Source organism: Nicotiana tabacum, chromosome 17 (assembly GCF_000715075.1).
Source record: "Nicotiana tabacum cultivar K326 chromosome 17, ASM71507v2, whole genome shotgun sequence".
In the NCBI taxonomy this organism is placed as follows: Eukaryota; Viridiplantae; Streptophyta; class Magnoliopsida; order Solanales; family Solanaceae; genus Nicotiana; species Nicotiana tabacum.
The window spans coordinates 78,780,499-78,841,446 of NC_134096.1; the positions used below are offsets into that span (position 1 = coordinate 78,780,499).

The 60,948-nt window shown below is 37.4% G+C and overlaps 2 protein-coding genes and 1 long non-coding RNA gene across 4 annotated transcripts; 1 reads left to right on the forward strand and 2 right to left on the reverse strand.

Moving 5' to 3' along the window:
* Positions 1 to 21,459: 21,459 nt before the first annotated feature.
* Positions 21,460 to 26,901, reverse strand: LOC107781220 (putative prolyl 4-hydroxylase 9). 2 transcript variants are annotated; one of them, XM_016601891.2, is made up of 9 exons: positions 26,665 to 26,894; positions 26,458 to 26,574; positions 25,404 to 25,561; positions 24,604 to 24,706; positions 23,400 to 23,495; positions 22,738 to 22,803; positions 22,531 to 22,650; positions 21,702 to 21,818; positions 21,460 to 21,501 (listed from the first exon to the last, which is right to left on the reverse strand). In XM_016601891.2, the coding sequence occupies exons 1-8, from the start codon at positions 26,785 to 26,787 to the stop codon at positions 21,732 to 21,734; spliced, it is 870 nt and encodes a 289-aa protein (XP_016457377.1). In that variant the 5' UTR covers positions 26,788 to 26,894; the 3' UTR covers positions 21,460 to 21,501; positions 21,702 to 21,731. The 2 variants fall into 2 exon arrangements, with proteins under 2 accessions (XP_016457377.1, XP_016457376.1); XM_016601890.2 differs by lacking the exon at positions 21,460 to 21,501 and having other exon boundaries at positions 21,510 to 21,818; positions 26,665 to 26,901.
* A 25,521-nt stretch (positions 26,902 to 52,422) lies between these two features.
* On the reverse strand, positions 52,423 to 57,057 carry LOC142171573 (uncharacterized). The gene is made up of 2 exons (XR_012701290.1): positions 56,368 to 57,057; positions 52,423 to 52,861 (listed from the first exon to the last, which is right to left on the reverse strand). It is a non-coding gene; the product is annotated as an uncharacterized LOC142171573 (long non-coding RNA).
* Positions 57,058 to 57,219: 162 nt separating this feature from the next.
* Positions 57,220 to 60,741, forward strand: LOC107781222 (protein CONSERVED IN THE GREEN LINEAGE AND DIATOMS 27, chloroplastic). Its single transcript, XM_016601892.2, has 7 exons — positions 57,220 to 57,650; positions 58,200 to 58,352; positions 58,579 to 58,656; positions 59,321 to 59,416; positions 59,923 to 59,958; positions 60,179 to 60,357; positions 60,431 to 60,741. Exons 1-7 carry the CDS (start codon positions 57,417 to 57,419, stop codon positions 60,591 to 60,593), a joined length of 939 nt encoding a protein of 312 aa, XP_016457378.1. The 5' UTR covers positions 57,220 to 57,416; the 3' UTR covers positions 60,594 to 60,741.
* The last annotated feature ends 207 nt before the right edge of the window (positions 60,742 to 60,948 follow it).

Here is a 60,948-nt window from a genome sequence, read left to right on the forward strand (position 1 = left end):
CCACAAAAGCGTTTCTGGCTTCTTTTTTTTTTTAACTTTTACTTTATTATATTTTCCCATCAAATTGAAATTTGTCGATTGGTACATTAACATATTGTGTCGGTCGAAAAAACACGATACTCCTCTGTCTTTTTATAGCTCTTAATGATATAAAAAATGTTCTTGTTCGCACAATGTTACCGGACCTTGTGTGGAGACTGCTAGTTAACTCCCTTAATTTAATTTAGAAGAATTTTTATAAAACACTATAATTTAGACTTTAATTACCATTTGTAATATAGTTTACCTAATTATCATTTATAATTACTGTTCAATATATAATTGTTATCAGTTTGTATCATTTGTAGTAAGACGCATAATGAATACAACCAAAACGAAATATTCACTTACAAAGCAGGTAGTCTAACTAACTGAGCTACAATCTTGTTTAAACTCAAAATACTTGATCTCTTATTTCAGTACTTTAATTCCATGGATTTGCTATAAAATTCAAATATACCTATGAATGATAATTTTCTAAAAATACAGCTATGAATGGTAAATACAGTTAGATTTCTCTATAACAACATCGTTATATAACAATACTTCACTATAAAAGCCAAGCTTTTTCGGAACCAATTTTTATATTATGTTATAATATATGTTCTCTATAACAACACTTCGCTATAACATCCAAAAATATTCGGAACAAACGACGTTGTTATATAGAGGTTTGACTGTAAAATGTATATGTTTGATGTGTCATGTGATTTTTCCTTTAATTTATGCCTCTAATGGAAATTTGGTAACCTCACATAAAATCTTACAGAATTGAAATATGTGAGTATCAGCCAAACAATTAATTTTCATCTGGACAGGAACAATTTCCAAATAACTAAAAATGGCCACTTTTAACCCACATCAGACTAATTTAGTATTTTTGAAGCTTACTGTTATTTGAGAAAAGGGGAGCGTATAGCTTTCAGCATATATAGTTAATCAAATCGCAAGATTAACAAAAGAAATTTCTAATTTTAAGTTGTACCTGGCAACTACGAGAAGGTGTTTACAGATAGAAATTTGCTGATTTTAGGATGATTACGACCGAAAGGAAACTGATGATAGGCTATAATTACGTATTTTAGTCGCTTATTACACTCTAATTTACTGCACTTTAATTGAGTTTGAGCTTTAATCGCTAGTGTTTTGCACTAATTGTGTGTTTTATGCCTTGTAGGAGTGATTCCGAGCTATGTAGATGTTAGGGAATGAATTCAAGTGATTTGGAGCTTTGAAGTCTAAGTAAAATCCCAAAGAATTAAGCCGGGATCGTGTTCGGGGATCAACGGATGATAGTTAAGAACGAACGAAGAATCGAGTAGGCATATTACACATGGTCTAGTAAAATGCACATAACTTTTCGCTCAAAACTCCATTTGAGTTCCACAATATATGGTTGAAAATTTAATTCAAAGGTCTACAACTTTTATGTTTTACGTTTTCTCAAATTCCAAATAGAACATGGTGAAAGTTGCGGTCGAATCCGCGGCCGCGGATGTAACCGCGGATGTGAGGCAGAACACTGGGTAAAATCCGCGGCCGCGGACGTCTGGACTTGAAAAAGTGTCCTTTTTCGCGTAGGAGAAGGTATAATTATTTGGGCCCGACCCTACTTGGTATATATACATAGATAAACGGTATTTTGAGGACCTTTGACATACTTTTGACATACTTTTTGACATAATTTAGACCTAAGGAGGCTAAGGAGATTGAGGATTCGACCTAAGGAGGCAAGAATACGCGAGAAGCAAGGAGGAAGATTCAACCACGAGTTTTTTCCTTCTTCTTCCTACTTTTCATTATTGGTTATGACTTTTAGTATTGTAGTTTTTACATGCTATTATGAGTAACTAATTTATTATTTAGGGTTTTGATGGAACCTCTTGGAGGATGAATTCTTGTTATGTTTTAATATAATTTAACATTTGAATTTGTCTATTTGTTCAACTACGTGCTTATTTCAGTTGATTGAATGGCCATCGATTGACTGTGCCTATTTATTATGTGTTGCTTGAGAACAGATATATATTTAGGTGGTTGTTGAACAACGTCACTCCTAACGTATATGAGAAATCAATACAGCAGGTTTAAAGGTAGGTTTAGAAATAACAAAGCCTTGACGTGGTCATAATAAGCGGTTAGATAAAGCCAACTAGCGTAGTTCGAGAAAATATGCCTAGTAAATTGTTGTAGTTGCTCAAGAGAGAATTACGGCACCTAAAGTACTCATGATCAGTAGAGAATACATAGGCGAAAATGCAGGGAACATAGCGGGAAGGATTCCTATAATTAGAAAAATCATAACTCTAGACCTCCTTAATTTAGTCTCCAACCATTTGTCTCGTTAGTTGATAATTTTACCACTTTCTAGTATTTGCTAGTTAATTAGTTAGAAATATAAATCTCAATTTTTATAATTTAGAAAATTATTCAAACTTGTCTTCTTAGTGATATTAAACAGCTATAGCTAGGCCTTAGTTCTTTGTGGGATTCAACTCCGGACTTTTAGATCGGATTATATTTACAGCGACCGCTTATCCTTTTTAGGACTAGAGTTGGGCGTGATCAAATTTTGGCGCCGTTGTCGGGGAACTAATGGTGTAGCTGTAGGTGTACATATTGCTAGGTTTCAAGTTTGAACTTTTATTTTTATTTTCTGTATTTGATTTTTTTTTATATTTTACTTGTTAATTTTTTTTTTATAAAAAATATGGCATCTTGGAATTATGAGAGTTTTGATGTTGGTAATTCTACTTTTAATCCTCCTTATGCATATTGTGGAGAAAATCACCCGTGGCAAAATTTTTAAAATATTTCCGAGAGCGAGTTACGTGCACAAACTCAATTTTATGCGTGGAATGTATGTGATATGTGTGGTGGTCAAGATGATCACTTTCATGGTTGTGCTTATATTTCTTATCTTCCCCCAATCCCTTACTTTGACGGTTCTTCTTTTTCTTGCGAAGTTAATAGGAACAAAGTACCCAGGGATGATGACCTGAAAGAGATCAAGGAGATGGTAAGGTGCCTTGTGGAATAAAATAATGAGAAACAACTGCACATACAAAGGAAAGATGCTACTATTCGCAACCTGGAGGCACAAGTGAGTCAACTAGTTGAAGCTTTTAATGCTCAACAAGGCAATTTTATGGATAGTAGCAAAGAGGAGCGTGAATTTGAGGTGATAATTGAGGAGGTCAGAGTAGAACATCAACCACCTAGCCAACTAAATTTGAGGATGTCGATGTTGAAGAAGTGAGACTAGAGTCAGCCAAGAACTTCGAGGATATAAATTTTATTGACTCTAGTATCATTGATGTTGAGGAAGTTGAAAGTCCTGAAGCTCATGTGTTTGTGCGCATTTGGCCTCACTCCAAACATTTTTCCACATTGTGCTTGGATGACGATATAGAAATAGAGTCATCCAAGCCGATTGAGGAGTCAAGGAATGAGGAACAAGGTGCCTACATTCTGGAATATTTCTTGCTAGAAAGACAGGATTACATACCTCATCTAAAAGCCAAGAAGTGTAGAATAGTACAATAGTTGCTTAGTCTAATTAGATTTGTTCCACCACCCTTGGAGCATAACCGAAAACTTGAAGCCAAATTGGGGGTTCAATTCATAAGCTCGAGGTGGAGACAAAAAGTAGTTTTTATCATGCCGCGACGTTAAATCAAGCGCTTGTTGGGAGGCAACCCAGCTTTATTTATTAATTTATTAATTTATTTATTATAGTATTATTTTTGTAGTATCGATTTTTGATTTTTTAGGAGCATAGAACACAAAGCCATTGGAAGAATGCAACAGCAAACCAGATGGTTAGAACTAAGTGTGAGGTACCCGCACGAAGGACCAGGCCTGAGAAAAGTCTGAGTACCCCATGAGATGCTAGTGCGTCGGCCTTTGGCCTTCCAGGGAGTTTCTTTTACCCTCTTGTATGTATGGGTGTACATTGGAGACAATATACAATTTTAAGTGTGGGGTAAGGAGATTGTTTGGGTGACTTTCCATGCTATTTTAGTTGTGTTAGTTTAATCGAATAATTTTTTTCTTATTTTTACAAAATAGAAAAGATTGGACTTTTTCCGACGATGGATCTATTAGATATTTTTCTTGAGGGATTTAAGTCGAAAGGAAAAAGACAAAAAAAATTTCTTTGTAGGTAGTGTAGTAATTCCCCCTTGGTTTTTCTTTGTGGCACAGTTCTTTACCAAGAATTTTATTTGAACCGGGTATAGTTAGTTTTATTTTTTTAGGAGTAGGAGCCAGTGTGAGATGAATTGAATTGAACCAATATCTCTTGACTTTGTTATACCTTGAGAATAGTGAGTACTTTGGTTGTGACGCTTAGGCTCATTTTTTGACTCTTGTATAAGTACCTTAAATTGTATAAGCTTAACTTTGCTTAACTGTTTTGACTAAAGTGTCTTGATGAATCCAATCCTGAGTAAGTTATGTGCCATGTGTGTGTGAGGTTTGGGTGTTATTCTGTGCATTACATTTGACGCCTAGAACTTGCCCCGTGTATTTGCAAAGCGAAATAGTAGTTTTGTTCAGTCTTGGAAGTGATATAGGCGTTTCTTTATTGAGCCATATATATATATTTTACCCGCCTAATTATTATGTATTGCAGTTAACCCATTTGAGCCTGCAATCTTATTTCTTTGGCAACCACATTACAAGCCTTACCCATTTGTTTGAATTAACCATCTATTTGAACCTTCTAATCTCTCATGAGTACTTGAATTATTATGAACTGTGTAAAAGTTAAAGTGTGGGGTGGATGGTTTGGCTTTTGAGTGGAACTAATGAAATAAGCAGAGAGGTGCACTGTTTTGAAAAAGTAAGAGGCACTTGAATTGAAAAGGAAAGAAAAGGAAAAAAATAGTTGTATTGCTGTGAAAAAAAAATATTCCTTGATAAGTGGTGACTCTTGATGTAATTGTGCTTAAAGAAGTATGGGGTAATATACATTGATGTGAAGGTGGAGTTTAGTTTGACATAAGTATAGGATTTGAATGTTAAAGTACATGTATTAAAATACTTAGGGAGGTGTAGTCACTCTTATATCTAAATATATCCTACCCGTCCCGCAGCCTACATTACAACCAAATAAAGTCCTACTTGATCCTAAACTGAATGAGCTCGATTAGTAGAGTAGTACACTACGGGCAAGCCTATGGTGCATCTTTTGTGGCATATGAATGTTATTTGTGAGATTGAGTGAATTCTTTTTATCTTGAGGTCCTAAGTGTTCTTAAATTTTATTGTGTGGAACTACTCTCTTTTGTTGTTGGAGGGCACTTGATTCATGAAGAAAAGGTAATGTCAATGACCTCTATGTTAGAGTAAGTGGGTGAGTTGTGAATAATGCGCGGTACTTGTAAGTCAAATCTTGAGGTGAATATGTTACACTTTTGTGCTTTGTCTATTTTAAGTATTCTTGGTGTGATGAGTTAGGAGAATTGTTTAAAAAGGTTGTGTCTATATAAAGTGTAGTTTGAGTGCTCGAGGACGAGCAATGGTTTAAGTGTGGGGTGTTGATGATAGGTTATAATTACGTATTTTAGTCGCTTATTACATTCTAATTTACTGCACTTTAATTGAGTTTGAGCTTTAATCGCTAGTGTTTTGCACTAATTGTGTGTTTTATGCCTTGTAGGAGTGATTCCGAGCTATGTAGATGTTAGGGAATGAATTCAAGTAATTTTGAGCTTTGAAGTCTGAGTAAAATCTCAAATAATTAAGCCGGGATCGTGTTCGGGGATCAACGGATGATAGTTAAGAACGAACGAAGAATCGAGTAGGCATATTGCACACGGTCTAGTAAAATGCACATAACGTTTCGCTCAGAACTCCATTTAAGTTTCACAATATATGGTTGGAAATCTAATTCAAAGGTCTACAACTTTCATGTTTTACGTTTTCTCAAATTCCAAACAGAATAGGGTGAAAATTGTGGTCGTATCCGCGGCCGCGGATCTAGCCGCGGATGTGAGGTAGAACCCTGGGTAAAATCCGCGGCCGCGGACGTCCTGACCTGGAAAAATGTCCTTTTTCGCGTAGGAGAAGGTATAATTGTTTGGGCCCGACCCTACTTTGTGTGTGTTTGGGCCCGACCCTACTTTGTGTGTGTGTATATATATATATATATATATATATATATATATATATATATATATATATATATATATATATATATGGATAAACGGTATTTTGAGGATCTTTGACATACTTTTGACATACTTTTTGACATAATTTAGACCTAAGGGGGCTAAGGAGACTGGGGATTCGACCTAAGGATGCAAGAATACGCGAGAAGCAAGGAGGAAGATTCAACCACGAGTTTTTCCCTTCTTCTTCCTACTTTTCATTATTGGTTATGACTTTTAGTATTGTAGTTTTTACATGCTATTATGAGTAACTAATTTGTTATTTAGGGTTTTGATGGAACCTCTTGGAGGATGAATTCTTGTTATATTTTAATATAATTTAACATTTAAATTTATCTATTTGTTCAACTACGTACTTATTTCAGTTGATTGAATGGCCATCGATTGACTGTGCCTATTTATTATGTGTTGCTTGAAAACAGATACATATTTAGATGGTTGTTGAACAACGTCACTCCTAACGTATGTGAGAAATCAATACAGCATGTTTAAAGGTAGGTTTAGAAATAACAAAGCCTTGACGTGGTCATAATGAGCGGTTAGATAAAGCCAACTAGCGTAGTTCGAGAAAATATGCCTAGTAATTGTTGTAGTTGATCGAGAGAGAATTACGGCACTTAAAGTACTCATGATCAGTAGAGAATACATAGGCAAAAATGCAGGGAACATAGCGGGAAGGATTCCGACAATTGAAAAAATCATAACTCTAGACCTCCTTAATTTAGTCTCCAACCCTTTGTCTCGTTAGTTAATAATTTTACCACTTTCTAGTATTTGCTAGTTAATTAGTTAGAAATATAAATCTCAATCTTTAAATTTAGAAAATTATTCAAACTTGTCTTCTTAGTGATATTAAACAGCTATAGCTAAGCCTTAGTTCTCCGTGGGATTCGACTCCGAACTTTTAGATCGGATTATATTTACAGCGACCGCTTATCCTTTTTAGGACTAGAGTTGGGCGTCGGAATTTTTAATTGAAGATACCGTAAACTTGTTTAAGTCCACTAATTTGGTAAACAAGGGACAAGACAATATGTATTTGAAGATTAGGTGAACAGTGACTATCAATGAGGCCAAAACTGGACCATATATGAACCAGATCTAAGACACTCTCAATGACAAAGATTGACAATAACTCTCTTTATACAGGCCATTATTTTGTTAGTGGATATCATTTTCAAGGATAGCCATGTTTTTTTTTTTTTTTTTTTTTTTGGCTTTCATATATTTTTTTTTAGACTAATCATAGTAAGAAATGTATTTTGTTTGTAAGAATGTGATGTTTAGACTAATCCTAGTAAGAAATGTATTTTGTTTAATCATAAAGGAAGGTACTTTATTCAGAATACCTACCGAACGGAAAAAAAAGAAAAATGTCACAAGATTTACACCATCTCTTAATTAAAGGCCTATTCACGTAGCCATCGCGACGAAATTAGAACGCACTGTAATCAAAACTTGGCAAAGCTTTAGGATATAAACGTGTTACAATTTTTTGTGAGTTTTGATTAAATTACAAGAACATGAAACATACATAACAACACAAACATATATAGTTGCACGCGAAATTCAACATTGCAACAATAGCAACAAAAATCTAAAATTCTTATTATATGTATACATTTTGACCTATATGTATACATAGTTACACGCGATCTGTAATGGGATTAATTGAACTCGTAAAATTAATTCTAGATCCGCCTCTAATTAACAACTAAACATTATGCAAATTAAGGGACACCCTGGCGATTGATGGTATCAGTAGCAGAAAGCTGAGAGTGAGCAGAGGCAGATCCACCACCGGAGAGTGTCGGCGCGTCGGTGGAACTAGCAGCACCACGGCCAGGATTTGGTTGTTGATGTCCTTGTGTTCCATACCCTTGTTTCTTGTAATCCTCCAAATCCTTATATTGTGTATAAGGACTTGTATCTACTGGTAAAACTTCTAACTTACTCTTGTCTGATTCCTTATCTGGTTGCCTCTCCATTTCTTTTTTCTCCATAATATTTGCACTTCTTCTTTTGCTATTTACTCTGTCAAATCAACTTTGCATTTGTTTTTCGGCCTTTTCCATTGGCTTAATTCCTAGCTTGCATATATAAGTTTTCCTTTTATGATATGGTGTTGACGCGTGTTGTTGTCGTGTCAGGAAGTTGGATGAGGTGTAAACATTTCCTGAATGCAAAGCTACGTCCATGCTCAGCCAATTAAATTTGTTCCTTGCAATTGTAAATTGCTCCAATTTTATATTTTCTTCCAAGACATACCCAAAATGGATATATTCTCAAAAATTGGCAATTAATGTATACTAGTATATATAGCAAGGGCTTCAATGAAGAAAACCAGAGGACAGAGTGACACAATATTATTATGGATAGTGGTATTTTGAGCAATGGCATAAACTCAAACCTCAATGTATTCTTACCTATGTGCATATATTATTGTTTATCCGAAAAATCGGATAACGTTAAATTTATTTACAATTCTAAGAGTACGTAATATCCTTTGATATAAAAATAACAATACAAGTATTTTAACTGTGAGGATAGAAAATGATGAACAGAGAAATTGAATAAGATCAAATAAAATAAGCACAAAGAGATGTCTTTTTGTATGAGAGAAGATCTCTCTATTGCAATCATATGTTCCTCCATAGCTTATAAGGACCCTCCCTTTTATAATAGAGGGTCATTGCTTTATCTATAACAAAATAATAAAATAATGCATGTAGTGGAGGACCCATAATGATTTGTCTCTTCCTTAATTTCTGCCAAGATTCTCCCCCATAGTGTGGTTGCAACGGCTCTTGTCTGCGAGCTCGATTCTGGCTCGAGCTCGGTATTGGATCGAGCCCCCGGTCTTGGTTCGAGCTCGATTCTACCTTGGAGGATCGATATTCGGGGTGAGCGTTGGTCGGTCTAGGCATCTTCGATAATCTGCGCCTTGCCTCGTAGTTCGATTTGGATACGAGCTCGATAATGATATCAGGCTTGTCATTGGTCGGTCTTATAGCTCGAAGCTCGATGCCCTTACTTCGAACCTCGACCGAGCTTGTCATGCAGATACCCTTTGATCGAAACATCATCGTCTCGACCAGTTCGTACGACTGAGTCAACCGGTTTTGACCGTACACAGATAGTCCCCTCGTTTCTCGGAAAAAGGATGTGGCGAGAAACGATATGATTTCGCAACAGCTCGATCAGATATATGCTGACATTTACATCGGTCTCGACCATGACGTATGCGATAACTATCCCATCAGCTCGGTTTTACTGAGGCATTTAATGCGTGTCAGACGGTGGTCGGCCACCGCAATATTGAACCGTCATTGCTCCAATCTATAAATAGCCTTTCCTTCCACCATTCATCACTTTTGCGTCTTCAATCCTCCAAATTCTCTTTATTTTTCCTCTCTATTTCGCTGCTTTAGGGCCATCCACACCAGAGTTTTTGGTACCGTCAATTTTTCACTTTCCTTTGCATTCCTTTTTCTCGTATCTATGACGAAAACTTCGAAAATCGTACCTCAGAAGGAGAAAGCTTCTTCTTCACGGCCGTCCGACGATAAGACGCCGGTGGAGCCGTCCATTCATGATTATGTTCCCGACCCGTGCACTCTGAAGATCGATTTTAAGGTAGAGAATCCTTCATCCGTTCCGGGTCGATGTGAGCATGTGTCGACGTATATGTGCTCTATAACGGAGGATCACCTCGAGGCCGACAGAAAAGACTGTAACTGGGGTCCCGAGGTCGTGTTGCAAATTCCATCCCTCGATGAGAGCCTCATCACTCATGTGGAGGGGTTTTTAAGTGTTTACACTTATCCCTTCATGTTGGGACCTGTCGACCCGGTGATTATTGATTTCTGCAAAAGGTACCAGGTCACCCTCGGTTAAATTCATCCCTCTTTTTGGCGTATAGTGATCTCACTTTGCTTCTTTTCTATCAAAGCTGGGGGCTGGATTTTTCTTTGAATCACCTCATACGATTGTATTGGCCTCAGATCTTTCGAGGACTAATCAGACTTCATCGTCGGGCATCGAAGGCTTTGATGTCGAGCATTGATTAAGACAAGGATCGGGGTTGGATGGGTCGTTATATTTGAGTGAGGACCCGTGACCTTATTTCGGAAGAGAAGATGCCGTTTCCCGAAGAATGAAATTTCGACCGTAAGTGATTCTTGTTTGCTTTTCGTGTCTTTTTCTGATTTTTTTTATGTCTTTCTCTGATATTCAACTGCCCCTTGGATGCCACAAGCGGTACCTGACCTCGAGGATTGGGTTCAGAAGTTAGCCTCGACTTCCTCTTACGCCGAACGCGCTTGGCGTGATTTGGCTAAAGGTAGATGCGAGGCCAAGAACCATGGTAAGGTTTTGCTTCTTGTTTCTTTCAAAGTATTCTTTGTGTTCTATTTGTTACCGATTTTCTCTTATGTAGGCGTAACCAAGGATGCCGCTTTGAGGTCTTCGAGCAGTGAAGAAGGGACCAAGTCCCCAGTCCCGCAACCGGGGAAAGATAAGAAGCGAAAAGCTTCCTCTCGATCAGAGGACCCCAAGCCCAAAACTCGGAGGGAGAGGATAAAAACAATTGCCCTTTCGATTTACTCGGTCCAACGACTGAGAGAAGAAGAAAAAGAGGAGGAAGAAGATAACGCCTCGGCTTTGGTGATCCGATATGCGAAAGCTATCGAGGTTGCTAGAGCTCCCGAGCCAATGGCGGCTGTGCCGGTCGGGGTCGGTCCTGAAGTCCCGAGTCTTGATCGGAGCTCCCCGAGTGATTTTCTCGGGGCCATGACGATGGGTCACTCGCCTTCTCTTCCAACTTTTTCTGAGGAGGCGTTAAAGGAAGCTCGAGAATTGAAGACCCCCAATATGGGCGGAGGCTCTAGTGTAAGAGACCCTTTTAGGGATTGCTTTACCGGAGTCGATGATGCTTCCGATATCGGTGACGCTTCTCTTCTACTAGAGGAGGCCCAACGTTTCATTACTCGGGTAATCGATTCTTCTACACTTGGTTCCTTTGTTCTTTTCCATACTTGACTTGTATTTTTTCCTTACTATGCAGGCCATTAATAGGTTTCGAGTCGATCTTAGCAATTGTGACCGTCGAGCTTCGGAAGGTCTCGGGGTGAGAGAGATGCCCTGTGGCTTCTTTGCAGCCAAAAGGACGAGGCTATACAGGACCTCCAAGCGGATTTGGCTAAGGTTCGTGAAGAAGGGGCTGAACTTGATAAGCAGGTGAGCCTCGTTTTGTTAAAGTATGGGTCTGACTCGACTGTGGAAGTTAACCTTTTGTTGTCTCAGCTACAGCAAAAGGTTGAAAAGATCGGGTTACTTCGAGAAGAAGTTGATCAAATCAAAGCTGAATGCAATCGGTGGAAGGAGACTCTCGACCGCCTGGCTGCGGAAAAAGAAACCATTTTGACCAAACTATTATCGGCCGATGTTCAACTTCGAAGCGTCAAGCAAAAGGGGTCGGCTCAAGCTAAGAAGATTGAGGAGCTTGAAATACGGCTTGCTGAGGCTAAGGCGGAGGTTGAATCGTCGAAAGTCTTGGCGGATAATTCCATTGCTGTATATCGGGCTGATACCGAGGCTACTCAGATGGAGGCCCGGGAGGCGGCGGATACTGCCGATGCTCGAGCTCATTGGGTTGCCGAGCTTGCTAAGTGTAGGTCTCGGAGGGAGACCCTCGAGGAGATACACGCTCGAGGTTTCGATCTTACCAAAGAGATAAAGAGGGCTAAAGAGCTCGAAGCTGAAGCTGAAGCCTTGGCTTCCGATGATGATGATGATGATGATGATGGCGGCAGCAAGAGAGGATCTGAGGATGGGGGAGAGCTCGACAGTGGAGAGAACGCCCCAGAGGGTGACCAGGAAGCTTTTTAATTTTTTACGTTTGTAATCAATCACGTAGTCAATCTTGTATATATAACAAGGTCGATTTGTTTTTGTGAAGACTTTAATCAAATGTTGACTTCGTGGTCTCTATGATCGATCGATTATTTTTTCAGACTTGAAGTGATGTAGCCTTTAGGCTTGCTAGTTGATCCAATGATTCAATCTTTGAAGAAATATACCCCGTAGGTGTAATGGTTGAGTGAGTGTTTTGCTCAAACTCAAAGTAAAAGTAGCTTATAGGCTTATTAGCCGTTGAGTGAATGTTTCGAACTAGAAGCGATGTAGCCCGTAGGTGCAATGGTCGAGTGAGTGCTTGCTCGAACTCGAAATAAAAGTAGCCCGTAGGCTTAATAGTCGAGTGAATGTTTCAAACTCGAAATAACGTGGCCCGTAGGCGTAATGGTCGAGTGAGTGCTTGCTCAAACTCGAAATAAAAGAAGCTCGTGGGCTTAATAGTCGAGTGAATATTTCGAACTCGAGATAAAGTGGCCCGTAGGCGTAATGGTCGAATGAGTGCTTGCTCGAACTCAAAATGAAAGTAGCCCGTAGGCTTAATAGTCGAGTGAATGTTTCGAACTCGAAATAACGTGGCCTGTAGGCGTAATGGTTGAGTGAGTATTTCAAACTCGAGATAAAGTAGCCCATAGGCCTAATAGTCGAGTGAATGTTTCGAACTCAAAATAATGTGGCCCGTAGGCATAATGGTCGAGTGAGTGCTCGCTCGAACTCGAAATGAAAGTAGCCCGTAGGCCTAATAGTCGAGTGAATGTTTCGAACTCGAAATAATGTAGCCCGTAGGCCTAATAGTCGAGTGAATGTTTCGAACTCGAAATAATGTAGCCCGTAGGCCTAATAGTCGAGTAAATATTTCGAACTCGAAATAATGTAGCCCGTAGGCTTAATAGTTGAGTTTTTCTTAAATCTGATTGCACAATAAATCTCAAGTCATTATACATGTGTTCATGTTTTGCGCCTGGGTTCGGGCTAGTCTACATGAGCATGGTTCGTTTTGACCATTTGGCTCTTTACAATTTTTCCTATTGGAACCCTGTTGTTGTGAAATGACTTTCTTGCATCTGAATTTGATGTATTTGAGGGCCTAATGGCCCCCCAGTATTCGAGGTCGATTGAAAGAAGGCCTCGGATATTGTTGAAAGTGCAGCACGATCAATGGTTGCCTCATTAAAAACCTTGCCAAAAAAATCCATTTGGGATAAAACCGGTCGAAGGGAAAAAGAGTGCAACATGTGCTTCCAAGCGAAAGATCCATCTTAGCTTTTGTTTAGACTTCTGTCAGTTAAATGAATATGGAAGGGTCGTAATTTAGCAGTAGTACCGTTTTAGATGTGATACATTCCAAGTGCTTGATAGCTGTTTGCCGTTTATAATGCCGAACATGTACGATTCCTTTCCGACTTTCTCGAGCACCTGATATGGTCCTTCCCAATTTGGTCCTAGTTTTCCTTCATTCGGATTCCAGGTATTGACGGTAACTTTTCTTAACACTAAGTCCCCGGGCTTGAAATGGCGGAGCTTGGTTCTTCGATTATAATATCTTTCGATTCGTTGCTTTTGGGCGGCCAATTGGACGAGAGCAGCTTCTCGTCCTTTGTCCGATAATTCAAGGCTGGTATTCATAGCCTCGTTATTTGATTCTTCCGTCGTGAATCAAAATCTGGGACTAGATTCACCGACTTCAACTGGTATCAATGCTTCGGAACTATATACTAAGGAGAATGAGGTCGCCCCCGTACTGGATTTTGACGTTGTCCGGTATGCCCAAAGGATTTCGAGTAGGATTTCTCTCCATTTTCCTTTAGCGTCGTTCAACCTCTTCTTCAGGTTTTGAAGAATAGTTTTATTCGTTGATTCGGCCTGCGCGTATCCACTGGGGTGGTACGGCATCGACAATATCCTTTTTATCTTGTGGTCTTCGAGGAATCTTGTTACTTTGCCGCCAATGAATTGCTTTCCATTGTCACATACTATTTCGGCGGGTATCCCGAACCGGCATATGATATGATCCCAAATAAAGTCTATAACTTCTTTCTCTCTTATTTTCTCGAACGCCTGCGCTTCAACCCATTTAGAAAAATAGTCAGTCATAAATAAAATAAATTTGGCTTTACCCGGGGTCGATGGCAGAGGCCGACGATGTCCATTCCCTATTTCATGAACGGCCATGGGGATAGGACTGAGTGAAGTTGCTCTTCGGGTCGATGGATCATTGGCGCGAACCTTTGACATTTGTCACATTTACGAACAAATTCTTTCGCATCTTTGCCCATATCGATCCAATAATACCCTGCTCAGATTACTTTTCGAACTAATGTGTCGGCACCGGAGTGATTCCCACAAGTGCCCTCGTGTACTTCCCGTAGGATGTAATTGGTATCTCCCGGTCCCAATCATACTGCCAACGGTCCATCGAATGTCCTTCGATATAGTGTTCCGTTCGCAGCCAACGTAAATCGAGCAGCTTTAGTCCGTAGGGTCCTGGAATCTTTATGGTCTGATGGGAGCTTTTCGTTCTTTAAGTATTCAATATACTTGTTTCTCTAATCCCAGGTTAAGCTAGTAGAATTTATCTCGGCGTGACCATCTTCGATTACCGATCACGAAAGTTGAACGACAGTCCCCGAGCTCAAATCATCTACCTCGACCGACGATCCCAAATTCGCAAGCGCATCAGCCTCATTATTCTGCTCTCGTGGAACATGCCGTAGAGTCCATTGTTTGAAATGGTGCAAAGTGACAAACAGTTTGTCTAAATACCTTTGCATTCTACTTTCTCGGACTTCGAAGGTTTTATTTACTTGACTCACCACCAGCAAAGAGTCACAATTAGCCTCCATGATTTCTGCTCCCATGTTTCTAGCTAGCTCGAGACCTGCAATCATGGCTTCATACTCGGCCTCGTTGTTAGTTAACCCGATAGTATTAATAGCTTGCCTAATAATGTTACCCGTGGGTGGTTTCAAAACTATGCCTAGCCCGGACCCCTTCACGTTCGAAGCCCCGTCCGTAAAAAGGATCCATACCCCCGATGATGTACCCGATTTCAACAGAAGTTCTTTTTCAACTTCGGGTACGAGGGTTGGCGTGAAGTCGGCCACGAAGTATGCTAAAATTTGAGACTTGATGGTCGTACGGGGTTGATATTCGATATCGTACCCACTGAGTTCGACGGCCCATTTGGCCAATCGGCCTGATAGTTCGGGCCTATGCAAAATATTACGAAGTGGGTAGGTAGTTAATACGCCCATGGGGTGACATTGAAAGTACGGTCTCAACTTTCTAGAGGCGCTTATCAGCGCAAGTGCCAATTTTTCAAAGTGCGGATACCTAGTTTCCGCTTCTTCTAAGGTCCGACTTATGTAATAAACGAGAAATTGCGTACCTTGCTCTTCTCGAACTAGGACACTGCTTACGGCGACTTCTGATACCGCCAAGTACAAGTAAAGTTTTTCGTCTGTTTTTGGAGTGTGAAGCAGTGGTGGGCTCGATAGATATTGTTTCAATCCTTGTAATGCTCGTTGGCATTCCAGAGTCCAAGCAAAGTCGTTCTTCTTTTTGAGTAGAGAGAAAAATTTGTGACTTCGATCTGATGATCTCGAAATGAATCGGCCTAAGGCTGCAATCCTTCATGTTAACCTAAAAGGATCCAGCCATAGGCCTGACCGGATATCGTTTGTCCACAAACAAAACAAAAACAAAGTTGGTTTTTAGTAGTAGTTCATGAGACCTCGAATTCCCACGTTCCAACGTGCATTATGCCAACAGGTTCGCCCGCTCAGGCTTCGCTGACCTACTTTCATGTTATCCACGATGGTGATATCTTCGATGGCCTTGATTTTGTCGGGGTTAATCTCGATTCTCCGATTTGACACCATGAAGCCGAGGAACTTGCCCGAACCGACCCCGAAAGCACATTTTTTGGGGTTGAGCTTCATGTTGTATTTCCTCAAAATCTCGAACGTTTCCTGCAAATGGGCCAAATGGTCCTCTGCGCGCAGGGACTTAACTAACATGTCATCAATATAGACTTCCATTGATTTACCTATTTGTTCTTCGAATATTTTATTTACTAGGCATTGATAAGTAGCCCCTGTATTTTTTAGCCCGAAGGGCATTACATTATAACAATATGTTCCATATTTGGTCACAAATGAAGTCTTTTCCTGGTCCTCCGGGTTCATCTGAATTTGATTATACCCGGAATAGGCATCGAGAAAGGTGAGGATCTTGTGGCCGTCCGTGGCATCGATCATGCGATCGATGTTGGGCAGCGGAAAGGAATCTTTGGGGCATGCTTTGTTCAAGTTCTTATAGTCCACACACATTCTAAGTTTGTTCCCTTTTTTCGGCACTACGACCACATTGGCTAACCATTTGGGGTATTTCACCTCCCGAATGGACCCTATTTTGAGAAGTTTGGTTACCTCATCCTTTATGAATGCGTGCTTTACCTTTGATTGGGGTCTTCTTTTTTTCTTCACCGGTCTGAACCTAGGGTCCAAGCTTAGCCGATGCGTCGTTATGTCCGATGGGATCCCTGTTATATCTAAATGGGACCAGGCAAAACAGTCGATGTTATCGATAAGAAATTGAATAAGTTTCTTCCTGAGTTCGGGGCTCAAACCCGTTCCCAGGTATACCTTTCGTTCGGGCCAGTGTTCGATTAGTATGATTTGCTCCAGTTCCTCAATTTTTGATTTGGTGGCGTCAGAATCATCGGGGGTCACAAAGTATCGAGGGATCCATTGATCATCATCTTCTTCGATGTTCTGGCTATCTGGTTGGGTCGAAGCCGATGTCTATGATTGTTATTTGGCGTTCTGTTCTCTTTCTGAACCCGATCCTTTATCGGCGAAGACGAAGATATTGATTTTGCTTCCTCGACGGTGAACATTTCCTTTGCGGCCGGTTGTTCCCCGTACACTATTTTGACACCTCCCGATGTTGGGAATTTGAGGACCTGGTGTAGGGTCGAAGGTACAGCTCTCATGTTGTGGATCCATGGCCTTCCGAAAAGGGCGTTATATCTCATATCGCCTTCGATCACGTGAAACTTTGTTTCCTGGATGGTTCCGGCCACGTTTATCGGTAGGATTATCTCGCCTTTGGTGGTTTCACATGCCATATTGAATCCGTTTAGAACCAGAGTTGCGGGTGTGACCTGGTCCTGCAGGCCGAGCTGTTCTATGACCCTCGATCTGATGATATTCGCCGAGCTACCTGGATCAATTAACACACACTTAATTTTAGTTTTATTCATGAGTACGGATATTACCAGTGCATCGTTATGGGGTTGGATGACTCTCTCTGCATCTTCATCATTGAAAGAGAGTCTCTCTATGGGTGTGTAATCTTGAGTCCGAGATCGTTTTTCCCTCACAATCGATGTTTTAGTGCGTTTAAGCACCGATCCCTGAGGGGTATCAACGCCGCCGATGATCATGTGAATGACGTGCTGCGGTTCTTCTAGATCGTTTTGCTTGCCGAAATCCTTGTTCTTAAAATGATTCTTCGCCCTATCACTCAGAAATTCCAGAAGGTGCCCTTTGTTAAATAAGCGGGCCACTTCCTCTCTTAATTGCCTACAATCTTCCGTTTTGTGGCCATGGGTGCCATGATATTTGCACATTTGATTGGGATTCCTTTGGTCAGGATCGCTCTGCATGGGTCGAGGCCATCTGGTGTCTTTGATGCGTCCGATAGCCGACACGATGGCGGATGCATCAATGTTGAAATTATATTCTAATAATCGAGGAGCTTCTATAGGATCGGCATATTTTTCAAAGCCGCCCTTGCTCATAAGTCCCCGAGAATTTTGCCCTCGATCAGTCCGATTGTTCCGAACTGTATTACGTGCTGAACCGTTGTTCATCCGATCTATGACATATGGTTGATATCGGTCTCTGTTCGACCTTTGTTCTCTGCTGATCTCCCTCTAGTTTTTAGTGGTTGTCTGGTTCTGATGCACGGGTCCATACGGAGCTTCCAATTGATCGTCCTCGACCCTGATTTTCGATTGATACCGGTTGTGTACATCTGCCCAAGTTATTGCTGGATACTCGATCAAATTTTGTTTCAACTGACGTGATGTTGTCGAACTTAGCTCGTTCAACCCTTGGGTGAAAGCTTGTACGACCCAATCGTCTGTGACCGGTGGCAAATCGATACGTTCCATTTGAAATCGGTATACGAATTCCCTCAGCATTTCGTTACCCCTTTGTTTTACTTTGAAGAGGTCTGATTTCCTTGTTGCAACCTTTATGGCACCAGCATGTGCTTTTACGAACGAATCTGCTAACATGGCAAAAGAATCGATGGAATTTGGTGGTAAGTTGTGATACCATATCATTGCTCCCTACGCGAGGGTCTCCCCGAACGTTTTCAACAACACGGATTCGATCTCATCGTCCTCCAAATCGTTGCCTTTGATGGCACATGTGTAGGAGGTGACATGTTCGTTAGGATCATTTGTACCGTTATATTTGGGAATTTTGGGCATACGGAATTTTTTGGGGATTGGTTTTGGGGCCGCGCTCGAGGGAAAAGGCTTTTGTATGAATTTTTTCGAATCCAACCCTTTTATCATTGGCGGAGCCCCCGGGATTTGATCGACCCTGGCATTATATGTTTCCACTTTCTTGTCGTTGGTTTCGACTCGTTTTGTGAGTTCCTCGAGCAATTTAGCAATTTCAGGAGTGGTCCCCGATTCTTGCTTGTTTGATTTCACTATGGCGGGCTCCGTTATGGGGGTGACTTCTCGAAGAAGTGGATTGGAGTCCGGCCTGCTTTGCATATGAGTTTGGCTCTGTAACTGAGCTATCGCTGCTTGTTGGGCTTGTAGCATTTTGAAGATCATACGCAAGCTGACCCCGATTTCCCCCGTGTTGTGGGTGTCTCGGGCTATGGGTCAAGCACCACCCTGAACGCTTCTTTCCGGTTCGGAACGCTGATTCGCCCCCAGAGCTATTTGTGAATTGACATCTAATGGTACTTCGGCTCGAATTTCAGGTTCTTCGACTCGAGCCTCGTTGCCATCGTCAGGTAGCTTTCCGACCCCGAGTGCCAAGTTGTTGGTTTCATCTTGAAGGCCGACTTCGAGGTCGATAGGTAAAGTCATTGCTGACTTGAAGTTGTAAGCTGGAGTGTACTGTAGATTTATATCAAACAATCACTGTTACTCTTAGCCCCACGGTGGACGCCAAACTGTTTACCCGAAAAATCGGATAACGTTAAATTTATGTATGGTTCTAAGGGTACGTAATATCCTTTGATACAAAAATAACAATACAAGTATTTTGACTGTGAGGATAGAAAATGATGAACATAGAAATTGGATAAGATCAAATAAAACAAGCACAAAGAGATGTCTTTTTGTATGAGAGAAGATCTGTCTATTGCAATCTTATGTTCCTCCATAGCTTTCAAGGACCCTCCCTTTTATAATAGAGGGTCATTGCTTTATCTATAACAAAATAATAAAATAATGCATGTAGTGGAGGACCCATAATGATTTGTCTCTTCCTTGATTTCTGCCAAGATTCTCCCCCATAGTGTGGTTGCAACGGCTCTTGTCTGCGAGCTCGATTCTGGCTCGAGCTCGGTATTGAATCGAGCCCCCGGTCTTGGTTCGAGCTCGATTCTGCCTTGGAGGATCGATATTCGGGGTGAGCATTGGTCGGTCTAGGCATCTTCGATAATCTGCGCCTTGCCTCGTAGTTCGATTTGGATACGAGCTCGATAATGATACCGGGCTTGTCATTGGTCGGTCTTATAGCTCGAAGCTCGATGCCCTTACTTCGGACCTCGATCGAACTTGTCATGCAAATACCCTTTGATCGAAACATCATCGTCTCTACCAATCCGTACGACTGAGTCAACCGATTTTGATCGTACACATCTCAGGATGAACTGCAAGCGCAATGACAATGATGCTCGCAAAGCCACGGGTGAAGGTGGTACTGTTTCTGCCGGACCAGAGGCTCGTCTGGCTAACCCAGGACTGCTAACTCTTGTGCCCTTGCGGCTGCTTTTAGTTGTTAATTCCAAATATTAATTAACTGATTAAGATTTAAGCTTCTTAGTACTTAGGAATTTCATAAAATTTAAATTAGATAATTACCAAGGTAAATAAAAAATTAGCTGTGTATAATACTTTTATACTATTAGAAAAGGGAAATAGGGTTATGAAAATGAATACATATCTCTAATACATATTAAGTTTAAAAATCTTACTATAAAACATGTTTCTGGACGAAGAGGAATTTTGTTTTTGCTTACACCATAAATTCATCATAAACATCGGAACTTTGATGCCTGTAGTCGGAGAGACTATTTAGCCATTCACCTAGCGTTTTCTTAGCTTTGTGTCATATCTATATTATATTTTACTTAGATAGTCGGCAAAATTAAATGAAAACGTTAATAATTTTTCAGGAAGAGATAAAACGGTCAAGTCCTTCGAGTGTAATGCTTGACTCTCTATATGTCCGGCCAAGCATCTTCAAGCGAATGGGAGTAAAGAACATTTTATATATACGTTACTACAAATAATTATTTTTACACTCTACCTTTAGTCCAAACCGGAATCAATGTTTGGCCATGAAAATTTTAAATTTCACTTGAAGTTAAATTTCAAAATTTTTCGAAAAACTCCAAAAAAGCTATTTTCAAAATTTTCACTTTAAATCACTCACAAAAATTCAAAAACAGCTCCAAATTGAATTCATGTTGCACAACTCTAATTTTCAAATACCATTTCACTTGAATACTTTTTTTCTTTCACGTTTTCCAAAATTTCATAATTCAAATGTTCAAACGCCGACGTAGTGGGTGTTTGGACACAAGAATTATGAAATTCCAAAAAAGAAGTGATTTTTTTTTTCAAATGAAAATGATCTTTAAAAATTTGAGTTGTGTTTGGACATGAATAAAATTTGGAGTTGTTTTTGAAGTGAAAATTTTGAAAAATAATTTTTTAGAGTTTTTCAAACTTTTCGAAAAATTTCGAAATTCATTTTCAAGTGAAATTTGAAAATTTCACGGCCAAACGCTGATTCCGAAAAAAAAAATCTTTTTGAAAAAAAGTAAAAAAAGAATTATGGCCAAATGGGCTCTTAGTGTGGCAATTTAGTCCACGTGTCAGATATTTGGAGAGGGGGCACCGGTTGAGACTAATGTGGTAAAACAATCTAATAACAAGATCGTTTTTACGGGAACATTTAATAAGATGCTTGATTTGAATTAAGCAATTACAGGCATTACACCTTCCTATGATTAGGGAATGCCCTGGAACCTCTATTTACAGGCATTACACCAATTAAAGTCCTTGTTCTCCCAAAAAGCCTCATTAATGATTCTCAGTAACTTGCTGCAGGGTAAGAGCAAAGGTGATTAGCAGAATATGTGGTTAATGTAAGATGTGACTACAATTAGACTTTCTTACTGTTTGTGGGGGGTTTGAAGTCGCAGTACAATATGAAGGGACAACTGATACTGAGCTATATTAACACCTCTATAAATATATTTACTGCATAATTGGTTTCAAACTCCTAGTAAATATTAAATTACCAAAGAATATTGTGGACTACACGTCCTTGTTTATTCATCAAGTTCCTGATCCCTGATCCACTTTGTGGCAACCCATTTTTCGCCTCTGATTACTGGACAGCTCCCGTGAAGAGATGTCTGCATTAGAGATTTAGAAATGTGAAAAATCGCAAAGATCACATGAGCAGGATGACATAATATTGGTAATCAATATTCTGCTTTATAAACTAGTAGCCACAGAGGGGGAAGAACGCAAGCAACAAAAGATGAAGCAGTAAAGGAGTAACAGAAAATTTAACAGTAATAACAACATTATAACCTTTATTCTCAATATCCATGCAATGTGGCAATAGCTACTATAGGCTCCCATTCCACTGATTAACCACAGTAATACAAATGTAGTAGGATTGATCAAGAATGGTTCTCGCAGAAAGGAAATAGGAACACACAGAGAAACAAAAAGAACAGAAGCTGAAGCAATATAGAGATGTATCTTAAAGATGTAGGCAATTCTTAACCTTTTTTCATCTTTTCATTTTGTTGGGAACTCCCTAATCAAAAATACAAAGAATGACATATTCTTACATGGATGCTGTATGAAGCTGTAAGGGTGCACAAAGTTTGCCTTGTATCCCATCTAACCTATTGCTTATAATCTCCTTTGTAGCAATTTATCATAACTGCATCTTATATCCAGTCTATAACTCTATATATACTATCTGATATCCCAACAATTGCCATAAACAAGTAAAAGGCGAAAAATTGTTCACTGTGCTTATTGCACAGCTGTGTATATTGTTATGAAGAAAATACAAATGGGATAACAATGAAATCCAAAAGAATAACTCACCGGATCAATTGTACCATTTGGAAACAGTGAGTAGAACAGTAGTCCATCCCCTCTACGCGGCTTCACTTTCAAACCAATACACTTGCGGAAGTCATAATTAGCATCCATGTTCTGCCCATTCTGTAAATTAACCAAGGACTAATTTATCCAGCAGAACAGGGAGAAAAGTAACAGTGGTCCAAGATGATGAAACAACGGTGAACTCACCTCGAAAGGAAACATGGTTTCTCCACCTTCTTCCACATCAGATAAATACAATAAAAAGGATGCAACCTAAATGAAATTCATTTTAGTCAGGACACATGAAAGTAATCACTACTCAAAATTTAACTGCAACTGTACTATATTACAATCAGACATGTTAACGTTCATAAGCTTTGCAGAGGCTAAGGTAAACTTGCTCTAAACACTTTTGGGTCTATCTAGAGTATACTTCATTCAATCTGGGATAAAGCTGTGTTGTTTGGAATTCTCTCTCATGTGACATTTTGCTATAGAGAGTTCCACAGAACTGCATAGAATGAATGCTGTCTGCAGCTAGTGGTGATCCAAATAACAGACCATGGTGATTCCATGCAAGGAAATGAAATCATTGCAATCAATCAGCAAATTTGTGCCATAGGAACAATAACTTCAAACACTTTACTTTTTTTCTTTTTCTTCTTCCATATTTCATATTTTTGGGGGAGAGGGAATTGGGAGAAACATGCAAATGAAAACAAGACCAACTTATCCAAATAACCAAACGCTAATAATTAATGCACCACTCATGATGCTAGTTTCTGTAGGACTTATTGAGCTACTAGACAATTCACAAGTCAATTGGAAAAGTTAACAGCAACAATTCATTGAAAGTAGTTCGTACATACCCTTTGGCTCTTCTGAGGACCATATTGAGAAGGATCAAATGCATCATAATGTGAATGATAACTCTGGCCGATTTCATACCGCAACACATTAAATGCCTAAAAACGCAGAGGAGAACCGATTCAAGTTAAACAGCAATTATGTTCACAGTTCACCATACTTAAGTGTTCTCATGAACAGAAGAATCAGTCAGAATTAGTAAAAGCAATTAAGAGAAAGTTCAGACACAAAAGGTTAGCAGCCTAACTAGCTATCAATTATCGGATGCATAGGCTACATATAGATGCATTATATGCATCATTACATTTAACTCAAAATCCAAGGGAAATTGAACAAGTATTCTAGGAACACAGCACAAGAACACCATCAGTTTCAGATAATACTCAAAACCCAGATTTTCCTCATTATAAATTAAAGCATACAACAGCGAGAGATGCTCAGTTGATTATAACTTTTGGACACATTGAGTCTCTGACTTTCCTGTTAAACTGCACACCTTGATCTGTTGTCTCATTTTGTCATCGAATAAGTCTCTTGTTAGAATACTTAAAGACCACACCATGTGACAGCTGGCTAGTTGATCTAGAAGTGAAAACAAGCCGTCAACTACATTGAATGAGCTTTTCTGCACGAGTAAACTTGGAAACAGAAGAGAGCCCAATAGGAATATACATATTATTTTTCACTCATTTCGAACTAAATTGGCACCTTTCTCAAAAATTCATATTAGTAATGATATTTATCAGTACACCAAAGGACTTGTCCTCTTCAGTATTGATCACCTTTTGGAAGGACGCATTACATTGTGGAGACTTACAAACTCTAATAAATAGGTGTTCCAGCATTTTACAAATGTACTATCAGCTATGTTGCTCAGATCCTGCAAAATGCAGCTGCACCCCATATCTAATCCTCCGAAAATGCATTATTTTTGGAGGATCTAACACACATCCCACGACTTTTTTGGAGGATCAGAGCAGCATAGACTTTCAGAGCTTGAATCAACTTAGTTTTCAAGAAAATAGAAGGTGCGGGAGAGGGAAGGAAATGAAGAAGCTCTGGAAAAGGATTCGCCACCAATGGTACTGCTATTATGTCCTCAGCTAGAATCCAATTTCAAATGTATGGACGCAAAGATAAAACTGATATACAGTGAGAAGCGCTTCATGCATTATATTTAGGATGCGTGCTTTAAATGAATTTTACCTCTCCATGTGTCCTGGGGATCATAGTCGCCCTTGCAATTTTTTCCTCAATGAGGTCCAAAATTCCAGTTTTGTCTTCAGATGAACTGATAAACATGCCAGAACTGGGGAAAAGGAAAGAAGTGTAAAGTTCATGCAAGATTTGTAACTTGTCAAAACCAAAAGAGGTGGAAAATTCCAGTTTTGTCTATAAAATAGTTCTTTCAAAAAAAAGATCAAAGAAACTCTAAAAAAATGATCAGGAATGGAAAACAAGACACATGGCCAGTTCAAATACCATGAACAACTGTCTTCGATAAAAGTATAAAATGTATATGCACACACCCAATTCATGGTAACCTACCAGAAATGGATATTACGAAAATATGTTTTAAGTTGATTAAGAGTTAGAGCCCGTTTAGATGGGCTTATTTTAAGTGACTTTTAAGCATAAGCCATAAGTTAGGAATTCTAGCTTTTGGCTTGTTTTTGTCATTTTAGCTTAAAAACAAGTGCTTAAAAGCACTTCTTTACTTTATCCAAACACTACAAAATAGCTTAAAAGCTATTTTGGCTTAAAAACACTTAAAATAAGCCAATCCAAACAGGCTCATAATCTAAGACATTTTCAACTAACTCTTGGAAAGAGTAAAAAGATCAAAGATGCATTTATGATTAAAAGAACGGAAATTTCAATCAAGACATTGTAATGACTTGAACCTTAATAATATTCTTGGATAGTGTTAAAGATGGGGTCAATTGTTTTGGGACATGGGAGAAGCAAAATAGAAGGTCATTCACAACCCCCAGAGTAGTGATTACCTTGTTCTAATTCCTTTGGTATTCTCTGCTGTTTCTCCTTTGCGGAGAGCCAAAGCTGATGGTTTCAGCTCCGCCTTTGCCATCTTAATAATGCCTTGGCATTGTTCTTCAGTTGCGAAATTGGGAAAGTATACTGCACGCGGGAACCAGCTTAAGACCTATCCAAAAGATTGAAATCAGCGTCATAAAATACACCAAAACAAATGAATACAAATGTGGATCAAAGATACAGACTTATATAGTAACAAGTTCACCATAAATAACAGATTTCTAAATTTACTAGCTTAGGGATAAAATCAGGATGCTAACATGGTCATTTACAGCTACAGCTATTATGCGAATAGACTTAAATACATGCCTAATACTGCTGCTTCCTTCTCCTCTCAACACCCCCAACCCACCTCCAATCGGTGGTAGCAAATACAACAACAACAACAACAACCCAATATAATCTCACTAGTGGGGTCTGGGGAGGGTAGTGTGTACGCAGACCTTACCCCTACCATGAGGTAGAGAGGCTATTTCCAATTGACCATCCTTTCCTCCAAGAACTCCCCACCATGCTCTTGGGTGACTCGAACTCACAACCTCTTGGTTGGAAGTGGAGGTTGCTTACCATCAGAGCAACCCCTCCAATCGGTGGTAGCAAATGGGAATCATAAATAAATAATAAAATAGTAGACTGGATATGTTGTTTTTGTTAGATGAGGTAGCAGAAGAAGAGTAGAAATTAGGGGATGGGTATTTATTCTTAGTCTTACTTAATTACCCATTTATGTTACTGATCAAGAAACAAAACACCAATTGACGTTACTTCAGCTGTAACAAAAAGGGGTGTCTTTGCATCAAAGGCAACAAGCTCAAGTAATGCTAATGTTGATTCATCAAATAGTTCAAAATCCAACCTTTTGAACTATGCAAACAAATAGTAATAATTTTGGAGCACAAATGGTTTTTTAAAAAAAATCCTGAAATCGACTAAAAATCGAACCAGGGCTAATCAGCAAAGAGAAAAGAAATCCCAAATTTGAGAGTTGAAACGACAGAAAATGACCTGAAAGGAGATGGAAGTGAGGGAATGTTCTCCAGTCTCGCCATTGGGCAAAGCATCAAATTCTTCCACAGATTCAAGCACCCTCGACCTCGGTCGTACACTATCTACTTGTACATCCTAATCGCACCCAAACACTTTGATCAGTACATGTATAGAATAGAAAAATCCATCAGTTACGAACTAAAAATTTACTAATAGGAAGTCTACCTGCTGAGAGATGAGAGTAGAACCGAATAAACCGACGAGGAAGAAGAAAAGACAAAGGAGAAAAACCGAAGGTAACCCTAAGCTCCACCATCTTTGTCCCAGTAATTTGCCTCTGCTCTTCATGTTTTTCCGCTGATGAAGAAAATCAATTGACTATAAGAGACTTTAGTTTTCTTAACTGATAATTTCTTTGTGCTATTTAATAACAGCCCAAATACAGAGAGGGAAAAAAAAGACGGGGTGGTGTGAAGAAAGAGTGTTTGTTTGCATATGTACGATCTTTGACTTCCGCACGCGGCGGGAATTCTTTTCTCTCTTTTCTTCTTTTTTAGTTTTAGCTGAAATTGGTCATGTCATGTCATTTCCTGTTTACTAGTAATAGACTCCAGCCTACTAGTAACCTGGAAACTAATTGCAAATAAATATTATATTGAGTAGAAAAGAAATTGGATTATTACCTGATAAAATCAGAGAAATTACATTGGACATGTAAAAAAAAATTACATCATAAGGGGACGTTGGATAATTTTTAAACTGTTTTAAGTTAATTACTCAGGACCCGGGCTCTATATAGCTGATTGAATAAAAAAAGTTCAAAAATTATTTTCTTTTAAAAACTTAAGTAGGCGTTTGGATATAAAAATTACTCATAATTTTTGAAAAAAGTATTATTGGAGTTAAGTTGAAAAATGGTATTTGAAATTTGAAATTATGTCTGGACATGCATTTTACTTGAAAATATGTTGCAGTTTTGTGAGTGAGGAAAAATTTCTGAAAATTTTGGAAAAGTGATTTTGAAAAACTCATTTTCGAAAAATTTCAAAAACTTACAAATTTTTAGGGATAAACACATTCTTTAAAAAAGTTTGAAAAAAAGGAAATTTTTATTATGGACAAAGGAAAAAATCTCTCAAATTTCCGAACCAAAATATAGTGCAGATCGTGGTGGATTTTTTTGTCTAATTTGCCAAGGATATATCATATATTAGTAACTTAGTTTCGTGTAGGAAAGCAACATGGTTGAAGATCCGATTAGAAGTCTAAAACTATGTAGTAAGTTAGTAAGTAGAGTCCAACTGGATATATACTTTTCCGCATCATTTTCATCAAATTAATAGATGTATAACTTGTATTTTTTATATATATTTTTTCATTTAAAATAATTAATTAATATATATTCTTGCACAATTAATTACTTAATCATAATAAATAAATATAATTATATATAAATATTGAGTGCGACTAAAATTTTATGATTGACTTAAGATATGGGATAATAAGTTGAGCCAAAAAAATATTTTTATTTATATATACTATATTTTGACTCTTCTTCATTTTTTTGCGTGCATATTTTTTTTTGAAAAATTATCCGTTATGTTCATTTATAAGTAACACATTATAAAAATTTGTCAATTCATAAAATATTATTATTATTAGCCAATTAGCTATTTGTAGCAAAAAAAGGTCAATTTTTTGCTTTGTTTTGAGCGGGTGTTAATAGAATAAATTGGGTACATCTTAAGAAGCTTGAATTTTAATTTTGGGATGATTTGATAGAGTTTTGAGATTGTTTGAATTGAAAATTTGAAGTAGAAAACCAACATGAAAAAATGATACGTGTATCACACTGTGTATCACATAAAATTGTATCAAATGTGTATCACGTGTATATCCATGTATACTTGTGTGTGAGATACATACGCAGTGCATGTTTAATACATATGTCGCAGAAAAAAATTTTAAACTCGATTTTAACTACGAATTTTGATACCAAATCAGTCCAAATCACTTCCAATCATCCTCAAATTTTGTATATTGACTCATCTATATGTTTCAATGAATTTCAATCATACCCATTGAAAAAGATCCCTTTTTAGCTTAAATTTTTGGAATCTTATATATATATCTTTTTTTGTATTTCATCACCTTATTTGCTATGAAATTTCCTTTCTGTTTTGCATCGAATGTTGTTGATCACACTTAAAAATATGGAAGGAGATCTTTGCGTGTAATTCTTGGAGAGAAAGAACCTTATTTATTTGGGTTTTCAGTTTTTATACGTATTTGGCTAGTTTTGATAAATTTATGATTAATGACTAGATATGGTAAATTGAGACTTATTTGGGATATTTTTGTAAAATTTCCTTCTTTTAAAAAAAATATATTTTGGTATTTCTTAGTAAAATCTCTGGGCTGCCACTGGCCATGTGTCGCACGGGCAGGTGGAGTCCACTCAATGGTACGCCAAAACAAAAGCGCACTTATGAAATTGTCCTATCCACAAATTACTTTAATAAATTCCCCTCATAAGTCATGTACTCTCACATAAAAAGCAGAGAAGAAACACTTTCAGAAAACTAAGAGGGTAACACTTGTCTTGTTATATGGTAATTTTACTTCAAATTTTTTGCTCTTCGTGAATCACTGTTTGCAATCTAAATCTTACTCAGATCATTTATTGACACATTACGTTTAATAACATCTAATCTGTGCTACCTAACCTTTATATTACAAGTAAAGAAATCAACTATGCGACTTATGTTTTGATGGAAATATCTTGCCTGTTCTTTATCAAACATTTTTACCCAGGATAGAGACATATGGCGTATGTTCATTTCAAAGAAAAAAGTTGAAGGAATCTTCCTTTTCGTACTGCTACAAGAATTAGCCAATTTAGGACCGTTAAAAAGGAATAAAAAGGGGACAAATGTGTCTATTTTTCTTGCATTAGAAGTACGAAAACGTGAGAAAATGTAAACAAATCAACTGTGTCATAGAGGAAGAAAGCAAAAAAAAAAAAAAAAGGTATCAAGAGGACAGAAAGCAGATCTTACATGATTTTGTTACTTATTTCCCTAATGTGTAATAATCATCCTCGTGCCAGTAAGATAATTCTTTCCAATATAAGACTTATTAGTCCCAAATTAATCCATTTTAGGCAAAAACAAATGTGCCATTTATGGCTCCTCTGCAGATTTTATTTATGGCTCACGAAGTCATGATCGCCAACAACTGTATTACTAGTAGATTATACTCTCTCCAATTCATTTTAAATGTCCTTTTTAGTCAAACAAATTTGATCCAAAATAAGTGTTAGAATAAGAAAGGTATTAATTAATGACTTTTTTAGCCTGAAATTAGTTTGAGGGTTGAAGATTACAAATGTCCACTTTTTGCATACTTTTGTTAAGGGGTATACGTTAAAATAGTCCACCCCTTATATGTTAAAGACCATTTTGATCATTTTCTCTATATATCTCAATCGATCGACCAACCAGCTTCAATTTTGTTTCAAGATCAAGTTTTAAATGAACCTCATGTTGATTAGAATTAAAAAATAAACATCTTGCACATTCACCTTCTAAGAGATTCATTTTCGATTAAAAAGCAAACCCATTTACCCTTCATCATTTCTTTCGCCATTCTATTACTACTTAGCTTTCTCAATATTTTCTTCACAACGACAACTTTCATTTATTGTAAAATGGGTATCATTCTTCTTTCCATGATTATCATATGGCATTGAAAAGTTCTCTACATGTATTTGTAGTTATTCTATGAGCTCTAATGCGAGAAAAGAGTGACCTGAAAACTTAAAACTTTGACCACTGGAGCTCGTAACTTGACCATTGGAGCTCGTCGGACTTCAGAGCAGCAGCGAGGAACTATCAAGAAAAAGAGAAGAAAAAAACAGAAGCTCATAGGAAAAGTTCTAACATACTACAGTTATGTATCTATTAAGAAAATGGTTTAAATACGGAGTAATTATGAAAATTTGATTATGTATCTGTCCTACGCGTGCGTACGCTTAGCTTTTCAACCAAATGTTGGCGGTAAATGCTTATCATCTTGACATTAAGGTAGCGTTTGTATTAAGTTCCATGGAAGAAGACATGAATGGGGAATTGAGATGTGAGGCATTACAGAGAACTCCATTTCTCCATTATCGACTGGAAAATAAGAAGCTAAGAAGAGAGTGAAAGTTCATTACACTAGATACATCTAACTATCACTATTAATACAGCTAATTGGTTAAGTTAGTTGCTAACTTCCATCTTGTACACTTTGACCCCTAAGCTTTCTGTACATATATACTATACACTAACCCGACTCAATACTCCCCCTCAAGCTGGAGGGTAGAAAAATATTCTTCACTCCAAGATTGCAAAGCAAATGATGGTGCTATGTTCGGCCAAGTCCCTTAGTTAGTAAATCTGCTATCTGCTCCTTAGTGTTCACATGTACGATCTCTATGATACCAGCCTTTATCTTCTCTCTGATGAAATGACAATCAATGTCAATGTGTTTTGTGCGTTCATGAAAAATGAAATTTGCTGCAATTTGGATTGCTGCCTTGCTGTCACAAAACAGAGCAATACGTAATTGCAGCTTGACATCTAATTCACCAAACAGACCAATGAGCCAGACAATCTCAGCTGCAGTTGAAGCCATGCTTCTAAACTCAGCTTCAGCTGAACTCCTTGCCATTGTTTCTTGCTTCTTTGATTTCTAAGAAATCAAATCATTACCATAGAACACCGAGTAACCAGTGATTGACCTTATAGTTTGAAGGCATGCTCCCCAATCAGCATCACAGTATACCTTCAAAGTGACATCACCAGATGAAGGCAACAACAATACTTGCCCTGGTGCACTTTTGACATATCTGATAACTCTCCTTGCTGCATCTAGGTGAGATTGCTTTGGAGAATGCATATATTTACTAAAGATCTGTACATCAAAAGATATATCCGGCCTACTCATTGTTAAGTATAGTAACCTTCCCACTAATCTTTGAAATTCACTAGCATCCTTCAAGAGAGGATCTTGGGCAGTATCTATTGAAGAGGGTATCAATTTGTCAAAATCCACAGAAGTCAATTTTTGATTTACTTCTAATGGTGTGCTAGCAGGTTTGGCTCCTGCTAATCCAAGTTCTAAAATTAGCTCTAAAGCATATTTACGTTGGCTCATGTATATGCCTTTGTTAGATCTAGCAAATTCAATCCCAAGAAAGAATTTTAACTATACTAAGTCCTTCATTTTAAAGAACTGCTGCAAGTTGTCCCTTGTCCTGTTGATTTCTGTAATGTTGTTTCCAGTGACTATCAAATCATCCACATAAACTAGCACTAGAAAAATGTAAGCATCAATCTTTCTGGTAAATAGAGAGTAATCATAGTGACTTTGGGAGAACCCTATGGTCTGTAGTGCCACAAATAGCTTGATGTTCCGTTGTCGGGATGCCTGCTTGAGGCCATATAAGGACTTATGTAGTCTGTATACAAGGTACTCCCCCTGCTTGCCAGTTCCCTTAGAGAAACCTGGAGGGACAAGTATGTAAACGTCCTCAATTAAGTCGCCTTGCAAGAAGGCATTGTAAACATGCATATGATAGAGAGGCTAATAAGAGAAAACTGCTACTTCTATGATTGATCTGCCTCTCATCATTTTGGCAACAAGTGAGAAAGTATCAGTGTAATCAAGACCCTTCTTCTGTGTGTAACCTTTGCCCACAAGTCGAGCTTTGTACCTCTCAACCTCACCTGAAGCCTGATATATAATTCTGAATACCCACTTACACCCTATAGGTTGCTTCTCGTCTAGGGGGTAGAGGTACTAGGCTCTAAGTGTGGTTATCCTCTAAGGCTTGAATTTTTTGTTGCATAGAATCAACCCATTTAGGATCCTTAACAGCCTCAACAAAGGATCTTGGTTCTGTCTCAGAAGAATAAGTAGCCAAACATTTGGAGTAGTGAGGCTTCAGGTAAAGATAGTTGATAGAATTAGAAATGGGGTAGGCACGGACACCTTTGCTCTTCTAGGAACTCTCATAATCTTGCATCCAAATTGGGGGCCTGGAGATTCTAAAGGTCCTGCGAGGCTCAAAATTGTTCAAGGTGTCACCATTTTGAAATGGTGGTGACTATGTGGTAGTTGCAGGATCAGCAATTGGTGATGTAGGGAGATCAACACCAGGGCTGCTGGGAAGACCATCTTCCTGTATATCTGGAAATAGAGAACTTGAAGACATGGATGTTGTGTTCAAGGACTTTTCATTCAAGCAGCCATCAAATGAGTCAAGCTGAGTGGCTCCACTCATACATCCTAACCATTACGAGGGGGGAGGGGAGGGTATTAACAACGAAGCTAAATCGACCGCTCTGATACCATATTAAGTTTCCATGGAAGAAGACATGCATGAGGAATTGAGACGAGAGGCATTACTGAGAACTCCATTTCTCCATTATCGACCGGAAAATAAGAAGCTAAGAAGAGAGTAAAAGTTTATTAAAGACACATCTAACTACCACTAATTGGTTTAGTTAGTTGCTAACTTCCATCTTATATACTTTGACCCCTAAACTTTCTGTACACATACACTATACACTAACCTGGCTCAATAGTTTGTACATAGATTTGATTGAAACTTGATATTTTTTTTGAAGTTGTATTAAAAATTTATTTATAAAAGTTGAAGTTGTATTTGGACATGCATTTTATTTGAAGAAATGTTGAAGTTATGTGAGTGGAAGGAATTTTTTTACCCAAAAATTAACTTAAACCAGTTTTTGAAAATTTAAAATTTTTGAATTTTTTCTCAAAATATGATGATATTTCATAAACAAATAATGTATTTAATTTTTTTTAAAAAAAAGATGAAGCCAAAATCTATGGCGAAACAAGAGCTAAACTTCTTTGTTAGAAAACAAAAATCAATTTCCATACAAGTCAATCCTAGTCCTACCTGGATTTAAAGAAGGCTGTCATGACCTTAGATTAGGATACAATTTCTTATCCTACTTGAGTCTAACTAACTAAGAGGAGAACAGTTCCAAGAAAAGAAAAAAACTAAGAGGAAAACTATCATTTTTTTCTTGGCAAAAATAAAAGTTATTTTCACATGACTCTAAGAAAATTTAATGTATGCTGGGGATCGAGATATTATAGTTTTTTTTTTTATCCTTTTCATTTATTTTCTAGTTCAATTTTGTTTACTATGTTTATTCTTTTTCCGTCTGCAACCCTTCATTTCCTTTACAATCCAAAGATGGAAGCAGTTCATCTCCAACAAACTCTACCATTTTCATCTATCTCCAAGTGCTGCCATATTTCCTTTTGCTAATAAGATAGTATTCAATTTATTCAAACCGAAAAAATAAGACAAACATCAAGGTTGTTTTGTTTATTTATTTACAATTAAAAAGACCTTGGAAAATTGTTATTTGAGAAAAAGTTAGAGATATGTAATATGACCATCAATTTGGCTTATCCACTATTAGGCCAAGGATTTCTTTGCTATAAATAGAGAAACTTCTCCTCATTTGAAAACACACCAATTCAAGAGCTTTTCACTCTTGTCTTTCTTTCTCCTCTTTATTTTATTATAGAGTATTTTGTAAGAGAGTGAGTGTTGGGAAACATTTGTGTGAACCCCTTATTTGGAGTGATCTTGTGAGGTTATTCTCTTGGGGTATTTGGGACTAATTAGAGTATTTACTCTAATTTTGTACTCTCTTTTGTACTCTTGTTGGTATAGTAAAATTGCTCATCTCCACTTGTAGACGTAGGTCACCTTGACCGAACCACGTTAAATTTGTATCTTCTTTAATTGCCGTTATTATCAACTTGTATTGTCTTTGTTATTGTCATTATAACGTTGTTTGACTAAATTCCGCACTAACCAATAACCCGATCCTAACAAGTTTCTTGTATAGCGATGCAAATCTTGCAGTGTAAGTTAATATTATGCTACTCGTTCATTGTCTTTTTTTTCTTTTCGTATAGTTAAGAGCTGGTATATGATTCTCTTTTTTGATTAATCTTGGGTTATGTCTCAGAGTTCAATCAGTAATTTTGAGATTTTCTTATCTAAAAAAGATTATCAAAAAGCAGTGACGAGAACCAAGGGAATTAAGTTTGTTTTAGTGGGTTTAAAAGTGGTGTTACCGTTGAATTATTTTGGAATATCTTAAAAAAGCATTTTGGCCATTGTAAAGCGGTAGATTGAAGACTTCTCCTCGGTCTTACGCCAAATTACGATATCGTTAATTTTAAGAGCGTGAAAAAATGGACGATTAAGAAAAGGTTGAACTTCATTCATATTTGATTATATAAAAATTGCGGATAAAGCCATCGAGCTCAAACTCGGAGGAATACTTTGAAACGTGTGGGATATTATTGTTTGAATAACATGAGAAAACCAACGTTGCCCTACAAGTTTTCTGATATTGATAATTATTGTATAAGGAGGATAAAAGTCTTCACTGAGCATATTGTCCTTTCTTTCGATTATAAATTAAAGCAAGATTTGTTGTTATACCACACAATTTCACAAGCGGATTTCAGCGGTAAAAAAATATTCTTTGTAACATTATACAAAGGCAATTTATCTTTTAACGTTACAATTGCAGCTGACTTCACCACTGTCTATTTTCTATAAAATTGCACCTGATAATATTATATAATTAATATTTAATATTACAGAAAGTTAAGTATATGATTTGTAGCCCTCTCTCCAAAAGGGAACTAAAATTATTAGTGGCTTAAATCCAAATTTAGATAAGAGTTTTAAATTTATACTTTAGATTTGTATACGCTTTTATCTTAATTTTTTTTATAACGGCAATGATCTAGCCATCCTACAAGCATCTCCACTGGTCATAAAGACTTATGTAATGTTTAGCAAATATTCAAGGTCCCTAGTAGTCTCATCTTTTACCATTACGTAAAATGTCAAAAATAATTTTTTATATTTAGAATAATTCAAATCATTTTGAAGTAATAACAAGGTTTGTACATTTTTTTTTTTTTGAAATTCTTTTTGTCAACTGATCTCAACTTTTTGCCATTGAATAGAATATCAATGATCATACAATCATAAAGGGGTTAGTTTCACTGATGGTCATTCAACTATCTTTTAATTTCACTAAAGTCACTTAACTATTTTTTGTCACTTAAAAGTAACTAAACTTTATCATTGTTACTTAAAAGTCATTTTGGTTCAAACCCTACCATAAATATGATTTAATGAGAAAAATCCAAAAATAAATACCACATAAGCTTAAATGGGACCATACCCACTTTACCTCCATTTCTCCCTTAATGTGATTTGACCCATAACCCAAATGAGTTTCAATAGGGGAAAAACACATACCCCTAATAAAATTAGGTTTTGTGATTCTTTTTTGGGGGCTTTTTATCGTACAAAGACAATATTTCTTTTGTTTAAACAATTGCAATAGGTTATCTGTAATTGCATGTCTATTGACAATTTTTGTTATGCACTTTACATGTTGCTTACTAAGCAGGTTATTTGTATGTTGATGTTGCTTAATAAGCAACATTTTGAAATTAATAGAATGGTAGTTTGTAAAAATAAATTCTTATTAGCCTTATTATTCTTGTATGCTTATGATACATTAATATGTTATGTGAGATGGATACAATACAATTTTAACTTCACTAGAAAATTATAAATATGTTATGTGAGTTGGATACAATAGTATTTTAACTTCAGTAGAGTTATAAAACGACTCGGATGGGGCATACAAACAAGAGAAGAAATTTTTAGTATAGAATAATTATAAATGAGCATTATGTAAAAGAAAAGGCAAGAATTTTGTAGTATAAGATAATTATTTTAAACTAATGTGGAATTATTATTTTTTTTATCGAAACCATTTGGGTTATGGGTCAAATCACATTGAGGGAGAAATTGATCTAAAGTGGGTATGGTCCATTTAAGCTTATGTGTCATTTATTTTTGGATTTTTCTCATTAAATTTTATGCCATGTCATATTTATGGTAGAGATTTGAACTAAAATGACTTTTAACTGACAATGATAAAGTTTAGTTACTTTTAAGTGACAAAAAATAGTTAAGTGACTTTAATAAAATTGAAAAATAGTTGAATAACAATAAGTGAAATTAACCTAGTCATAAAGTTCAAATCTATTTTGAAGCGAGAAAATGACTTGATCTACGTGAGTTCTTTAATTTTTTGAACTTTAAGGCTCAAGCAATTGCTTTACTGGTTTGGACTTAAGCCGCCTTGCCGCTCTTTGATTTTATTTACCAATTAGTCCTTATTTCCTAGTTGTTAGATTTTTGCATTTTTTGATTTTATTTACCAATTAGTCCTTATTTCCTAGTTGTTAGATTTTTGCATTTTTTGATTTTATTTACCAATTAGTCCTTATTTCCTAGTTGTTAGATTTTTGCATTTTAATCCTCTTTCCTTTTCCTTATTATCGTATTAACACCCATATCAGATGGCCAAGCATTATTATAGTACTTTTTTCCTTTTACTTATCGTCGTATCAACAATCATAGTGTTGGATGACCAAGTTTTCTCGCGGCAAGTATATGGATGACCGAACTATTAAACAAGAGCAGAATTAGACCACTTCGCATAATTTATGAAAAAAATTGTATATTTTTTGTTGGTAATTAATAACTTTCATTACTAAGTAAGAATATGTACAACTCAAGAGAAGAAAACAAGAAAAACCTCTGAGACTAGATATAGTCCCAGACTTCAGCTCACTGTCTATTCTGTTATATCCATCAAGCTACTCTCGAACAGTTATTGCATCAATGCCCTCTATTGCTTAAGGGTATAAATTTAAGCTATTTAATTTCTTTGACAAATGTGGCTTCATAGTCCTTTTATAAAATATTTCGTGTACTATCAGTTTGATGATACAAGATATGTTTTTCTTTTTGTTTTGAAATACTCTTTGGTTCCTCTCCTGCCAAGTATAGTAAACACTATCCACGAGTGACATCCTGTGGATTTCAGCATCAACATTCTTACCATTGTAATTAGTGACTGCCAAGCTACCTCTTCATGACATCCCATTGGTTGCCTGACTATACCTTGCCATTGCAACAGCCTTCGCCAAAGCTCAGCAGATATTACATACTTAAAGAGTAGATGTGACACACTTTTATCTTCTACATTACACAGAAGGCAAGTTGAGCTAAATATAATACCCCATTGCAGCAACATGTCCTTAGTATACAACCTTTCATGAGCATCTATCCTTAGAATGAATATCCATTTTGGTGCACCATAGTTATTGCACATCAGCCTCTTCTCGTGGACTTTGAAAAAGCCCCCCCTTCTCTGATAGAGAACTGTTTAATATTGATCAAATCATGTATGACCATCCCAGCTTGAAGAACATACTTACTTTCTTTCAATATCTTCTGTAGTATCCATGAGGCCTGGTTACATTTAGCTTTCAGATTGGAGTGTTTGCTCCATAGTAGACATGTATCCAGTGCACCCACAACATGTCCTTCTTCTTGCATAGATTTCCATAGTTATTTGCATTTTTCTGCCTTGTTCCATATTTCTAAATCAATAAAGTTTACTCCCTCTGTTGTCATATGATAGCATAAAGTTTTCCAATCAAGCAATGCTTTGTTGGACTTCATGTATCTCCGGTCCACAAGAAAATATATTGCCACAATTAAGTTATGTATCTTCTTTGGTAAGACAAAAACATATGAACAATAGGTTTGGATAGCAAATAATACACTCTTAATTAACATAGCCCTCCAATATAAGAAAGAAATTTACTGGTCCAACTTGTAATCTTACCCAGGATCTTGTCCATCAGAGGTTGGCATTGTGTAATAGATAACCTTTTGGAATTTAGAGGCACCCCCAAGTATATGAATGGGAGTTCCCCTTATTAGAATCCTATCATATCTAATATATGTTGTTGAATCACTAGATTATATCAAGACCCAAAATCCACTGTAGGTCGTGATGCCGCCTAACGCTATCGTCAGGCAAACCAACAACGATTAATCAATTAAGTTACTGATTTTATTATTTTCGAAATCATGAACCCCATTAAATAAGTAGAGTAAAATCTGGTACTCGTAGAAAACCCGTGATTTTATTTTCTAATTTTCGTATAAAATATAAATTATAAGGTGAAATGATAATAATTACATGAATTACAATATTAAACATCCAGTATGAACCCCCAAAACTCGGTGTCACAAGTGCATGAGCATCTACTAAGGAGTACAATAATAATACAACATCTATCTAGAATACAAGTTAGACAGGAGAAAATAGATAGGATAAAGTAAATAAACAAGATGGAGACTCTGAGGGCTGCAATGCGTAGCATGGAATACTGCTCACCATAAAGTCCCCTCAGCAGCTGCGCCTACGCGCCAAGATGACCATCAAGGAACCTGCCAGACCCCGCACATTTAGTGCAGAAGTGTAGAATGAGTACGTAAATCAACGCGTACCCAGTAAGTATCTAGCCTAACCCCGGAGAAGTAGTGATGAGGGGTCGACATCGACACTTACTAGTGGTCTAATAACTCAAATACAATAGGAAGTAAAAAAATATACGGCAGGATAATAAACAATATAAACAAATATAGGTACGTGGTACAATCCTCTTATGAATAGTAAATTCAAGCTCTCAATTATCAGTTACCTCCTCAACCGGAGTATATATATGAAATGGACCTCATCAGATAGGTTACCACAACTCAAATCAGGAAAACACACGAATACGCTGGTTTCTTGTCACAGATACACTGGCTTTTTGTCGAATATTACGCACGATTCCATAAGAGTATTTTATAGAAATGTCGAGGCATATGACCCGATCCCATAATAATGTATACACCGCCGAGGGTCGAACAACATGAACCATAGATGCATCTATTATACTACCGAGGCGAACAACCCGCTCCCATAAGAGTGTGGTACATAATCCTGCCGAGGCGATCAACCCGATCCCATTAGAGTAAGAAGATTTAACGGGTCCTTGACCCCACTCACGAATAAATGTGTGAGTTATGAACTTCAAGTAAAGCTTTGCGATGAAAACGCACAACGCGGGAGGAATTCATAAGGGAAGCACAAATTATTCCGCGGATTATCAAGTAGCTTGTCACATCTCTACAATAGCGAGTCTATCAGCCTATGCAAGTCAAGTCTCAAGTCGTAACGCGAAATAAAAGAATTAAACGAGCAAACATGACTCAAACGGTACAATTATAGCATGGCGTGAACCTATGTCTATCCGAACATAACCAAGAATTCTAGCATATGCACGGACACTCGTCACCTCATACGTGCGTAGCTCCCACAATATGTAGCACATAAGAATATAATACCTACGGGGTAAATTCCCCCTCACATGGTTAGACAGGAGACTTACCTCGCTTTGAAGTTCCATAACCGGCTACAACGCCACTCTAAGACCTCAAACCGATGCTCGTCGCTCCAAAACTAGTCAAACAATGTACAAACCAATAAAAATAAACTCTAATACCCGTATAAATCAATTTTATAACAATTCTCAACTCCGCTCGAAAAGTCAATAAAGTCAACATCCAGTCCCACATACCGAAACCCAACAAAACTCATAAAATTCGATGATCCATTCAATTACGAGTCCAACCATACTAGTTTCACTCAAATCCGGCTCCGAATCGACGTTCAAAACTTAAAAATTCACTCTATGAAACTTTAGACAAAACCCCTCCCCCCCCCCCCAATTTCTCTTTTTAAATCATCAACCAAATGCCAAAAACGAGGATAGATTCATGAAATATAATCAAAATCGAGTAGAGAACACTTAATCCAATCCATATTGCGAAAATCGGTTCAATCCGAGCTCCATAGCTCCAAATATGATAAAATGGCCGAAACTCCTGAAATATAGCTTCTGCCCAGGTATTTACCCTTCGCTATCACGAAGCACAACTTTTTTCAACTCAAAATTGCCCTTCGTGATCGCGGAAAACCAATCGCGATCTCTAAGAACAAGCTGCCCAACTCTTCCAGACAACCTCTAGTTTAATGGTCATAACTTTTTGTACAAAATTCCAAATGACAAATGGTTTGACTTTCTGAAAATTAGACACCATGGACTACACTTTTTTTGGATCATCTAAAATTTCTTATATATTGCAGGATATGAGCTTCCAAAGTCAGCCCAGTACAACAAAAGTGTCTTCTTCGCGAACGCGAATCTATCTCTGCGAACGCGATTCACAGACCCCTTTCTCCCATTTTGCTCTTCGCGAACGCGATCCAATGTCTGCAATCGTGATGCACACTGTTGTACCCAAAAATCGACAATTAAAAATGGCCTAGAAATGATCTGATACCACCCCGAAACTCACTTGAGCTCCTCGGGATCTCGTCCGAATATACCAACAAGTCCCAATACCTTATACAAACTTATCCAAAGGCTCGAAACGCCACAAATAACATCAAAATCATGAATCGAAGATAAAAATCTTTCTTTCAACTTTCAAACTTCGACGAACACGTCTGAATCATATCAAAACATTTCGAAATGACGCCAAACTTTAGGAACAAGTCACAAATCACGATACGAACTTGTAACGACCCGACTGGTCATTTTGTGTTCTAGTGCGTAGTTTAGCAGTTTGAGAAATTAAGTAGCTTCACCTCAGGTATTATGACTTGTGCGTATGGTCGGAATCAAATTTCGGGAAGTTCGGGATTGATTTGGAAAGAAAATTGTAATTTCGGAAGCTTTAAGTTGGAAGAATTGGCTAAGATTTGATTTTTGAGTAAACGACCTTGGAATCGGGATTTGAAGGTTCCAATAGGTTCGTAGGATGATTTCAGACTTGGGCGTTTGTTCAGGTTGAGTATCGGATCACCCGGGAGCATTTCAGCGCTTATTATGGAAGGTTGATATTTTAAAAGTTTAAGAAATTCTTAAGTTTGACTTGAAGTGGATTTTAATGTAATCGATGTCCGTTTGGGATTTCGAGCCATGGAATAGCTTCTTTGTGTCATTTATGACTCGTGTGTGAAATTTGAAGTCATTCCGGATTGATTTGATACGTTTCGACACAATATATAGAATTTGAAAATTTGGAAATTTATAAGTTTGATTCGAGGCGTGATTCATGATTTTGATGTTGTTTTATGTGGTTTAAGGCTTCGATTAAGTTCGTATTATACTTTGGGATATGTTGGTAAGTTTAGACAGGGTCCCGGGGGCCTCGAGTGCGAATCAGATTGAAAACGGGTCTAGTTTGGACTTGGGAGAAATGCTGAAGCAACTCACATCTGGTGTAACCGCACCTGCGAGGTTTTGGCCGTAGGTGCGGAGCCACAGAAGAGGCCAATAGGGTCGCAGAAGAGCAAATACTAAGTGTCTAAGAGCACTTAGACACTTCTAAGAGCAAATACTAAGTGTCTCTATACATCAGAGTCTAAAAAAAAAATAAGGAAAACAACATAGTAAGGATAGATGGGGACTCCGATATCTGCGGACGCTGACAGATATACCTTGAAGTCTCCGCGTGCGGTCCAACTCACTGGTATCTGGTCTTGTAGGAAGAACCTGGATCTGCACAAAAAGATATGCAGACATGTAGTATGAGTAAACTACAACAGTACCCAGTAAGTGCCAAGCCTAACCTCGGTAGAGTAGTGACAAGGTCAGATCAGGGCCCTACTAGTTTAAAAGAAAATTAAGGCAGAATATACTCCCTCCGTTCCAATTTATGTGAACCTATTTGACTAGGCACGAAGTTTAAGAAAAAATGAAGACTTTTAGAATTTGTGGTCCTAAACAAGTCAAAAAGGGTCGAGAGTATTTGTGTGGCTATAAAAGCTTCTCATTAAGGGTATAATTGGAAGTTTAAGCTAAATTATTTCCAAATTTAGAAAGGGGTCATTATTTTTGGAACGGACCAAAAAGAAAATAGATTCACATAAACTAAGGCAGAAGATATAATAATATTTTGAAATGACTGAGAATTTAAACAATAAGAAGTTTCAAAAAATATCAGCATAGTAAATAGAGGTAAACAACAGGGGCACTCTCGAGGTACCGCCTCGTAGTCCCAAATGTAAATATGCACGACATGGGGGATCTCCTGAGGTACCGCCTCGTAGTCCCAAAGAAAATATGCAAGATAACGGGATCTCCCGAGTAAACGCCTCGTAGTCCTAAGGTAAATATGCAGTACAAGGGGATCTCCCGAGGAACCGCCTCGTAGTCCCAAAGTAAATATGCAGTACAAGGGAATCTCCCGAGGAACCGCCTCGTAGTCCCAAAGTAAATATGCAGTACAGAAGGATCTCCCGAGGAAGAGCCTCGTAGTCCCAAAGTAAATATGCAGTACAGGGGGATCTCCCGAGTAAATGCCTCGTAGTCCTAAGGTAAATATGCAGTACATGGGGGATCTCCCAAGGAACCTCCTCGTAGTCCCAAAGTAAATATGCAGTACATGGGGATCTCCTGAGGAACCGCCTCGTAGTCCAAAAGTAAATATGCAGTACAGAGGAATCTCCCGAGGAACCGCCTCGTAGTCCCAAAGTAAATATGCAATACAGGGGGATCTCCCGAGGAAGCAAAAGAACAATGAATTTATGGCAGGAAAACTTACAGTTAAAGTTATAATTTAAATCAAGGGAAGCAGGTAATTCAACTAAGCATGTTGTACAAATTTGCAAGTAAGAGTTAAGACACGTAGACATGCGATACTAGGCTAAACATGATCACTACATATGCTAAGGTAACTCGGTTAAGGAATTTAAAAGAAGACAACTCAACAAGAACCGAAATTTCTACAATTAGCCTGTGTATGCACTCGTCACCTCGCGTACACGACGTTCACATATCACAAAGTGTTACAACAGTACAAAATCCTAAGGGGATTTCCCCCCACAAAGTTAGACAAGTCACTTACCTCAAATCTCACTCAATCAATTGATAAGGGTGCCTTTTTCTCGATTTTTAGACTCTGAATGGCCCAAAGCTAGCCAAAAGCAATTACATCTCATGAATAAAACTACAAGGAACTAATTTAAATAGTGAGACTACGAGTTTAGCAAAGAATCAAAAAATCTCCCCAAAAAGTCGACTCGGGTCCACGTCTCGGAATCGAGTAAAAGTCACAAATTACGGACACCCATTCGATAACGAGTTCACCCATACCAAAATTACCAAAATCCGACACCAAGTCGCCACTCAAATCCCCAAATTAAATTTTCCAAACCCTTAGCCTCCAACTCCCAATTTCCACCTTAAATACACACTAACTAGGAGGGAAAATAAATGGGGAAGCAAGATTATTGATAAAAAATAAGCACAAGGGACTTACCTCAAGAAATCCCTCGAAAATGCTCTCAAAAATCGCCAAGACCGAGTTTCCAAAGTCCAAAATGACAAAAAATCACGAAGCCCTTCGGTTTTAAATACTGCCCAGGCTTCTCACTTCTGCGGTCACATTAGCCGCTTTTGCGGCACCGCTTTTGCGGTCCGTGCCTCGCATCTGTGGAGGCCACTTAGCTGCCCATCCGCTTCTGTGGTCATAACCTCGCTTCTGCGTAACAAAACCCGCTTCCGCGGACCAGCCTCAAACTCCCGCGTCCGTTTCTGCGACCCTCCAAGCACAGGTGAGAGTCTGCACCTGCAGAACATCCTCCGCATCTGCGCTCCACAGCGACCAGTCCAAATCTTCGCATCTACGTAACCCGACCCGTACCAAGTCCTGCTTCAACATGCACCAAGTCTCTTTTTTTATCCGGAATCCATCCGAAGCCCCCGGAACCTCAACCAAACATACCAACAAGTCCTAAAATATCATACGGACTTAGTCGAGCCTTTAAATCACATCAAACAACGCTAAATACACGAATTGCACATCGATTCAAGCCTAATGAACTTTAAAACTTCAAACTTCTACATCCGATGTCGTAACCTATCAAATCAAGTCCGATTGACCTCAAATTTTGCACACAAGTCATAATTGACATTACGGACTACTCCAACTTCCAGAATCGGAATCCGACCCCGATATCAAAAAGTCCACTCCTGGTCAAACTTCCCAAAAATCATCTTATTTTCAACTTTCGCCAATTAACTCTAAAATGATCTACAGACCTCCAATTCAACATACGAACACTCTCCTAAGACCAAAATCACTCTACGAAGCTATAAGAACCGTCAAAACTCCATTCCGGAGTCGTGTTCACACAGTTCGAACTACGGTCAATCCTTATGACTTAAGCTTACATTTTAGGGACTATGTGTCCCATTTCACCTCGAAACCAAAAACAAATCCTCCCGGCAAGTTACATAACCACTAAATGAAGTAGAGGGAGCAATAAATAGGGGTTCAGGGCTACTACTCTCAAAACGATCGGCTGGGTCGTTACAGGGCCGCATGAGCAGACTTTGGTACGCAGGTGCGTGAGCGCAGAAGCGCTTGTTATCCGCAGAAGCGGAAGCGCAGAAGCATTGTTTGGGCCGCAAAAACGGGGGCTGCTGGGTTGAGTTAAAGCTCACCTACGATAGATTTTCCACATGTGCGGATCCACAGGAGGGGCTGTTGGACCGCATGTGCGAAGGTCGAGCTAGGCAGTGTGTTTCTTTAAAATGAGAGTTTGGCTCAATTTCACTTCATTTCGTCCATGGGAGCCGATTTTGGAGCACTTTTGGAGTGCCATCTTCATCAACTATTATGGGGTAAGTGATTTCTTCACATTATGAGTTAAATACATGGTTTGTATATGGATTTAAACATGAAAATTTTTAGAAATTTAGGATTTTGGTAGAAAACCTAGAATTTGGTATTTCTGGATTTTGACCACGAAATTGGACATGGAATTAGGAACAAATAATATATTTGAGTTCGTGGTATTATGGGTAAAGGTTATATTAGAAAATATTCGGAATCCGGGCACGTGGGCCCGAAGGTTGACCTTATCGATTTTTCGAGCGGAGTTGGAAATTTGTTTGAATTGATTGATTATGGGTATTAGAGTATATTTTGATTGGTTTGCACATTGTTTGACTAATTTTGGATCGACGGGCATCCGTTTGAAGTGTTAGAGAGGCTTTGGAGCCGATTATGGAACTTCTGAGCGAGGTAAGTCTCCTGTCTAACCTTGTGAGGGGGAAACTACCCCTAGGTAATATTTATTATTATGTGCAACTAGTTGTGGGTGCTACGTATGCACGAGGTGACGAGAGTCCGTACGTAACTAAAGCATGTTTATGTCCGGGTAGACTTAGGATCTTATCATGAATTGTTTGAATTACTTGAACTCATTCTGCTAGATTAATTAATTGAAGTTATAATTGAAATTGATTTAGAAGTAAATATATGTACACTAGGCTAAGCCTTAACACTTTGAGTTGTGGGCGAGTTATTTGAGAAATGGTAAAGAATAAATTCATTTTTGTGCTCATGTACTGTATTGTAAACACGTGCCTCGTAATTCGGTAACTTCCTTCCTTTATCTTGTGGAGTGGGCCGAACGCCTCGGCAGTATATAGATGCATCTATGGATCATGCCGCACGTCCTTCGGCAGTGTACACGTTATTCTGAATCGGACCGAACGACCTCGACAGTATTGTGTGTTATATCGCTAGTAGCCCGAACATTCACGAGCTAATCTTTCCACTGATGCCCGATATTTTATGGTATTTTTTATTTATTTGGTATTGACACTTGGCATGTTCTGAGTTATTAAGGAAGAATACAAGATTTAGAAAATTTATGCTTTAAAGGAAATAAATTGAAAAATTATGAGATTACAGATTTACTTCGCTATAGCTGTACACTTCCTATCTGTTATGAATTATCATTTTATTTATTTGGATCTCTAGTAAGTGACGATGTCGACCCCTTGTCACTACTTATCCGAGGTTAGGCTAGATACTTACAGAGTACGCGTTGATTTACGAACGCACTAAATGTGCAGGATCTGACAGGTTTATTGATGATCACCTTGGCGGGTAGGCACACCTGTTAAGGAGACTTCAGGTGAGCTGCATTCCAGGCTATGCATCGCAGTCCACCGAGTCTCCACTGTACTAATTATTTTATTCTGTCTTATTACATTCGAGACAATTGTTGTATTATTATTGTACTCCTTAGAAACAAATGCTCATGTACTTGTGACACCGGGTTTTGGGGGATTCTACTCGATGTTTCGTATTGTAGTTGTGTAAATATTTTCACTTACTTTGAAGAATCTATTACATACGAATTAATTAAGGAAATATTTTTATTACAATTACAAAAATAAGTAAGTGAGTTGCTAGATCACTGTTGGCTTGCCTGACGGCGGTGTTAGGTGCCATCACGACCTTTAGCAGATTTTGGGTCGTGACAAAACCTATTCCAATGCTCGAAACCCCAAACGGACATCGATATCACCAAAGTCCACTCTCAAACCAAACTTAGGAAATTCTAAAACCTTCAAAATGCTAACTTTTCACAATAAGCGCCGAAATGCTCCCGGGCGACCCGATACTCAACCCGAACATACGCCCAAGTCCGAAATCATCATACGAACCTATTGGAACCTTCAAATCCCAATTCTGAGGTCGTTTACTCAAAAGTCAAACCTTAGTCAATTCTTCCAACTTAAAGCTTCCGATTAGAATTTTTCATCCAAATCAACTCTAAACTTCCCAAAATTCGATTCCGACTACGTGTACAAGTCATAAAACATGAAGTGAAGCTACCCAAATCCTCAAACCGCCGAGCGACGCGCTAGAGCTCAAAACGACCGATCGGGTCGTTACAGATTAACACCTCCAAAGTATACAGAACTCTTTGTAGGATTGGCAATAAGTCTAGAGGCCTGAGAAAACTACCGAAAGAAATTGAGCAACAGCTGCACTGAAATCTTATCACCTTTTGCAAAATATTATAATGTCATCAGCAAAAATAAGTTGAGTGATCACGCCTAACTCTAGTCCTAAAAAGGATAAGCGGTCGCTGCAAATATAATCTGATCTAAGAATTCGGAGTTGAATCCATAGAGAACTAAAGTTTAGCTACAACTGTTTACTATCACTAAGAAGACAAGCTCGAATAATTTCTAAGTTATAAATATAAATATTCTTATGTCTAACTAATTAGCTAACAAATTAAAGGAGTGAATTAACAGCTAAAGATACTTAGGATTGGAGATAAGATTAAGGAAGCCTAGGGTTATGATTTTTCCAATTATCGGAACTATTTTCGCTAAGTCTCCTATAATATCGTCTAAATATTATCTACCGATCGTGAGTACTTCGGGTGTCGTAATTCTCTTTCAAGAAACCACCACAATTTTCTAGACGTATTCTCTAACTACGCTAGCTGGCATTAATTCGCCGCTCACTATGATAGCATCAAGGTTTCGTTATTTCTAATCCCATATTTAAACTCTCCGTATTAATTTGTCAAGTACTTTAGGAGTGATGTTGTTCAACGGCTACCTAAATACATACCCTTTCTTAAGCAATACACACTAAATAGGCACAGTCAATTAATGACCCTTCAATCAACAACAATAAATATGTAGTTGGACAAGTAGAGAAATTCAATGGCTCAATTATATAAAAACATAACAAGAGTTTTATTATACAAAAGGTTCCATCAAAATCCGAGATAATAAATTAGCTATCATAATAGTGGCTAACTCTCATATTTATATGGTTTAGTGTTGAGTTGGGCGAATTTGGCTTCTCCTAATTCGGATTGGAGAAGCTGATTTCTTCTGATGTGGTCCCGGTCTGGCGAAGCGAACCCAGATTTCTCTCTTCAGCTTTTTTTTGCCAATTTGTTTTCCTATTTGATCCTTCTCCTTGCAAGTTCGTTCCTACACATAAGAAATACGTAATGAGCTTATTTTTACTTCAAAAGCAGTGTGAACTCCCACAACTCACACAAGAAATAATACACAAATATAATCAAAACATGCACTTTTCACCCTTTATCACCACTCCATACTTAAACTCTTGCTCGTCCTCGAGCAATTTCAAATTAAGCACATAGGCAAAAAATACCTTTCAAAGCAAACTCAAGCATCACACCAATGACACTGGTTTATATCAACACTTAGAACCCAACATATGCACTCTTCATATCTTTTCTCAAGTTTTAAACTCATGTCAAGATTATTTAAAATATTCGTGTGGGTTTTTCTAACATCCTCGCCTCAAAACTTGACTCCAGCACATTCCACACTATGGCTCGCTCCTTGTGCCAACTCAAAAATCAAAGTCTCTACGAATCCTTTGCAATTCATGTGCCCACACCAAAAAACCATATAGAAAGTAGTCCACACACTCAATATAAGTTAAAATATATTTTAAGGACTCTTCAATCGAAACAATTTGCTCACTCTCACAAAAAAATTCTTATGCTACCAAAGCTAGTACCATAGGCTTGCCCGTAGTGTAAGTCTTTACTAATTTAAGCTCGCAATGCGTAGGATCAAGTAGGACTTTATAGGTTGTAATGTAAGCTAAAGGAAGGATAATATATATTTGAGAATAGTGACTAACCCTCCTAATCACTTTAAATACACTACACTTCATTTCCAAATACCTTCTTGTCATGACCAATTCAATGTCTTGCCATGAAACCATACACATTTAGGCCCTTCTTCATTAAGCACGTCAACATATAAATACTTACTAGCCCAGACAAAGATACCGGTGGTGTTATTCATTTTTTATTTTTTTTCACTCTCCTTAATTTGGTATTTTCGGTTAGTATTGTTTTTATACACAAGTTCACCTTGTCGTCCTTTCTATGGTTCCACTCAAAAGCTACTCAATCTCTTTCTTTATTATTCTAGCTACTTAAGTGCTTTTGGAGGTAAAAGTTCAACAAGATTTGATTAATAACAAAGGGGATTTGGCTTGTAATGTGGTTGCCAAAGAAAAGGTCTACAAGCTCAAAAGGGGTGACTATGGATAATATTAGCACTGGTAAACAAATAAGCTAAAATTATCAATCAAAGAAAGCCTATATCGCTTCACAAACTCACAAGACTTAATCATTTCACTTTGACTCACACACGGGGAAGTTCTAGACTAGTAAGGATGGCACAGAGTATACTAAAATTTCACCTCATACAATGTACGTGACTCACTCAGAACGACTCTGACCCGACTCTAAAGCTAAAGCAACTAGCACAGTCATCACAAAATTTAAGCACACATAAATTAGTCAGAAGAGTCAAAAGATGAGCCTCGATGTCAAAATAAAGTCACATATATTCTCAAGGCATATAATTACAAATATCATGAAGAAAGTACTTAGTGCAAATGTTCCACCTCTAAGACCCGATATAAAATATGTCAAAAAGCATAGATACTCAAGTTCTCTTCATTTAATTATCAATTCAAAAAGAAAAAGATTTTATTTTTGTATTTTTTTTGGACTTTAAACCCTCAAAAGAACTGTCTAGGAAGTCCATCGTCGAAAAAGTCCAAAACTTTTTGAAAATTCTACCTAAAAAATGACTATTCGGTTTAAAGAGTCATTCCTTAGAAAAGAACCTTGGCCATAAGAAAAACTAAGAGGGCTTATTTCTACCTAATTATCTTTTTTATTTTTGATTTATTTTCAGAACACATAAAATAGCACAACTAAAATAGCATAAAAAATCACCCAAACGGTCTCTTCACCTCACACTTAAAATTGTGCATTGTCCCCAATGCACACCCATAAATACAAAAGGGTAAAAAAAACTCCCTAATCGGCCAAAGGCCGAAGCATTAGCAGCTCTTGGAGTACTCAGACTTCTCCGAGACTTTTGTTTTGTGCGGGAACCCCACACTTAAGTCCAATCATCTAGCTTAGTTTTGCATCCTTTCAATGGCTTTGCTTTCCATTCTCATAGAAAATCAAAAACAACACTACAAAAATAGTACTATAAAAAAAATTAAAATTAAAATTAAAAGAAAGCATTAAAGTTGGGTTGTCTCCCCATAAGCACCCGATTTAATGTCGCGGCACAATGTTAATTACTTTCTTCCTCCACCTCGAGCTTATGAATTGAACCCCTAATTTTGATTCAAGCTTATGATTATGCTCCTGAGGCGATGAAACAAATTTGACTGGCCCAAGGAAATAATGTAGTATTCTATACTTCTTGGCCTTTAGATGAGGTGTGTACTCCTGACTTTCTGGCAAGAAGAATTCCAGAATGTAGGCACCTTGTTCCTCATTTCTTGACCCCCTTAATTGGCTCGAATGACTCTATTTACATATCATCATCTAAACACAATATGGAAAAATGCTTGGAGTGAGGACCAATGCGCTCAAATACATAAACTTTGGGACTGTCAACATCCTCAACACCAATGACACTAGAGTCAACTAAATATGTATCCTCAATGTCCTTGGTTGACTCTAGTATCTCTTCTACGACGTCGGTATCCTAAAATTCTAGTTGGATAGATTGTTGGTTTTCTATTTCTACTCTAACTTTCTCCATTAGCACCTTAATTTCTGCATCTAATGCATACTCGTTTTGGTTACTATCCACAATATTAGCTTGTTGAGCATTAAATGCTTCAACTAATTGAGCTACTTGGGCCTCTAAGTTGCGAATAGTTGCCTCTTGCCTTTGAATATGCAAGTGTTTCTCATTATTTTATTCCATGAGGCACTTTAACATATCCTTGATCTCCTTTAGGTCAGCTTCCCCTAGTTCTTTGTTCCTGTTAACTTCATAAGAAAAAGTAAAACCATTATAATACGGGTTTGGGAAGGATAAGAAACACAAGCACAACCATAAAAGTGACCATCTTGACCACCACACACATCACATACATCTCACATAAGATTTAGTTGGTGCACATAACTCACTCTAAGAAATATTTTGACAATATTGCCACAAGTGGCTTCCTCAACAATAAGCACAAGTAAGATCAATAGTAGAATTACCAACAACGAAATTTCCATAATTTCAAGATGCCATATTTCTCAAATCAACAAGTAAAACCAATTTTTTTTTAAAAAAAATCAAATACTCCCTCTGCTTCAAATAAGATGAGGTATTTTCCCTTTTAGTCTGTTCTAAAATGAATGACACATTTCTAAATTTGGAAATAATTTAACTTTAAACTCTTCATTTTACCCTTAATGAGAAGCTTTTATAACCATACAAATGTCATGGCCCACAAAAATTTATCCCTTAAGTTTTTAAGACCACAAATTTCAAAAGTTTTTTTTTCTCTTAAACTTCGTGCCGAGTCAAACTACCCCATCTAAATTGAAGCAGAGGAAATACTTGAAAATAAAATAAAAGTTCAAACTTGAAACCTAGCAATATGTACACCTACAGCTACACTGTTAGTTCCCCGGCAACCACGCCAAAATTTGATCACGCCCAACTCTAGTCCTTAAAAGGATAAGCGGTCGCTACAAATATAATCCGGCCTAAGAATCCGGAGTTGAATTCCACAGAGAATTAAGATTTAGCTACAACTGTTTACTATCACTAAGAAGACAAGCTCGAATAATTTCTAAGTTATAAATATAAAGATTCTTATATCTAACTAATTAGATAATAAATTAAATAAGTGAATTAAGGAAGCTTAGGGTTATGATTTTCCTAATTATCGGAATCCTTCTCGCTACATCTCCTATAATATCGCCTAACTATTCTCTTCCGATCGTGAGTACTTCGGGTATCGTAATTCTCTTTCAAAATTACCACAATTTCCTCAGCATATTCTCTCGAACTACGCTAGCTCGCATTAATTCGCCGCTCACTACGATCGCACCAAAGTTTCATTATTTTTAATCCCGCCTATAAACCCTCCGTATTGATTTTTTAAATACGTTAGGAGTGATGTTGTCCAACGGTTACCTAAATGCGTACCCTTTCTTAAGCAATACACACTAAATAGGCACAGTCAATTGATGTCCCTTCAATCAACATCAATAAACACGTAGTTGAACAAGTAGAGAAATCCAACGACTCTATTATATAAAAACATAATAAGAATTTATCCTACAAAAGGTTCCATCAAAACCCAAGATAATAAATTAGCTATTCATAATAGTATGTAAAACTACAATACTAAAATTCATAACCAATAATAGAAAATTGGAAGAAAGAGGAAAAAACGTGAAGTTGAATTCTTCTCCCTGCTCCAAGTGTGTTCTTGCCTCCTCAAAGGCTTCTTTCCCTTCAAAAAGTAGCTAACTCTCATATTTATATGGTTTAGGGTTGAGTTGGGGCGAATTTGGCCTCTCCTAATTCGGATTGGAGAAGCTGATTTCTTCTGCTCCAGTCCCAGTCTGGAGAAGCAAGCCTCGATTCGCGGTCCCAGATTTCTCTCTTTAAATTTGTTTTTTGCTATTTTTTCTCCTATTTGATCCTTCTCCGCACAAGTTCGTTCCTACACATGAGAAACACATACTGAGCTTATTTTTTCTTCAAAAGCGGTGTAAATTCCCGCAACTCACACAAGAAATATTACACAAATATACTCAAAATATGTATTTTTCACCCTTTACCACTGAGCAATCTTAATTTTAGCACACTTAGGGTGAAACTTAAATGTTGGATTGTTGATCATGTTTTTGAGTAGTCTGCTCAAGTTCTCCATCACAAGCACAAATAAATAGGGGGATATTGGATCCCCTGTCTAAATCCACTCTTTGCTGCAAATGGTCTACTAGGTTTGCCATTTATATTGATTGAATAGGACATTATTTTCAGGCAGGTCATTATCCAACTTATAAACTTTGTTGGAAAGTGCAGACCTTGTAGTACTTTCTCAATGAAGTCCCATTCTACATAATCATATGCCTTTTGCATATCAATTTTAAGCATACATTTGAGAGATATCTCTTTCCTACCATAAGCTTTGGCAAGTTAATGTCCCAAGATGATATTATCTGTAATAACTCTTCTTGGCATAAATACAGCTTGACTGTTGTCAACTAAATTAGGCATAATGAATTGCATTCTCTTATTACTCACCTTGGATATAATTTTGTATAGAACAAATACAGCTTGATTGTTGTCAACTAAATTAGGCATAATGAATTGCATTCTCTTAGTACTCACCTTGAATATAATTTTTTATAGCACAGAGCAGCAAGAGATATGCCTAAACTCTTTCATATTAACGGGGTTCCTTACTTTAGGAATGAGAGTCACTGAAGTGCAATTGATGGGGCTGTGCATGTTTCCTGTCTTGAGAAACTCAACAACTGTCTCAAAAATTTCTTCTCCAATAATCTTTCAGGTTTCTTTAAAGAGGTGTGCATTAAAGTCATCGTGACGGGGGGCCTTCTGCTCATCAATGATCATCAAGGCATTAAATATTTCCTCAGTATTTATAGGTAAGATTAACTGCAGTTGTTGATCTCTACTAAGTTTATGCCCTTCCTGAAAAATATCCAATTGAACAGTAGGCAAGCATGCAGTAGCAGAGCCTAACAGATTCTGGTAGAACTTAATAATTTCTACCTTTACATCTCTTTCTGGATGTGCAATGTTACCATGTAGTGTAATCAGTCTTCTTATCTGATTCTGAGCCACCCTGTGCTTCATACAAAAAAGGAAATATGCATTGTTGGAGTCCCCTAGATGTAGCCATTTAGCTCTTGATTTCTGCTTGAGGATGCTCTCATATATTGATTTCCGTTTTTCTAGCTGCAGTTTCACTTCCTTTCCCGCTCAGCTAGTGCCACATGTTCATTTGGATCTCTTGTTTGAACTTGAAGGTCAGCCAAGAGTTCCTATATTTCTCCACCTTTTCATCAATCTTTGAATACTCCTTAGAGTTCAATTTCAATCCTTGTGTTCACCTTTTGCAATTTAGTCCAGATACCTTGCATTCCCTATTTATACCTTCCATTGTTCTATTAGTGCCCACATGAGATAGGAAATTGGGATGTTGAACCAAATGGTTAAAAATCCAAAATGGTCTGGTACCCTTTATAGGGATATTTGTAAATTCAACAGCTAACAGTATGTGATATGAAAATCCCGAATCAAGAGCAATAGCTTCCAAATGTGTCCATCTGTTGATCCAGTCACTATTTACCAATACCTAATCGATTTTGCTATGTGTGTGATTATTAATCCAGGTGTACCTCCTCCCAGTTGTCTTTAGTTTTGCCGTATTAGTGTCCACCAAAAATTTATGAAAGTCAGCTACCTCAAACTCCTGAACTAGGTTCCCATTTAGTGTGTCATCAAGATGTTTAATGGCATTAAAATCACCCACTATGATCCAAGCTCCTTGTTGCATAGGGCCGTGCATAATATGATAAATATCGAACTACCGTACCGAAATCAAAAATTTTGGTATATGGTATTCGATATTTTGGTATTTGGTTTAAGTTTTAAAAATAATTTGATATTAGGTATGGTATTTGGTATTAAAAAAATAATACCGAAATATATACTAAATTCGCATTACAGATATTATTTATTAACATACTAAGTTACACAATACTTTTCTGTGGCATTCATGTTGAGGTTGGCAGTAAAGCCCATGTACTTCTTTAGGAAAATGAAGGAACAAGGTAGGATGCAGATTCTAATTTTTACACTCTAGGTTTCCAAGAAGTTTAACGTAATGTTTCAACGGTTTTAGGGTATTTTTTACTCCATTATTCTTGTATTGTTGTTGCATATGTAAGATTAATCGTTGTTGTATTCTCTAATTTTAACAATTAACTCCAAGCAAATAAGATGACAATTCTGATGATCAAATGTATTCCTTTATGTACCTTTTTTCTCTTAGCTGATACTTGATGGCTTTTGACAAAGATTTTGTCAACAGTCATGTTAGCTTAGAACGTTTTCATTAATTACTTTAATTAAGAATATTACAATCTATGACTTTATGCACTAGATAATATTCAAGCCAAATAAACTAAAATTATCAGACCGAATAAACCGAAACCGAAATGAGAAAATCCAAATCATATTGAATGTAATTAGGTATGGTATTTTGTATAGCATTTTAAGAAATCGAATACTGAAAATAACGGACTGAAATGACTAACTATCGTACCGTACCGACTGACGAATACCCATATTGCTGCATACTTGCAATTGATCTCAATTCAGTCTATAATGTTTTCCTGTTACTTACCGTATGTAAACCATACACAATTGTCACATGAAACTCCACATTCAAGGCATAGATTCAGTCTATAATGTTTTCATGTTACTTACCGTATGTAAACCATACACAATTGTCACATGAAACTCCACATTCACATGAAACTCCTCATGTAATGAATATCTCCCACGTACATCATGCATCTATTATACATGAGGGAGATATTCATTACATGTACAATACCAACATCTTCAGGTTTGGGTATCAAATAAGGTGGGCAACCTGCATCTATACAAGTTTAGCCTTCACATGGACAACTATGCTGGAACGATTTGTGTGTCATTGGTTCAGAAACTTATCTTTGTCAAGAGTAGATTTCAATTCAACCTATAGAGTGGTGTGGGTTAATGATTGTGATTACAACTGTAAGTCATGCCTCGAGTTTATTCAAGTCTTATGGCCCATAGTTTCTTTTGTACTATCAAAGTTGCGTGTTATACACAACTTTGATAATAGCCAATCGCAAAGTACATAAAATATTTAGAGAAATACTAAACACACAGCCCATAGCCAGCCGCAAAGTTCACAGAAGACTACTAAATTGACTAAATTACAAGAACTAAGATAAATACCAACACCATACACAAAGACTACTAAGTTATTCTTGTGGAAAAGATAAAAACTAATAAGTACTAATTTCATCAAAGAGGGAAAAATACAACGCGGTCAATGTGTAGTTTGGAGCATTACTTTCTAGAAAACGAAAATAGTAGGTTGTATAATGGTAAAAGAGTATAAATTGACACAGAGAGACACACCTGAGTCGTCGTCGTTGTCGGCGGCGCCGGTCACAACCACTGAAGACGCCGTTGGAAGAGAGAAGGGACGTGAGCTGTGAGAGAGAAGAGAGAGTGTGGGAAAGGAAAAGATAATTAGAAAAATAAGGATTTCGGCCCAAAATAACTAAGTTATCCGACTACAGTAGTCGCTAAATAATATCTGACTAAGTTCCGACTACTATAGTCGGAAACAAATTATTATTTAATTAATTTTATTTTAAAAAATTTTTACTACTGTAGTCGAAAATTGTTTATATGTTATGTTCCGACTGCAATAGTCGGAAAAGTATATGCGCGAAAAATTCCGCGAAACTTGACGATACTAGTAGTCGAAAACGTAGTCAGCAAAATTCTAAAAAATAAATATAAATACAAATATAAATTTTCCGACTACATTAGTTGGAAAATTGTGACTGACAATTTGTAGTAGGAAATGGTAGTCGGAAAAACGCTTTTTTCTAGTAGTGTCCCACATTAACAAATTTGTACATTTTTCCTAATTAAAATAACCAAGTTGGGATAAATTAGATTGCTATTCTTCCTCCGTCTAATAGGGTGCTAAGTGTCTTACTCGTGCTAACACCTAGCTTAATTCAATTTGAATCAAAGCGAATATACATCCTCTTAATTCAAATCAGAGAAAAAACCTGTGGAACAGTGAGAAATGAACGCAACACTGGCGTGCATAGACAATCTTTCCACGTTGCAACACAAGATAACCACGAACTTACCTTCTATACCACAAAAAATGTTTCACATTAGAATCTATAATTCAAGATAATCCTATGTAGGAGCCACAAGAGTGGACCACAACGTTTCAAACTGGTGGTCGAGTACCCACAATCCAAAAGAGTAGCCCTCAGTTGGCTGATTATAATTGGACGAAAGTAAGAAAAAAAGACCGTCATTTTTTGGCAGATAACAGAAAACATTCACTTACTCCATTTTCCATCACGTATAATGCATAATCTCCAAAAATAAAAGAACTCCCATTCTTCTGAATTCTCAGATTGCAAGAGAATTCAGAAATGCTGAGGCTAAATTTATATTGTTCCATAGTTCCTGGTCCAAAACAAGTCAACAATAGCATTGGCAGAAGCTGCGGTTCATGGATCATTTTGCCCAACAAACCAACGATTCTATGTAGAAGGAATATTAGTGTCAGAGCCCTGAAAGATGGGATGAACGGAGGCACCAGTGGATTACCTGGTAAGAGTTGGGACCCTGGCTTGGAAATTGAGGTGCCATTTGAACAAAGGCCGGTACGTATGATTTCTAATTAAGCTACAATTTCCCCATTTTTTAGGCATTATATGTTTTCACATACTTCTCCCTGTTTTGCACATGCAGACTTGTACAGAATACTTGACTATTAACTAATGAAGTTATTTATTTTTTTAGAAAGAAAAGGAGTTATTCCTGGGTTAGCTTACCTGGATATCCAGACAGGATTTAAGTTATTAAACTAATAGTGTAAAGACTTTTTATACTGTTTGTATAGTTTATCATGGGAGTGACCTGATTGTGCAAAATATTTAACACCGTCGTAAAACTTAAAACTAGAAAGAAAATGATATCCTCCAGAAGGCCAAAACTTAACACCTGCACGGGTGAGACATTCTATCATATGGTAAGCTGCTATTGCAGTAATTTATAGCATTATTGAAATCAAACCAGTCAGTAACGTAGCCACCCCTAACATGTACCAATTTCTGAAGTTTCATTGTGACAAGGGACTTAATATGGAGACCTATAAGCAAATATAAGTTATTAAATAATTAGCTAATTAATTCTTGCTTCTCAATTACTAGGTGAATGAGTACTCATCTCTGAAAGATGAAGGTTTATACTCTTGGGCAGAATTGGGACCAGGGTCTTTCTTCCTACGTCTTGGGGGACTTTGGTTAGTCACTTTCACAGTTTTGGGAGCACCTATTGCAGCTGCAAGCTTCAATCCTTCAAAGGTACAGACAATTATATAAATCCTTATGAAGAAAAAACATCATCATATAGTTCTTTCTCTCTCAAAGAGTCCCAAAGTGAATACTCGTGTTTAGTAAACAAGTATAGCTTCTAACTTTTTTTATATCTAAGAGACAAAACATAGAATAAAAGAATCCACTCAGTCACTAAAATATCTTATAACAGCTGCTCATATACATTGACATTCAAATTTTCACAATCCTGCAGGACCCTTTAAGATTTCTCCTGGCTGCAAGTACAGGGACTCTTTTTCTTGTTGCACTCATTGTCCTGAGAATTTATCTGGTAAGTTCTTTAATTCCATAACTTCGTTTTTTTTTTGTTGAGCTTGAAGATCTAGACGCACATATTTGTATTTTATATACATCCAGAACAATACACATGTCTGACTGCCAAGCTAAAACTTTCTACAGTGGACAGATGTGTAGTTGCCAGGAGACAAAGCTTGAGATTTAATCTCTCAGTTAGCAGTAATTTTTATTACCAAACAGAGAGCATGAGGAAGTTACTGTGTATTGAAATTGGAAGGCAACATTCACATTTTGATGGAACCAAGAAAGATGATAATGTCCCTTAGTCAAATTAAACATGCATTGTAGATATGATATTTCCTTTAGTGTCAATAAATATGCAAATACCATATTTTTTAGGTATCAGTTTCCATTGTATATCATGTCCGTGAGAAAATAAGAAAATTAAAGAGAAATGTATTGATGACTTAATGATTTAGTTGAATATAAGAGACACCAATTTATAAGGCTCCAACTAGAACACATATGTGATCTTGGTTCAAAGTGGGATAATATCTAACTTAAAAATTTAACTCTTCTAATATTCTAACATTCAAACAATAACCATAGTAGGGATAGAGCTAAATTGGAGAGAGGTAACTTGAGAACTTACTCCTCTAATATTCTAAAATTTTAATTCACAACAATGACCATAACAGGGATGGAGCTATGTTGGAGATAGGCTTTTATCAGCAGTTATACCTTATGAAGAGACAGGATGGTACGATGGACAGATGTGGGTGAAGCCACCTGAGGTTAGTTGTCTTTCCTTTGCACACATATTTTACAAGTTGTTTTCTCTTTACTTCCTCTGCTCCTCCTCATTCCCACAGTGCTAAAATATTGCCAGCTTCGAATCGGGCAAAGTGAATCAAAAGTGCTTACAGAGCTAGCAGCAAGAGGGAAAATAGAGTAGCAAAACTTAGGCAACTCAATGTTCAGCTCTGTCCATCTTTAAAATGTAACTTCAAAGATTTCAATGATAAACTTAGTTCTTCCTGGTATAGAATTCACTAGTTACAACTTGTCAAGAAACTTTGAACAAAAGATACTACAAGAAAGTAAGAGTATTACTATCTCTTACTTAAGATGAACCCACAGCAAAACTACATGATGGAATAACATCTATATTGTGAAGCTAATTTTAGTTCCATTATTATGGCGACACATGATTCAAAAGACTAAAACTACCAGCAGTTCTTGAAAAACTTATCAAAAACGATGTTGCACGTATGGCATTTGATGTGATTATTCCTTGCAGATCCTAGCTCGTGATAGGCTGCTCGGCTCATATAAGGTACCACAAATTGATGCTATTGCTTTATGTTATTGGACTTTTGTACTTCCAGTTATTAACTAATCATATAACTATAAACCATGTGAAACAGCATAGTAGAAAATACATCAGCTGGTTACATAAATATTAGGCAATTGTTGGCATCATATTCTGAATGTCATAAAGCAGGTCTTTCCAATATTATGAGCATAAGAAGTCTGAAGGAATTTTTAATATGTAGGTGAAACCAGTCATTAAAATGCTGAAGCAAACGCTGGTAGGAACAGGGGCTTTACTAGTTGCAGCAGTCTCATTATTCATATTCGCAACACCAGTACAAGATTTTATTCAGGGAACTTTCTCAACAAAAGAAAACTCATTGAGTTCCACTTCACAAAACAGCACAAAACTGGGCATCAGGTATTCTATTCTCGAAACTTAGAAACATGTTTGAAGATTCATGAGTTTACGTTGTTTCATTATGTAATTATAGGAAAGAAGAGCTGTTAAGATTGCCATTGGAAGTCAAGGAGGATGACGATCTGGCGAAAGCTGCCGCTGAAGCAGCTGATGGAAGGCCAGTCTACTGCAGAGATAGGTATTATCGTGCATTGGCAGGGGGACAATACTGCAAATGGGAAGACCTACTTAAATGAGAGGATATAAGTGAAGAAACCTACAGTTAAATTCTGTGATCGCTCAAAAGATTTGTACAATTGAGCATGTTCTTATAATTTTAGAGAGAAATTTTGATGTTCACCTGAAACTGTTACATCAAGTGAATATCCATCATCTGATCAAAAACCTCTATTTGCTGCAAGGCATCATCTGGAAAAAATATAATACGATACAATTGGTAACAACTATCCAAACAAGCTGAAGTGAAACCTGTTATCAAAACTGTGTTCGAAACTTTTTTGAACAAAGAGAATATACTACAAATTTTATAATTACAAAGAGATACACTTTTTGAGTGTCATTAGGATCAGCAGCAAAGGATTACGTTGACGA

Bases quoted from the DNA above. Each gene is read 5' to 3' on its own strand.
- LOC107781222 (XM_016601892.2), top strand. From the start codon at position 57,417: ATGCTGAGGCTAAATTTATATTGTTCCATAGTTCCTGGTCCAAAACAA. The intron at 57,651-58,199 runs GTACGTATGATT...CTCAATTACTAG, and splicing joins TGCCATTTGAACAAAGGCCG to GTGAATGAGTACTCATCTCT. The intron at 59,959-60,178 runs GTACCACAAATT...TTTAATATGTAG, and splicing joins GGCTGCTCGGCTCATATAAG to GTGAAACCAGTCATTAAAAT.
- LOC107781220 (XM_016601891.2), bottom strand. From the start codon at position 26,787: ATGAAGAGCAGAGGCAAATTACTGGGACAAAGATGGTGGAGCTTAGGG. The intron at 26,575-26,664 runs GTAGACTTCCTA...GGGTGCGATTAG, and splicing joins CTACTCTCATCTCTCAGCAG to GATGTACAAGTAGATAGTGT. The intron at 25,562-26,457 runs GTCATTTTCTGT...TCTTTTGGATAG, and splicing joins TCACTTCCATCTCCTTTCAG to GTCTTAAGCTGGTTCCCGCG.